Genomic DNA, 70,135 nt, shown 5'->3' with positions numbered 1-70,135 from the left:
CCAGCCATCTGCCGTGGGTGTGCTCCGCATAGGAAATAGTTTAAAACCCCGGACGGCCAGTGGTGATGTCTTTGTCTCGGCCAGAAGGTGTTGCCCATTGTTGGGCAAGGTGACACACCTCCTGGAGGACCATTGTCCCCGGTTTCTGTGTCTCCTGAGGTGATTTACGGGCTGACGAAAGGCCCGGAGGCCACCGCCTACGCAGGTCCAGTGTTTGTCCGGCTACCAAAATAATTGACCATATTTATGGACATTTTAGCCTTTTATGTCTTCGTGTCGGCACACTTCCCTTTGGTCATTCAGAGCTCATTCATGGCCCATTCGGGGACAACTATTTTAGTCTAGTTCTTCCCCGCCAGCCTCCCGTGCCGCGTGCTAAATGCCTAGGCAATTGTTTTAGGCCTTGTTTTTGTGGCAGCCGCACTTCCTTCCTTCCGTAAGCAATTTCATGGTCATTTTGTGGGCGTTCTTACGGGAAAACCATTGTCTTGGGGCCCAGCAGATGGTCCAAGTGTGAGAACCAGGCCACAAAAAGGTATGTTTTAATTTGGGGGAAGAGGGCTCCCGAGATTTACGATGCCCTGGGCAACCCAACTATTTCGGCACTATTTCACATAAATATTTACATGGGCCGAACCTTTGCTCTGGCCCCCAACCCCAACCCTAGATGGCCATCTCGTCTTGACCCCTTTCAATACCCCCCGTATTCTTTTATGAAATCGTTTGACAAAAACACGAGAAGCAACTCTGGCGCTTTCGCAAGCACTCGTATTAAAATGTCAGGCGGACAAACGTGTCAGCCCCCGGTGGCAAATGTCAATACAAGGGGTCCAGTTCCCCCAGTTCCGTCAATTAGTTCATTATGATTCTCCTCTGGTTTTTTATTTGCCGCATTATTGTTTCCCCAGCTCGAGTGGCCCGGCTCATTTGTTTGTCATTTGCCGACTTCCAGTCTGCCGACTAATTGTGCCTGCTTTTTGCTTAATGCATTTTGATTTTGCAACTGCAAAACAGCAGAGGCAGAAGTTCGTGATCTGTGGCAATCGCTTGACATTTACAAGGCGGCGGACTTTTGTTTTTAATTAGACGATTGGCAGTCGGATTTGGACTTGGAGTAGGAGTGGGAGTCGAACTCCGGCTGGGTGGTCTCTGCTCCGCTCGGCGGCCGATTATCGACGCGGTGGCTAGATCTTCGCCGTCGATTAAGCTGCTTAATGCCATTAACATGATTAAGAGGCAGTGCCTCATTCGGGGGGCGATCCACATGATGTCTCCGCACTGTGGAGCACCCATTGAGTGGGCAAGTTATGAGCTCCCAGCACAGGAGTTCCGATCGGCTAATTGAGCAATTGAACTCTGATCGCCCCGCTCCCGGCGAATGTGTCTTTAATTCATAATCAAATGATGGAAAACGGAACTACTTTCGGTTCGGCTTTTTTGAACTATCCCGTTTGGCGGGCTCTCCGCCTAGGGGTGAGTGCTTGCGGGTCGCTCGGTATCAAAGGTCAAAATGGACGAAAACTTCTCATGGGTCAGCTCGGGGCTTAAAATAAATCAGGAACCAACTCGATTTCGGACACGGAAAAACGGGTTTTACTACCAATTTCTGCTAGGTTTTTTCCTAGCTTGACCTTTGAACTTAGCCCAGAAATCCAGAACGGGCCAATATTTCCAGTCTTTGCTAGAATGCTTCTTATGTAAAGATATCTGTTCTGTGGGAAAGGTTCTGGAATTTGGCCAGCTGCTTACCGCACTTCAGACGAAAACTTTTATCAAAAGAACGCCAAAGATAACGGCGGCCCGAAACTTATTTACACTTAGCGGCAACGTTTTTGTTTGGCATTCCGAATATGTATCTCAGAGATAGTGCAAGATCTGTAAGATGCCATTCCGATTGCAGCTGAATCTAATTTTATGAATGAACCAGCTTAGTCGGGGCTCTGAAGGAAGTGCGAGTATGCGTAATGCAGTAACAAGTCAACAAGGTAACCAAGCCGAAACTAATGAATAGAATGGCTCTTGGGACGGGACAAACACGGTTTATCTAGGGGCAAATATTTACCAAGATAATAATGACGAGTACACTGCATCTGGGTCGGGTCGTGCTCGAGATGGTTTTTCTCCCAGCGCAGATCTGCAGGTGTGGGAACTAAGCATAGATCTCTTGGTCTTCAGAAGGTGGGCAGAGCGGAAGTCTGGGGCCCGATAAGAGTGTGGTTCCGATGTGGAAACATCTGTGGCTTCGCTTTGCATATCCCACCTCCACGAGCCCTATGCAAATGTCCACTCGGCACATCCGGGATCGCTTAAGTTCCGTGATATATGATATACGATTCCATTCTGCTCAGCTGGTAAATTACCTTCCTGGCACCCTCTAATCGAGGGCCATTTGCGGATTGAGTGACCACTTGGGCTTGGATCGGCGACAGCAACAGAAGCTCAACTTCACCGGAACCCTGACACCCTACACTGGGGCACAATCACCCTCGTTTTGCCCGAGATATAAATTGCCGAGACCCAATAATTCTCACATTCGCCGCTGACTTTGATTGCTCCTTGCGGCTTCCGATTTCCAGGAGCGATCGAAAAGGGTTGAGGGTAAGGGTGGCTCTTGCTGGCCAATAATATTTAATAACAATTGATATAAATATTGGAAGTATTATTGAGTCATAACACGGACTCCTTCGCCCTTCGGTTGGACATGAAATTTGAGCTGGCTCTGGCATTTCTGATCCCTTGTAATCTCAGCAGGCTTATCTGGGCAGCCAGCTCGTAAATAACATTCGAACTGCTCAATTTTCAGTGGTCTTCTCCACGGCGATAAAGGCTTATCGCGGGCAAGGAATTACAACTGGAGCAGGGCGAGAAGATAGTCCAGCTTCGGGTTTCAGATCGCAGCTCGTAAGAATCGTAAATAAATCAGCAGACGCGATAGAAAAGGATTTTTTAAGTTTCCTTGGCCAGACATCTCCCCCCAGTCCAATTAAAATTGTTTAGCTTCGCCCCACTCTCATTTACATGAGCCCACATCCTGTAGCGTTTCTCACGGAAATCTTACAGAATTTGTTCCATTTTTTCCTGCTGGATTTTTTCCACATCCACCGCAGTGTAACAAATTCCAATGGGCTTCAGCAGTGCACGTTGTGCCCCCAACTTCTGGTTAAATATTTGGAGAATCAGCCTCAGCCATAAATTGTAATCTTCCACGGGCGAGTTGCCGTTAAAGATCCTGTCGCAGAGCATGTCACTTTAGGGTCTGTTATTGTTTTTTTAATACTTGTCCAGATGTTACTATAACTTCGACGGGCAACCGATGGAGTCCCATGTGTCAATGAGTTTTCCCGTATTTAAATGCTGTCGCTCCTCGGTTTTCTCACACGACGGTTTTCGTGTAGCTAATTTGTGATTTCTGGTGTTTTCGATATTGGATTTGTTTTACGCTTGCCTTGGAAAACTATTTTCCGGCTATTGATTTCCACCGAGTGGTTGGATGACACAAAAGTGCTGGGATGATTTATTGACATGTTTACCGTCCCAAAGGGGGGAATACTTTTGGATTGATACCAGTTTGATCCTGGGAAAATGCCACTATACACCTGTTTATCCCATGAATATCCTGTGGATATCCTGTTCAACCTGTGGGCACATCCGACATCCTTGTTTGCACTTAGGACCTCTACCAGGAAATCGGACTGCTCCAAAATCACGTAAATATTGTAAAAAAATATTATTTACTTACCGCTATCACACAGCCCGGGGAAAACCTCGAGGAAATCCTGATCGCCGGCTTTCCCAAGGATATTCAACTACACGAGCACAAAGCGGGAAATCCGAATTTTCCACAGTAATCCCCCCATTCCCCCGTGTTTTTCGGTGCGCCTGCGCACAGGCCTCGCTGCAATGAGCGTAATTTGAAGACCGCGAGAAAGGCGACTTGGTTTTCCAATTAGATTTTCCCACACAATGGAGCATAGGGGCATCGTCGCCGTGGAAATTAGTCTCTTTATGCTTAATTAGGATCGCGGATTGTGTTTCCAGGAAGTGCTCCAGGCAAATTGCGGCAGCCAGTTGACAGTTGATCTCTGATCTACCTGGGCACAAGCTGCGGTTTCGCTCTGTTTGCCGTTTAATTGCACTTGCAACTGCAGCACACCCACGGAAATCTCAACCGCAGGGTCCAAACAATCCGAGTCAAGTGTTCCTGCACGCAAACGCAAAGATCCGAAGGACTTCTACCTGCTTTTCAGGGCGCAGGCGCGGCGATCTGGGTTATGGTTTCGATTTCATTCCAGCTGCCGTTGTGTGGACACAGGACGAGGACGGAAAAAGGACGTGGAGGGGGAGTGGCGGACGGACATGGCTGGTGGACATCACTTTTGGCACTCGTTCTGCGGTCTAGCGGACATGTGTCCAAATTTGTGCTGTGTCAGTCAGGAGGATAAGTCGAGGACAAGAGCCCGCTTGCGACACACTTGAGGTCGTTGTGCCTACAGAAAAGGGTTGGAGGGGTTAAATAAATATAAGTTAGTCTATAAAGGTTTTGTATGCCTTGCGTAATATTAAAACAAACCGTTTCGAGCAAAGATGACTTGAATAAAAAATATTTCTTAAATAAATAAATTATTAAATAACAAAGATCATGAAAGATTAATCTATATATGTATTTTTTTCTGTTTGATTTTTCATAGCTGACATTTTTTTATATCATTTTAATAAAGTATGTATAAAATAAAATGTATTTTTGAGTAAACATACTATACTTCTTTAAGAAATATGTGATATTTATTGTCAAATAGTTATAAGAGAGTTCTTTTTAAAACTGATTAGTTCATATATTTTTGGTTTGTTATATATTAAAAGAAGAATGGGAAGGAGAAAATCTTAACGAGTTGCAGCATCTGCGGTTGGGGCTGGGTCTTCTGGCATGTGTCCGGATCGTCTTGATTGCCTCGTTTGCTGTTTAATCGCTGTTGACGGGCATAAATTTCGATCCATCCTTGGAGACCCCTCAGCCCACCACCTTCCCCCTGGGTGACACCCCTTTTCAGTCGATTTGTTTAGTAAACAAGCGGATTAGGCCCTCCAGAGACATTCGAGAACGCCCCAAGTTGGAAGCCAGCGAAGTGTTGCCCTGATTTGGGTAAGGTGAGACACTCAGATTGGGAAGTGCCCGAAATGGTTTCATTGACAACTGTCACCGCTCCGGACGCAGACAGACTGACATTTCTATATTTGGAATCGTTTCGGTGACTCGGAATTTCCCACAGTTTACCGAACAGTTACAATTAAACAATTAAAATTTAATTTTAAAGCCCACACTAATTACGTTCATTTTCCCCTGACTATAGCTCTGCCTAATTTTCTCGTATATGGCAAGCAGGAGTGCAAGAGTACAACCCCCTGTTTTAGTGCCTGGCGTGTCCCTGCTACGATCCTTGTTTTTGTGCCCCTGATCCTGTCGCAGGTGGCTCGTTTCAGAGTTTTTTCGTTCAAGGGGAGCGAGGACTTGCGTGCCTTTTCCGCGACACAGAGATTTCCCCGGGCTTGGTGTACCAATTTTATAGTTTCCGGATCAAAAGATCACTTCCTGCGGGAAATATGACAGGATGCTTAGTTGACTTTGGTGGGAAAGTTTCATTGCGCTCCGGAATATTCCCCAAGTGTAGTCCTTGCTTTCTGTGGTTAGTTAATGATATGTTTTGTCATGTGATAGACACAGCATGGAATTTCTTCTGGGGGATCTTTGTACTATGGCATATGCTTGATTATATTAGGTTTTAAAAATAGCATAACAAAGAAAACGAGTTTATGAGCTTTGCTTTATTTTAAAGTACTTATAGAGTTTGTATTACAAATTGTATTAAATACATTTTTAGAGATGTATAAAATAACAGACCAGATCTGTCACACACACTGAAATATTTGTATCCAAATTACATTTTTAGTGTAACCATTATTTTAAGAGGTTCTAAGAAATCATCGTTGAGATCAACAAGGACATCTGACCATGCATCGCTGGTTCTTTGCCACCGAGCGGGAGGAGTGCGAGCCCAAGCCGCAGGAGGATGGAGTAACAACCCCTCGAGAGGCCGAAGAGCCGACCGCCCCCGCTCCAGTTCCCACAACCGACTGGCCCTTCTGCGTGAAGTTCCACCGACCGCTGGCAGGAAACGAGTACGTGGCCCTCAGTGGCAACTGCGACTCCCTGGGCAACTGGGATCCCAAGGAGGTGTACATCCTGGCGAAGAAAGAGTGCCACGACTGCATTTGCAAGTGCTACCAGTTCGAGGCGACCCTGGAGATACCCCGTAATAAAGACATCCACTACCGCTACTGCGTGGTGGTGTACGATCCAAAGTCGGATGAGGTGTACATCCGCTTCTGGGAGTCGCAGCTGAAGCCCCGTGTTATCCGTACCTGCCAGAACATGCTGAAGCGGTGCGATAACTTTGGAACACCTCACGATGATGACGATGAGAACAAGGTGGACCGCGGATGGGCCACCACGGAGACCATTGTCCACCTGAAGATCTTTAATGCTCCCTTCATCTGGCAGCATCAGAAGCAAAGACTTCTGTATGTACGTGTGCAACCCATGTATGAGGTGCCCGAAGATCCTTGCTCTGGGAAGGCTCAGCCCGTGAGACCGGGTTTTTCGACCACGAGGATGTCGAGCTACTTGGACTGCAGCAAAAGTGTTGACGAGGAATTGAACCTTCGCATGGCTCAAGTCGAGGTGGTCAACTTGTGCTCCAAGAAACCCCTGGCCTTTCAGCCCCCCTTTGGAGTTCGCTGTGGTCCCGAGGACATGGAGTTGTTCCACTGCTCCATAGCCTTTCCCGCGGAAACCCTCTACCGGTTGGATCTCTACACCTATGCCCACAAGGCGGCTTCGGATGAACCAGCCTATCACTATGGGTATGGCTTCCTGATGCCGGATCAGTTGCTGGACACGGAGGGCTCTGCCCGGGTGAAGATCACCTGCGCCTCCACCCACCGCCCGCTGATGGAGATGTGTGTGCGGTACCTTGTGATTCGTCCATTGGACAACTTCCAGTCCGATCTGAGTCACAGCTTCGAGCGTCACTGGCGGAAGAGTCGCCTCTGCATGAACATAGGCCACAGGGGATCGGGAAAAACCTACCGATTGGGCAGCGATTTGGTACGGGAGAACACCTTGTATGGCTTTAAGCAGGCTGCTCTGGCCAATGCGGACATGGTGGAAATGGATGTCCATCTCACGCAAGACGCCCAGGTGGTGGTCTACCATGACTTCGTCCTTCGTTTCCTGCTGCAACGAATTCCTAGCTATGAGGATATCCTCGAAAATCAGGACGTCCTAATATTTGCTTATGAAAAACTAAACAAACTAATGCTCCTGGCCATGGGTGGTTGCAAGCGCAAGGACCTCATTGCCGTGCCCCTGGAGGCTTTCACCTATGAGCAGCTAAAGGAGGTAAAAGTCCTGCGCTTCGTGGGCAGCAAAGGCTGCGAGGTGTCCTGTGACAGGATGCTGCAGGAACAGCGTCCATTTCCCTTGCTCCTTGATCTTTTGGAACCAGAGAGTCTGCCCATTAGCACGGGCTTCCTCATCGAAATCAAATGGCCCCAGATGACCAACTCGCGTCGCTGGGAGCGCGACAGCTTCAAGCCCACCTTCGATCGGAACTTCTATGTGGACACCATCCTGGAGCTTGTCCTGAAGAACGCCGGAAAGCGGCGCATTGTCTTCTGCAGCTTCGATGCGGACATTTGTGCCATGGTGCGGTACAAGCAGAATGTCTATCCGGTTACCCTGCTCCTGGAGGATCCGGATTCGCCTGTTCAGTACGCAGACCAGAGGGTTAGTGTGCAGGAAAGAGCCGTGGAGTTCTGTTACGCCATGGAGTTCTTGGGTATGACCCTGCACGCCAATTCCCTCCTGAACAAACCCGCCACGATGGCCCTTCTACATCAGTTCCACCTGGAGGCCTTCACCTATGGAAGACCCACCATCAGCCTGGAGATACGCAATATACTCAGGAAGCATGGAGTGCTGGGCATCATCTACGATCGACTGGACCAACTGGATCAGGTGGGAGAGGAGCTGGAGGGTGACACGGTTTGCACCATCGATTCGATGACCACCAGGCGTATGATCCGGGAGACGGAGGTCGAGGAGTGGCGCCAGAAGTGTGGCTACAAGCCAGAAACCACCGTGGTAGCGAGAAATATCTACATCGATTGACGATGGTTTTACCCCGCTGACTAATAAAGTATCTGAAGTTATATGCCCTGTGATAGCAGCCCAAATCCCAGTAATGTAATCGCCAGCCAACGTCCAAGGCGGACCATAAAGACAAACGGGCATTACACGACTAAGCCGAGAATATCCCACAAAGACCAAAGCCAAAGTTACGACAGTTGTAAATAGAAGGACCTGGGCTCGAACCCCTTTCGCTCACCCCCCGCGAATTGGCAAACTTTTTTCGCAAACACTCGCGCTGCGGATGATAAGCTCATGTGAACTATTGCCGGGTAGATAAACAAAGGATCCGCATCCGGAAGCTGCCTGGCGGAAGGGGTTAAGATGGTTGGCATGGCTGGAAGGGTTAAGACGGTGCGGTCCAGAGTCCCGTTGGGCGGTCAAACGACACGGCATCGTAAATGATATCCCGTGGCGAATGGGTCTCCTTTATAGGCCAGTGCACACTTTAGCAACACTCACTCGAGGCTGGTCGCCCAACCCCTTCCTGATATTAATATCCTTTTGCATATCACTCACACCGCTGCGAAGACGTTCTCGCAGTGGGTTGTGGGTTTGCTTGTGCAACTTCCCCCCGTCCCATTGTGCGCTATTTATCATAATTTTTCAATTTAACACTGCCATACACTCGGGACGCGCACACATCCCGAGAGGAAGACAACACCGTGGCTGCAAGGATGTCCTGGCAGATAGTTTCCAATGTTTACTTGCGCAAACATCCTTTGACGAACTTTGCCCATTGTCCAGACCTCGCTTTGACGATGGCTAAGCCGAACCTTTGCTTTTGCATTCTCATCGATTCCATCTTTCGCCATAGCCGCCCATGTGTGTTTGTCCTTCCCGGAGGAAGGATCCTATCGGACCATCGTCCGTTAAGGATGACGTTATTAATGAGCATTTTGACACTTACGTCTTGACATTTGCACAGCTGGCCGTTTGTCTAAGGACTTTTGGCCATTTCAGCGAGTGGAAAAGGTCAACCATACGCTTTCTTTTCGTCCACCGAATGCTGTCTGCAATTTGAATAAGTAGATAATTATGTTTGCTCAAGGTATGTGATTCGGTTGGAATCGGTGCTAAAAATAATTTTGAGCTAAATTATTTCTATGCTAGCTTAGGACTACAAATATTTAAAAGGGATTGGGTTACCAATTGATTGACTATATATTACTATGATTTATGGAAATTATATTTATATCAAATGTTTTAAGTAAATATGTAATACTAATGCATGGTACACTAAAAAAATGCATACTGTTAAACGTACTATGTGTACAACATTTTCTTCCTGACTACATAACTTGCGCAAATTTTTAAAAAGTAAGGTAAATATTTTGCTATAAGGTATACAGTTATTTGTAAGATTCTTTCTTACTTAATTTTTAACGGAAACTTAAGAATAGGAGATATATTTCATTTAAGTAGAGTGTCTCATAATTTGGAATAAGTTTTTAACGGTGTACCCTGACTCTTCACGAAGCTTTTCATCTCCCGAAATAAAATCAAATTAAATCATAAGTCCAAAAATATTAAAACAAACTTTTATAGCTCAGGAATCCCCTTGAGACCGTCCGGTTCCAGCACACGGCAGCTGTCTTCGGGGCGATCGGATGACCACCCCACCCCATACCATCTCGGTCGCTTCCAACCCATTGCATTCCCTCGGTCCGCTCTTTGTCCGGGATTGTTTGCCTTCAATTTGACTACAAACCATAATTTATCTTTTCAGACGTGTTGGTCAGCGCGACAATGGCGGGCCAGCGACAAGGATTATTGATTATGCAAAGTGCCCGCTGCCCAGGACAATGCCGAGAAAAACAAAGGCTTAAGCAAAGAGAAGAAAGGATTCCAAGGAGGTCTCAAGCTGGGCAAAGGGGTTGCTCCTTGCTGTTCCTTGGCACTTCCCGAACTGGACGGCGGTCAGTGGAAGTTGGGAATCCGATGAGGCGGCAAAGTATCCCCTTACAGGACGCAGCGCGTGTGTTTTCGCCCATTAGAGAGATAATAGTTCGCTCGGATCCTCAACCTTTTCGGTGTTAATGGTCAGTTTCGCTATTTTGGCATGGTTAATTAATATCCAGCTCTGGGCAGAGTGTGAGAAAGTTGGAGGCAAAGGTGAGACTGGGCGAGGTGAGAGGCCCGAGCTGTTGACGGATGCTGATGGATTAGGGAAATAATTAATGATGTATCTGAATCAACGGTATCTGTATCTGGTTTTTGACCATCTAATCGATGGCTATTTAGGGACAGGACCTTTGATTCAGACTGAACTGGTTTCGGAACTTTAAAAACCTTAAGAATTGTAAGTTATAGAAAATAAAAAGAAATAAAATTAAACTCCTAAGTTCCTGCTAAAGATACAACTTGAATGAAACCATATTAACTATACGCAGTATGGAGATGATCTGTACGAGCACAAAGAACTGTTTTCAGTAAGAAATACATATTAAATCCCACGAATTGAGGGGAAGAATCTTCTGCCTTTTCTGCGCTCTAAAAGCTGTTTTCTTCTTGATGTTTCCACTCAGAGACCCAGTGTCGTGGCAGACAGTTGTTGATAAGAAGCATTTTGATTCTACGAGTGCCTGATAAGCGCCATTTAAGAGAGCGGCTGAGTCTGAGGTCAATTGACCTGCTTTTAAGCAGCGACTTGTGCACGTCCGTTCATCAAAAAGCGCTTTCGAGATTGGTATCCCCCCCGTCCCCACCCTCTGCCAACCCCGAAATGAATCTTGCTAATCTAACAGTCGAGTGTCCGTCTTTGTTTTCGTTCTGTCATTCGTCAATTTCCAAGTCGAAAATGTAAACAAACTGGGCATAGAAAAAATATTAAAAAACTTCCACCGCTCGCCTATAACGAACAAATAAGTAGCTCTAAATCAACATGCATGGACACAGATGTGGCGCCTTATCAGTCCGCTGAGGATCCAAAGTGATGGCCACATCAGGCGAGAGCTGTGAGATTAATTCAGCCGCTCAGAGGCGCTGAAAACTGAACTTTTGTCCTGCGACAGCAGCCGCATTCCCTGATCTTTGGCGACATCAATTTTTAGGGTGAACAATTTCAATTAGGTCTACGTTGAACCGCGATCGAGATTAACATTAACACTGGAGCACTGCAAGTACATAGTTTCTGATAATGCAATTGTTGTGCATTATTGTGTGCATTTGCGTACTCGCTGCGAATGGCAAACGGTTAGTTGTATCCCACGCTTCGAATTCGAGAGACAAAGGCTGTTTTATTGGCAGCGGGACAATAGGTGGATACTCATGCGGTCTGTCGCAGCCATTAGATGCGCATTAGGGTGCCCACTCACAGGAGCAGCGACACATGCAAGCTGCAGTTTAGCAGCCCGAGACACAGATACACGTTCTTCAAGATACGACTACTTAGGATCCAAACAAAGGCGCCTTTTGTTGGCTCGACTGGATGCTTGGATGGTTGGCTGGCTGGCTGGATGGATGGATGGATGGGTTCAGGGTCCCTCCGCTCGGTTCCCCGCTCTTGGCCAACCGCAAATGACGCAAAATCGTCGCCAAGGCAGAGGGTTTACCCACGCACACTCACACTCCGAACGAAATCTCTTGACAAGATAACAAGATGCAACTGTGAGATACGAACGGCCACAAAAATACCGTTTAATGAGGCGCTCGCTCACAGCTTGACTATTTCTTAGATCTTATCGAGAGGGAGTCACTCAAAGGATATTGGCCGGCTGCCTATTCTCATTGAAATCCATTCAATTCCCCCTGCTTTTCGGGTTTCCCGGGGCACATAACTCTTGTTACTTTATGCACCCGGCTTTGTTTGACCACAAAGTGTTGCTGACCAAGTCCCTGTTCCTATTCCTATTCCAGATAATCGATTGATTTACCCGCCGCCTAACTGCTTCCTTCCGCAATTCATGTCAGGCCCTAAATTCCAAGGGTTTAGGGCCCCAAATGTGCAGCGTCAACTGGCCCAAAGGATTGCATTTCTATGGGAAACTACTGATTGGTTGGATCTTAGACACGGTATGAATTGATGTCGTCAGCCTTTCACATATACCGCTGAAAGCCCTGAAAGGATAATTGAAACGAGCACTTGAGACTTTTTCCGAGAAGCCTCTTCGCACATGAATATGTAATTTCGCCCAGATTTGAATAGAGGGATGTGGCAGAAAGCCTCAAGTGGCCGTTGGCCATTGAAGCGATGCTTGCCAGGGTGTGGGTGGTGGGCTGTGAAAGGAATCAAAATTAAGTGGAAAGTTTCCCAGCTCATCAGTGACTTGCGACGCAGAAAGGCCTAATTCAAAGGCGGCGTAAACCTTTTTCGCCATGACAACATATTAAATGCGACTTAAGCCGTAAACAATGCGGTTTTAAGGCCATTTGAGGCCCCACCCCCGGCGAGTGGTCGCTGAAAAGTTTAAGCGATTAGCGCAATTTAGCGAGAATAACATGCGAAATTGCGCGCTCGAACGCCTTTTCAATGGCACTCAGATACAGTCGCAGATAGGTGGTGCCAAAGGGGGAATCCCGCTGAGCTGCTTAATGTGGGAAAATCGGCGTCACTTGTCAGTGCACGCCCACCTCGAACAACCCTCGTTTCCCACACGAAAAGTGTTAAAACACAATGAGCCCGAACAGAACAATTGTTGCAGATCTGGAGATCCTCTCATCTCCACAAGCGGATTGTCCATGCTAATCGTCAGATGCGTAAAACTCAGTGAACACTCAAGTGCCAAGGGTCCTGACAAAGCGGCTAAGGAGGCTACTGAAAAACAAACAGATATCGCGAACCCATAATCCTTTCAATGCGCCACTTAAGCCGATCACAAGGAAACGGGACCTCAACAAAAACCCTTCCCTTCTACAGGACTCGACCTTTGGAACCTACGCGTGCAGCCTCCGCAGAAACTCCTTTGTGGACCATTTAGTGAGTGCGGTTCGTCGGGTGTTTGGCCCATTTTGAACGGGCTCTGCCATTCGCAACTCACAACGGGCTGCGGAAACCCGACAAATTAGGCCACTCAGCTTCCACCGGCCTTTGTTCGCCTTTTTCATCCTTTTTTGGGATGCTTTGTTTGCCCTGCTCCTCCTTAATGCCGAAGATCAAAATGTTTGCGTCGAAGGGTTGATCTTGTTGATCTCGTTTTTTTAGTCTCAAGGCGAGGATCCCTTTGCCTCCGATATGATTTATTTATTTGTATATCTGCAAGTAGGGCTATCTCGATCTGGGACAGTCGAAGGCTGCTTAAGGACTGCCCTTTATTGGGCTTGACTTTTGCACTCTCATCCTTGGGCTGCTGCACGTGCCGAAAGATTGCAGGGATCTGGGTGAAAAAAAGGTTGTAAATAAATATTGAATACTTTTAATATTAACTAGGAACACTTTAAGACTGTTTAATTGAATATAATTATTTGTTTGACGTTTCCATCTATTTATATTTGGTATTAATTTCCCACATTGACGCTCATCAAACTATTTTTGGCACATTTCAAGCAGTTATCATACCATTAAAGACCGCTAATCCGAGACCAAATTTGAAATTTCGCTGCTACGCAAATTGTCCATTAGGCTAATTACGCAAACATTTGTGAATTTACTTATCCGAAAGTTTGAAACGCAAACCTCTTGTTGAACTCGAAAATCTGTTGATTGATGGCCGCATTGTTCGTGTTTGTCAGTTGCGTCTGGGCGCCCAGAATGGATTCGGATTACACCTGGACCTGGGCCTCTGGACCGAAGACTGCGCAGAGCAAACAGATTATTTTCATAAATTAGACTTTATTAATGACTAAGGAGACAGGCAGGCTGGCCCAGGACGGTTGAAGGACAACGGGTGCGACTTTCGAACGGGGTTGGACTGGGCTGGCGTATCCTTAAAGGATGCGGTCGGGGGCCTTGGAAAACTGGACAGTGGTTAGCGCATTGGTCAGTCACGCACGTAATTTCGGCATTACCCCTTCGGGACGGCCACTCGCAACGGGATAGGCAGAGTTCAGAGGTCACCACCGAACTTTTTCGTGTTTCTTCTCACAGTCCGAACAGCAGGAAACTTAAGACGTTTTCGCGTTGAATTTTAATGATTTTTGTATTCAAATGCGGATTGCTCCAACCAGTTTGGGCTGTTCCTCCAGCACCCAGGGGAGTGTCCGCAGGATTGGCCCATTGCCCGTCGGTCAAGCTGTGTGCGAATCCCATCCAAAATGGCCAATGTCCCATGTTCGGTTCTCGCTTTTTATGAGCACTAGTGCCAACTCTTTGTCCGCTGGCCTCGACCAAGGGGTCAATTCGAAAGGGCAACTGTTGATGTTCAGGGCGCATGTGTTGAGTCCTGGAATGGGTGGCCATTTTGTAGTCAAGACCAAGCGAATCAAATGTATCTAGATGAGGAAAAAAGGTTTTCAATAATATAATATGGTATAACTAAAGAAGAAAACCAATCCGACTTTGAAAAAGTATTGCCTGGTATGTCTCATAAAAATAAAATTCCATATTACTTAGCTAGGAAGTTCCCAAAAAGTAATTATGATATCCGCTGTGGAAGTATTTTCTCTGCAAAGAAATAAACTCTTCGGATGAACTCTGTCCGTTGACTCGTGTGGACCATTAACCAGTTTTTATAATTTTCTTTAAACGGTATTATGCTTTGCGACAAAATCGCCACTACACATGAAGTTTTCCCTGCTTTTAATGGTTTTTTAACTGCTGGCCCAACGCTCTTTTAATGGCCTCCACTTGACCAGGCCACCTTAGTTGGTTTGTTGACACCTGCAGCTCAATTTCGGCTTCGTACTTTTGTGGATCTAGATCATAAGAAAAATCTAAGGTTGTCACTTCTTCACTGGACAGGCCTAAACTTTGAACTGGGCCGACTTTAACTCAATCTCTGGCTTTACTCACAGGTAGCGCACTTCCGGAAGCCCTCGAGCTCGTTAAAATCCCCAATTTAATGAAGATAAATCGTAGTTGGTTTTTATTAACCAAAGTCGGGAATGGAAAACTGTTTGGGTTTGAAATTTCACCTTTTGACATCGGTGCGGGATGGACTGGATGTGAGTTCAGTTCCCAGTGAAGCAGCGACTGCGGCCACGGTGACATTTAAATTAATAAACTGCCAGAGAGTTTGGGCCGTAACAGGCGCGTAACTGCAGTCAATTATTCTGCCGAAAATATCCAGTTTCCAGCATCCAGTTTCCACATCGGCAGCAGCATCATCGCCATCACCATTATTATTAACACTTTCCACGGCCCTGGACTCGCCACTTGAACTTGGCTCGGCGGCGGCCCGGGCTGTTCCTCTTATTGTGTTTTTGTAATGCCATATAATTACACCATCAAGTTGACTGATGACACGGAATGAATCTTTGTCGCTCCCTTACACAACATAACACTCGCACACACCCAGTATTTGCATAAAATCATAATTTTTCTTCGCACCAACCCGGGGGAAGGCGAAACCCTTGCCCGGTTTAGGGATATCGTGTCACTCGGCTTCGACTTTCCCTTAGATGTCAGCGATGGCAGGGAAAGAGTTGGATCTAAATGATCATAAAATAAAGAACAGTAGTCGGTACCTTTACGGCAATAATTTATTTATCTACCACTCAAGACTGGCGAATACGCACTTTTCCCAACTAAATTGTTAATGCTTAAAGGTGGAATATCTCGTATTGACTTCCTTTTAATGGTCTTAGAGTGATTCCTTTATTCTGGGCTCACAGTGGCACACCAATTGATCTGGGCTCCAATGAATGGCATGAGCTAATCCCTGCCATATGCGTTCCTTCTTAGCCCCGATCCGTCATAGGGCACAATCGGAGGTGTCAGAATTTTTGACACTTCAATTTCTTGTGCTCGCAGAAAAACACGAGACAAATGGGCAGCGCGTGCGTTTGCTCACTGCGTTACATGCGAATATCCTGGCGGGAGGAGATACACTCGTGTATCTGTGTCCTGGATTGGTTTGTGTAGGTGCAGCCGTCGTCTGTCAAATGCGTCTTGTCATGCATCAAAAAAAAAAGGAGAAATAAGAGGAAGTTGAAAGCCAGAAAGAAACGAAGTCAAAGCAAACACAGCGAAATGGCAGCGGGGAAAATTAAATTGAAAATTTCAACAGAATCAAAGGTAGGTGGTGGGGGGAGTGGGAGTGGGAGGGGCCCGGGGATGCCTGCCACCAGGTTGCCACAGTTGACTCTTTTGAAAAAACAAACAGACAGCAGACAGAACCATGGCAAAAATGTTGATTACAGCCAGCGAAGGAAACCAGCCACCAAAACAGCAGCAAAAATACACTGGAAAATACAAAACACCCCAAAATTCATGTCCTGATTAAAATTGATTGATATTACCGATTAAATTAGATTCTCATTAAAAATACACATTTACACAAAAAAAATTATTAATATTGGATTACTCATTTAAAATTTATATCCAAATATTAATCTATAAGAAGCGATTTCAGTCAAGCATGAGAGGGATGGAGGTATGCGTGCTTCAAATCATTTTTTTCGTTTTTTGCTGCATGCATATCTCCATCTCTCTCGCCCAAAATGTAGCTGAGTAAAGGGTATCTGAGAGTCGAGGCCATGTAGTGTTTTCTCTTGTTCTGAATGACTTACATTGTAACTTTAATTTTGAAAGATATTTCCGAATTCAAAAAAGCTAATTTTATACTTAATGCTGGTCACTTTTTAAAGGAATATATTTTTTCAAGTGCACCTACAACATCGGTACAGTGGGACATATGAGACCGCTGCTTCCGCCTTTGAGTCGCAGCCGCCAAAGGACATGCGCCAAAAAAAACCAAAAAAAAAAGCACAAAAAAGCGAAATGAAAGCCGCTGAGGAAATGAGAGAAGCGGGAAAAAATGAAATAAAAATCCATTCGCGACTCGCAACTTCCATGTGTATCCATGTCAGCTTGGCTTTTGTGCTATTTGGAACGAGTTGTCAAATAAAGGCGGCAGCCGGCGGAAACGAGGAGCTGGATCGTTGACTTGGCTGGCTGCCACCATCAAAATGGCGTCTGGCCCGGCGAGGACTTTAAAAAGCTGCTCGGAAATCGATGTGGAAAAGTCAGCTGCGGCTCCGGCTCCGGCTCCGGCTCTGCCACTGCCACCTCACCTGTCGCAGGACAAACACATTTTAATCAAAATAAAAAGAGAAACGGGAGCAAAGTAGAGGAAAAACTACAAATCACATTTCCTGTGGCAACATCAACTTCCTGTTGTGGCATGGAAATCTCCAAGTCAGCGTTTCACACGCCGCCTGACAACTGCAGCCGCTTTGATGTTGCATGCAGCGCATTTTCCGCTGTGTGTCACTTAATTGTCAGTCAGTCAACAAGAGTCCGTCAACTTGGTCAGTCATGCACTCAATCAGTGGCCAGGACAAACGGGCGGGGTTCACCGCCAGCGACTAGGGCCACCCACCCCTCGATGAAGTGCAGTTTCTAGCCTCCCCCCTCCCAGCCAGGAAGTGCGACTTCCTAAGCGGAACTGGCCGCTTTATCCTTCCATGGGAATGCCAGGACTCGCGGGGTGGACTCGACTGCAGTCGGGAGCAGGACCAAAGGACCAAAGTTTTGAGTTCTTTGTGGTTTACGCTGCCAGCTCCTAATTGATGGAGTTAGTTTGCGTGCTGTGACTGGAACCCTTTAATTGATGCTTCAGCTGGGAATAGATTGGTACAGCAGCGATAAGAACTTTGTTTAGAGCAGCGTTCAGTGGGACCTAGTTAAGTGTGTGGGATTTGTCTTTCATTATACAAAGTGGTAAAAACAAATAAATGTTACATTGTAAGTATGAAAAGTACCATAGATATCATGCTGGAGTTGGTATACTAAACTTAGATCCAAGCCCTATAGTTTGAATGAATTGGGATCAATCAATTCGGAACACCCACTCCATTAATAAACACCTAGTTATTCGGCTGTAATCCATCTGTTTTATATGCTCTTTCCAGCACCCTCATTATTTGTTAATCATGGCTAATGCCCCAGAAACCCAACCGCACCTGCGGCCCCGCCACAGAGAATCCGAACTGAGCGATGCTTAGCCAGAATAAATCTACCATAAAGATGCTTGACATTATTCAAAATACCGAACTACAGAATTCCCGAAATATTTGGCTGGAGGATGGGCTGAATCGGGCTGGAGCGAGCAGTTGGACAGGGCGATAATACGACGACGATGGGCGAAAAAAGGCAATAAAACTTAATGCCAGACGGGGGAGCCGCGAGATCGAGTGGAGCGTGGAGGCACAAACGACTTCATTTTATCTTAATGTGCTAATAAATTTCCCAGAGACGAAATCTCTGCCAAAAACCAAATAAATTTACTAATACACACGGCAAGGGGGCCTTGTGTCCCCGAAAATGAAATGGAGCGCCAAGTAGCTGACTGAGTGGCATGCGTGGAATCGAAGCAATGCAATTAAGGCAGCCAAATCATCTAGAGAACCGAGCCAGTCGGCAGGGCCTTCCCATCCCGCATGATGTCTTAAGTGTTTAAGTAGCTAAACGCCTGACAACCGGAGAAGTTATGGCTCGGCCTGCAGTTTGAAGTTGGCGCGTGCTCCGCGGACCGACTGCACCCACATATCCCAAAGTATTCTGTCAACACAGCGGATGGATACAGAGGCGATCCTCTGCCGATCTCCACTTGAGAGTCTGGTGCTGACAATCCCAATTTCGATTTCGATCCACCCCAAAGGAGGTTCCCTGTGCTCTATCACCTCCCCGCATGAATTGCTCGAGAGAAATTGCCCTAAAAGGGTTCATGCCTCGGGCTCGTAAATTTGATAGTGCTCAAGTGGGGAGCCATCACCTGAGTTGGCCATATCTCGGAGCAATTCATTTCGAATGGTTTTTCAAATTACCAAACATGATATCTCAAGTTTTATGATCGCTTTGATGGAAAATCGCAATTAATATGACATTTACGGCTCCAACAGCTGGGCTTGTAGTGATCAAGATGAAGAAAGAAACTTTCAAATTCAATTTGAGATTAAAGTAAAATTTCTTTGAATAGGACTGTACTGAAACTAAAGGTCAGTCGGGGCTGTGCTATTTTTCATTCTACGCTGTACGCGCCTTTCAGGCGGTTACCACCCCTAAAAACTGTCGCCCAAGAGTCCCGAGCATATATGCAATCTCATATGCATTATTTTGCATGTCCGGCGAGTTAAGGAACTGAAGCGTAAAGGTCAAAAGATCAACGGTCTTGAGGAGGGGGAGAAGGGAGCAGAAAGGGAGGGAAGTTTTTCTAAAGAAATTTTCCTACTTTTCCTGCGTTAATGCTCTGATTTCGTTTTGAAAAATGCAAGCAGCATTTGCATTTGTCCATTGTCCAGTTCGCTGATTAGGCGTGAAGTCTGGGATTTGAATAAGAGTTCTAGATCGGGTGCCAGAATGCAGATACTTCTTTTGGCGGGAAAAAGTAAAAGGTATATATAGGTCTAAGAAAAATGTTGAAGTTCTTAGGTAAATTTAAGTATTATTTTTATTCAGGGTGTTTAAAAAACAATACTGCCTTCAGAACTATTAAAACATATAGTTCATTGTATATCGAATTGAATAAGATTGTTGTAATTTTAATATTTATGCTTTTGATTGTATAACCTTTGCTAAAAGCTATATTATTTTTAGAAATTAATGTATTTACTAAGCTCATTTTTATTTAAGATTAGAAAACCAATGTTTTATGTACATAGTGCAAAAGACCTTAATCCACATTCCAGAAGTTTTCTCAAGAGACTGCCCAGATCGAGGTCAACATCTCCTAATTAAGGTCACTTTCATCCCAGCTCCCTAGGCCATCCATTTTTTCCCGCACCAACAGCCTTACAGCACGTTCCGCCTTATTATGACCATGCGAACAAAGAACAATAAAAAACAGAGCAAATTCCGCCACCCCAGCGGGGCCGTCGAGAAAAAATAACACTTAAAAAATTTGCAAACATGTTTTGCATACAGCAAAACCGATCATCAAATATTCGCATGCAATCAAGGGCGATCTTAGGTAAATTTTCACCCAGAAAAAGGCGCCCAAGACAAAGCCGAGAAAATGCCCAGAATGTAACCACCAGTCTCGAGACTCGGGGGACATGTCCAGCTGTCTGGGAGACCCACGTCACCATCACGATCCTTGGGACAGATCTTTTGTGCCAACTAGAGCGCACAAATGCGAGTGCGAAAATCTACCCCATAATCTTAGGGAAAAATCCGAAATTAAACTTGGCCGGACAAAGGAGAAAAGTGGTGGGGGGGAAAATTCAAATGTTTATTTGCGTATCGAAATGTGCAAATTTTTCCCATTTGCCGTACCTTGAATATGCATAAATCTCTTGGCAGAAATATAAATGATATATATGGTTCCCAGGGGGTATTGTCCGGCGGTAGAGAGTGACTTCCATGCATCCAGCCAACTTTCGCTGACATCACCTGTCCAAATCGAGTGGCCCAAACAGGCCAACACGATAATTGGTGTCATAAAAGTTAGTTAAATCATATTGGACGTCAGTCAAATCAGTGACATTTCCAAATTAGAGAGAGCCGCCAACAAAAGTGGAGGGGCGGCAACTCCATTGCGTGGTGATTGCTGCGACCATTGTTTTGATGACACGCCAAATGGTTTCTGTTTCGAGGACCATTCCACCTGTCAGCCAAATGGACAGCGAACTGAACACACAATTACCTGCCAAACCACGGGGGTGTGTCAGGTGGCGGCGCTTTAGCCATGGATGTTCCAAATACGCTTTTCCCGGTGGCCAGTAATAATCACAAATTTACAGCTCTTCGTGGGGGACGGCATTGTGTCATTTGAGGTTGACTTCTGATTGCGGCAATTATATGTAAATTAATTACGGGCTTTCGGAAAGAGATACCCAGCCCTGAAATGCAACTCCATACCTTGGCCAAACTAGTTTCGGCATGCAAATCGACAGCTCCAGACAACTTGAGATACCATGTGGCAGAGCCTTTTTCGTAAGTGGCGGAGACAACTCAATGGGGTCTGCCAGTGTTATGCTCGACTGAGGATCCCCGGCCAAAGGCATGGTAAGCGAGTTAACATGAAATGGCAGATTCGGATGCAGATCCGCTGTGCGCTGCAGATGCAGATGAAGATGCAGTTGCAGATACAGTTGCAAATGTGCAGCTGCCAGCGATCGAAGTGGCGCGATCATGTGCAAAATGTACTTCTCTTTTTTCGGCCACATAGGAGCACTTGACACGAAGAAGTAATTCCATTGAGTTGGCAACTATGCCGGGAATCTCGAGCGAGACAAAATTAGACAAGAAGCGTGATTTACGGAACCCTTAAATCACATGACAACAACGCCGCGGATCGGCACAGATCGAGAATCGAAGAGCAAATGCGATGACAATGTCTGGGCAGCACATGTGGATGGGCATGGTGATCTGGGAATGGGATGGGGACTCGGAATCAGATTCGGAGTGGGCCTGGAACTGGGGCTGGCACTGGGAGGCGGACAATGACAATGATACTGATACCGAGCCGATCGATCGACGCTTCCCCTTGGCAGCCCCACTGATTTATGGCAATGCAAACGGCAGACAGATCAGCCAGTCTGCGGAGTAAGAGATCAAAGCGAATCACACAGTCTGCAGAGCTTTATGCCCTGGTAATTTTATATGCTTGTGCTCAGCACTGATCATCGATCACCGATCACCGATCGACCACACTGGGGTATTTCCAGTCCATAAAAAACCGACTTGTTGTTGTTTACCCACTTAGGAACCGAGATGATTCTATCTGCCTACCAGTTTCCACACCGCCCGCCTTCCGCATCGCTTTGGTTTTGCCCAAAAAACAATCTTTGTTTACCAACAGCCAAGTGACGAACTGTTCACACCTCTGATGAGCCCCCACAACAAGTTCTTTGAGTGACTACCAATAATAATACTTTAATTTGGCATCACATTGTTCTATTGACAAACTTTCCACCGTTGAATACTACTTTCAAGCGAGAGGAATCCCCTTTCGAACTTGAAAACATTCTAAACAAATAATAGGGAGTATAAATTTGGATTAATTGAAGTTAAGCAGACCGGCACGAGATGTCGGCGTGAACCTGTTTGTAGACTTACTTATTTCGTCATCGAACTTGGGAATATTTTTGAAAATGCACAAAGGGAAACCGCAAGAGTTGCTCGGGGATTCTTGGCCGATGTTTGTATTTAGTCATCTGCGTAGAACAGGTTCCAAATTTAGGCATCGTATTTTGTTTAGATGGTTCTTGAATCTCATTAATACCCAGACGATAAATGCTAGAATCTACGTCCGAGGTCGAGTATAAAAGCTCCATTTGGGGGCCGGCTTGGATCAGTTAGCCCAGAAATATCATTGTCATTGGAAGTTCTCGCATCGAAAGTGAAAATGCGTTCTGCGATTTTGTTTGGCCTGATTGTGTGCCTGGCTTTTAGCCTGGCTTTGTGCCTGGAGGAGCCTGAAAACCAATCCAACGATCTTTCGGCCGTGGAAAGGGATATTGGCCGGGCTGTGGAGTCCCAGGTGCGAGCCAAGCGTCAGTTGGGCTTCGGAGGTCCCTTTGGAGGATTTGGGCCTCTCGGAGGATTTGGAGGACCCATTGGGTTCGGTGGTCCCTTCGGAGGCTATGGTGGCTACGGAGGATACGGCGGATACGGATACGGAGGCTATGGATACGGCGGCTACGGCGGCTACGGAGGATTTGGCCACCGACGTCACCTTGGTTTCTTTGGCTAAACCTACTCCCCAACTTAAGCCACCAATAAACGAAGACTGAAGTATTAGATGGCGTGTGTATTTTTCCTGGTGCTGGGGATCTGCAGTGTCCCAAAATTATCTCGCAGCTTGACCTCTCCCAGAGGAGTGTGTGTGACCCAAGGCGACGACGTGTTCGAAGCCGGCAACCTGGGAGCTGAGAGCTGGGGGCTGGGGGCTGGGGAATATTTTAAAAATAAATAACCGAAAATCTCCACTTATTTATTAGTTCGTCGGCGGGGTCTTGCTCCTGAGCCAAGCTAATTATAAGTCCAGGAGGGTGTATTTGTTTATGTTCCACGGGCTGTCACGATCTGTTTGCCTTCTTTTAGAGCACTTTGCAGATCGCTCTCCTCCTCCAGATTACGCCGCTTGTGTGGGAGTTTCGGGGGCCTTGCGGCAATTATCACGTACGATTGTCATAATTATCATCTGGAGTTTATTAGCTGGACCTCTGGGCCAATCTCTGTCTGTCTGGCAGGGTGTCTTTGTTCTGCAAGGCAGGAGATGTGTGTAAATATTTGAGCGACTCGAAACGAGCTGACATTCTCTGGTGACTTTCTGCAAAGTTGCAAGTCTGCAGCCATTAATCAAGTCAGCAATTAGGCATTTAGCGGCAGGCTAATCAAATTTGCAGCATATGCGTTAAGTATCCCATAGCGTTTTATTGGCTCACCGCAATGATGAACTAATCCCCCTCTAATCAACATGAAAGCCAGGGAAATTTTCCTCGGCTCGTCTGTGCATATTAATTTGCGGGGAAAGCCACCAATAGATTCCCATCGAGGGCTCGAAGGTTCGAGGGGTTCGCGCAAACAAAACGCCCAACTTGTGTGACTTACCCCAAAAACACAGAAACACAGAACGCCCTCTATGGAGGCGAGGTGGCGGGGGTCTGGTGGTGCTGTCATTGTCTAATTGTCAATAGACATCGGCTTCTATCAATATCATAAAAGCTAATAACTCTCGGTTGGCTGGACGAGCCGGCGACTGACAGCAGACCTGGGCCAACCCCTCGCTCTAATCCCACCGGATATGCTCAATCAAAGCTCGAAGTGGGCGGAGGAGGGCCTGGAGTGGGTGGCCAACCTCAACCTGTCTGCTGGGGGTTGCTCGCTGGCTGGAAATCATCGCATTTCATTCATCACTTTTCGCCTTTTCAGCGCGACCAACCCTCCACGGCTCCGACTCCGAGCAGGACTTGGACATGCTTCCCTTTCCCCTTTCTGTGGGCTGCCTTGTTTTGATATTAAAATTGCGTAATTATAATTAACCACATGTGTGTGAGTTGGCTTGTGTGACGGGGGAAGCGGTTTAGCATGTCCTTTGACTGCTTCCGCCGTCGGTTAAAGTTACTTCCTCCCGTTAGTGTCACGTGTGTAACTGGGTAAGCGATCCGGGGGAAGTGCCCACCTCTGCCCCAGGGGCATAATCCATAACTTAGCCGACTGTCAGGCAATTGATACAACTTCCTGGGCGAGTCAACTCGTAATTAAAAAAGGAATATTTCCATTTTAATTAGAACGCACACCTTTTGGGGGAGGGAGATTGGGGATATCAAATTGTAAGGTCAAAACTTGATTAAGAAAAGGGTGTTAAATTAGCTAATCTATAAACGTTATACTATAAGAATATATTAACTTTGTAGCTGTGGTAGGTAGGCTTTAGTATCTTCTGTTTGTATATATTTTAAGTTCAGCTGTATGGTTACCCCATTAGTCATAGTACTTTGCCTATATTTAATTTAAATATCATTATTTCCTACGCCCAGTATAAAAGCCCTTTGAAGATCTCGCTGTCTATCAGTCAAAACGAGAGTTCCTACCCATCACAAGTTCTCGTGTTTGTGGTTAAAATGCGCTTGCCAGTTCTATTTGGGCTAATATCGTTTCTGGCCTTAAACCTAGCCTCGGGAATGTTATTTGGCAATCCTGTGCAGCTTCCAGGGAGAATTCGACGAGGACCCTCGCTCGGCTTTACCGTAGGGGTTCCCTTATACATAAGTCGTCCCGCTTTCTATGGTCGTGCCTACTACTCCAGGCCTCCACTAGCTTTCCAAGGCTACTTTTGATTCGGATCCTGCGGCCGGACCTTTGCTGCCAATAAATGACCACTAAACATTGCAGGCTTGTTTGATATTTTGGAATCCAGCTTGGGAAATAACTACCATCCACTTTGACTTTTACTTTTCTCAAACTACACACATTTATCAAGTGATTCGGCCCAGAAATTCCCTAATTGTAATTAAGCATGGGAAAGCAGCGCAGTGGAACTTGGGAAACCGAGCAATGTGGCCAATAAAACTACCATGCGTCTAGGGTTTCCACCGCGGAGCTCGGCTGAGGAGATGGACCTACGAGTAGGAGTAGGAGCTCGAGTCCAGGGCACCGACATTCCAGATACCAGATACCAGAAAACAAAAAAAAGAAACGGAGACAGGCCGAGCCGCAGATGAGAATGGACTTGCGCTGGGGGATTACAAACGTGTTGCCATTAGTTAACTTCAGCTTTGATTGATTTCAATTAATCTTGGACGCGTGTAATTAATCATTGAACACTTTAATATGGTTAACAACTCTTGACCAAGCAACGGTTAAAAAGGTTCAACGAGCAACTGAAGGAACCCGGGCCCCAGACATTTGGCTCTGGCAACTGACAAAGTGACTGACCACAAGAAAAATCCGTTGGATGCAGCGGGGCTTTGGGGGGGTCTGCGGTTGCCGGGGCAGCCGCCGCCAAGAAAAATGGCCAAGTTTGGAAAATGCGTTGGAGTAATAGTCGGTAACGAACTCATGTGGATGGATTTCCATAGCCCAGTCCCGGAGGCAAGTCTTGGGATTCGGCCACAGCCTCCACTCAGCCCCCGACTAATTGTGCTTGGATTTCGCGCCACTTTGGAGAGCTTTGTGGTCGTGGCAACGTGGAAAGCGGCCCGCGATTGATGGCTATCAATGCCCATGACTTATGGCCAGAGTCTCACACGAATCCGACCAGCAGACCTGGCAAATCCATCCATCTATGTGGCACATTTGACTGCAGCTCTCCTTGATTATCTTGGCTTTTCCTGGCTATTGATTTTCCCAGGCCGTGCAAATAGCCCGGGGCATCGAGGAAGTCTGCCAAGCGGGCAGGAGATCCGTGTAAGGTGTCATTAGCTGTGCTCCAATCGCCTTCTCTAAACTGAGCTATCATAAGAGCTGTGCCCCCACGTTTAGGGCACTGGCCACAAAGGAAACCATCCATCGGAAACCAATTGAACGAATTTCACACATGGGCGCTAATGAATTTAATGAAGTCATTTTTCTTTAACCGATTTACAAAACTACTTACAACTGGCGGGGCCAGAACAAGCGAGTTCATAATTTTGCATCATTAATCATCGCCCTAACAAAGAGATCCCATTCCGGAGTCCAGAGCGCTCCGAGATTGACAGCCGGCAAAAGGGGGAAAGTAATTTGGGCAGCCAGCTTAGATCGCAGTTCGCTGGATTTGCCGCTGGGAAATTAAAAAACAATTGTTAATTATTAAATTTTAAATTTTACACTTGGCCACAAACGATGCCCACACCATCAGGGGCTATTCTGGGAGCTGCTCCGCCGCCGGAGGACGGGGCCAATCATTGTGGCTCTGGTCGACACCTCGCTGATGAGATCATTCATCACCGCCGTAACCTGAGTGAAATGAGTTGCCATTGTTGCGGCCTGCAGTTCCGACAGCAGAGATTTGGGACCCAAAGGAGGGCCTCCCCTTTTGGCATGGGTTCAGTTTTCAGTTTGACTGCTCAATTATCACCTTGATGGGTCCGCAGGGGCAGCGGATCGTGGGGACCCGCATGGAGGCCCGAGAAAGTGGTGGGCTGGGGATTCGGTGGTTAAATGGATGCTGCGATGAAACTGGATGCCACTTCCGTATTGCTGCCAGCCAGAGCAGCACAACGCTTAAGGGTCTTTAAACATACCCAGCTCACCTCACTAAGATACTAAGTTCTTCAGCAACGTACTTAGTAGTTAGTTTTCTAAACAGTAAAGAAGTTCTGAGTTACTTTTTACCCCAAAACATGTTAGCAATATTTTACAAATAAATATACATCTTTAAAAATGTAAGAATTAACATAAATGTTAATGTTTCTTCCCATAATCCCTGAACACCCTTTGTGCGCGACTGACCTAAGCCAAAATTGCGTTTTTCTTTCGGCCGACCAGGAAAACAGGGAAATGCGATCACGACCGCAAGCGATGCGCTTCATTAAAATCGAATTATTGTCCGGCCTGAAGGAGTCCTGCCACAGGACCCACAGCTGATCTGGCCAACGTCCCCGGGATGGCTGACCACTGCCCGATTCCCACGATGCAGCCGCGGCTATAAATCCCCGAAAGTCTTGGGTCGTATGCAAAAACGCAAGACGCCCGAGATGGAATTAAAATGGAAATGCGTATAAAATCGACCCAAAATCAACCCCGAAAACTCTGCCGAATCTTGGGCGAAAAAGCCAGGTAATCGGAGTGGACAAGCGGAACCCTTTTGGCGCTGCCATAATGTGCTGTAAAATTTCAAGAAAATCGAGCAGAAAATTCGTAGGGACGCGGGACAGTGTCCAGGGATACTTCGGGGGTTGATATCGCCACTGCAGCGATCCGAGATTGTCACCGCTGTCTTGGGCAAAGGTTAAGACCAACGCGCTGGACACTCGAACTCGAGTTCAAGCGGCTACCTGGGATGCTGGGCGACTGGGCGGCTGGGCATCTGGTCCAGTGATCCCGCATTGTTAACGCCGCCGCCTCTGACCTTTGGCTGTCTCACGCAATTAGGCAAACTTGCCGGGGTCACAGATATGTACATATTCCATTTGAATATTTTGCATTAATCTTTTGCATACAGTTGGCCGCTTTTCTTGGGTTGTTCCGTTGGCCGGGGCCGCCTCCCTTCGTCGGATTTGAATAAGTGCTAATGATTTGTGACATGTTTCGGTGCGGCAGCCAAAGGCTTTTATGGCGAATGTTTAATTCATGGCTCCACCTGGGGACGGAGGCACATAAACAAGGCGGAGCGCACATTATAGTAGCTCGTACTAAAAAACCCAAAAGGGGGAGGTCCGCATGTAATTACATACACACACACACAGAGAGCAATGGATACGGCTGCGGATACATCGACAGGGCTGACATATGTGAGCAGTGGCTGACCTTTGACATGCGCTCTCGAAATACATTTCGAGTGGAGCCCAAGCACATGGGCCCGCCGCCCCATCCGAAAGTACACCTACTTTGGTGGCTAAGTACATACACACTCGTGTGTGTGTGGCCAAAAGAACCCTCAACGGCTTTGTGGCTCGCATGTCAAAGGGGATTCCAGGGAAACGGAAGCCAAATGCAATTCCAAATGGACAAGCGCAAGACCAAATAATTGGAGCTATTTTTAATTGATTCTGTGGAATACATAGGCCGAAGCACGCCAGAAATATGATTGAGAAATAAATAAATACTGGGAGGTAGATTTTATATGGTTTTATATTAAATTGATAGGATAAGATAGGACTGAAAAGGAATTTAGATCAGCTTAGTTTCTAAGAATGTTCGTAAAGATATTATGTATCTGATAGGTATCCTACTACACTTTTAAAGGTTAATATATAATCTACTTGAAATCTAGATGTAGCAATTATTTATCAACAGATAAAGCGCTTGATTGTGAAATGGATCCATCAAAGAGTGGCGAAACCTCATCAGCCCGTTGACAAAGTTGTTCAAAAAGATAGATTTCCCTGCCGTTGGTTGCAAATTCTACATCTGTGCACGCGACTCCGAGCAACAGAATACATTTCAGCATTTTCCAGCCACGACCAGCTCCAGTTTCACAATGAATCATCGGGCTAAAAACAACAGCCAGCAGAGGGAACTTTTCCTGCAGACCCACTGAAAGGATGGCATAGATGGCACAGGGTGTCTGGGGGTGGGGCGATAGGATCGGCAGAGTGGGCGGGATGGGCGCGTGTTCGTCAGTTTAACCAGCGTGACATGGCCCGGTCCATTGCGGTCCTGGTCTCTGGCATTTTAGCACTTACTCATAAAGTCCTTGCCAGCAACGGAAGACAAAGGCGAAAAAAGGCAAAAAACGCCAGACAGAAGAGGAATTACTAAAAATTTATCAATGTAAAAGTTGGTTGGCTAGAGAGCAGGAAACAAGCAACAATGTAAATTATATGCCAGTTGGTTTTGCCATTTTTGAGGGGGTGCAGACTGCGAGTGGCTGCACCACAGCTTTTCCTTTGTCCGGGAATGGGAGCAGATCCATGTAGGGGCGAAAATATATACCCCCAATGTGCATATGCTCAAGAGCCAGCCAAAGTCCTTGGAACATGCGGAGCATCCACATGTGGCAAGCCAGGCTGCAAGGCACAATGGTGCACATAACTCTTGAGGAAGTTATGTATTTGCGTTTAAAAAATATGGAAAGTGTATCTGTGTAAGCTTATAAAAAATGATCATTTTAAGCATTGCTGCATAGAAATATTATAGAATAGTTTATTATAAACATTTTGTAATAAATTGTTTCAAAATGTAAGATTTGATAAGAGTTTAAACATATAATTGTTAAAGCTGCATTATACACAGGTTTTTCTTCAAAATGAATGAAGTTATTTTTTTACCTATTATAATTTATACCTTATAATTTATATTATTTTTCGTTGTTATATCTATTAATTTAGTAATTTTTTTCAAAATATTTTCATTTCACCAATTTTATTAATATTTAAAGTATTTTATTTAAGATTCTGTGATGCCTAGATATATAAGAAGCTAGTTCCTTTGTTAGTTTTAATCCTGATTTGTTTTAAAGGCATAAGACGACCTTATGCAGTCCCCACTCAAATGGATTAGATGGCTATGTCATGGTGGATATTTTATATTTGCTCTGCAAACGCTGAGTATATTCAAATCTGGCCAACAGTGGCCCAGCACCCGGCTCCTTCCGCCCAGCTGGGCGCCCATTTCCACCGCCCACCCCCCGAGGACCACCCCCTTTCAATGAACTGCCCAAAGCAGGAGAAGAGCACAAAAAATGGCCAAGAAGGGCTGGTGAGAGGTGGGAGGGGAAGGGAGCAGTGGGGCCTGTGTGGCAGCGAGTGCAAAAAGGCGCTCAAATGGGGTTGTCAGTATTTAACCCACAGGGGTTGGAGGTGCCGGCTGACTGCGCGAACTCCACCGCAGCGCCCGCCGCCCCCGCAGCCCGGGGGTGGTGGGTCACAGTGGGTGGAGGACTCCTAGCAGAGGTTAGGTTCAGCAGGATGTTCGGGGGATCGGGAGATCAGCGCCACGGAGACCCCTCACATAAGTCACATGGCCAGAAGAGAGCCGCTGCCAATTGAATTAGACCCCGAACGGGGCTGCCAGAGAGAGACATCTAGCGGAGCTGATAAAGAGCCGACCGCCGAGCGCTTTTTGTTCCTTTTCAGCCGCCTCTGTGGGGCCGAAAAAAAATCGAAAACGAGCGAAATTCCGATACAGTTAATGATAAGGCATGGAGCCGACAGAGACGGAGCTGCGCCAGAGCGAGACACCTCTATGTGCCGCACAGCGGAGGCGTGGCCACGGAAACTTGACGAAACTCGGCCAGACTGAGTGGAAACGAGTCCAATTGGAGGTGGCTCTCCTCTCCGACTCGAGTGCCCCGTTGGGGTGGCATATCGTTCATCATCCAATTGTACGTTTGCACTTCGCTCTGGCCTTCCCATGGCCTTCCCACCCCTCCTGAAAGCGCCGACCGGATCCCGAGATCCCGACGCCAGAGGGCGCCAGACTCCGTGGCCCGGCACGCCCCGCTCCCCCGGCGGGGGGGCCACAGGGGCGGGGGAGTGCAAAGTGCGGTGGCCACAATTTGGCCCTTTGGACCGACTTTGGACCTGCAACTCTTGGCTCTGCGGCGACACTTTTCCAATATTTTCCATTTCCCTTTTCCCAGCTCTTCACTAGAAACATTGAAAAATGAAGTGGCGACAGTGGGTTGCATGGCAGCCGGCGATTCTGCCGAGCTCTCCACTTAGTTGAGTGCCAATGGGCGGCGGTTGAATGCTAATTCCGAATGAAGCCAAGATACAACAGCGGGCAAATGGACATATCAGGTTGCGCGAGGTGTCCTCGTTGCGAATGAATTCAATTATCGTTATGATTTCATGTTTTGGCACTTCCCCAGACACGTAAACAAAGTCGCTGCCGAGGAGCCTGATCCAATTAGCCCAGGGAAATTATGATAATTATGTTACGACAGTCAGTGGGCTTCAGTTGGCCAGGGCGGCTAAGGTTTATTCGGGGGCAGTCCGCGCACATTGAGCGTTAATAATACGATGGGGTCGGTAGCGTTACATAAATCGGTATCCCAGAGGCCCCTCCAGTAATGCAAATTTATAAGTAATTATTTGGAACTCATAAGCACCCGAGTAAATCCCATTTAACGACATCAAGTTTCAATTAAGCAAGTCTAATGGCTATTATAGAGTTTCTTATGGCGATAACAAGAAGCTATAAAGGTGGGATTAGTTATTCTTGTTTAGTAATTTGAAAAAATGTAATAAAACAAATTATAGTTCCACTTCGAAAACTGGTATAACTATTACTAATATCAACTTGAGACTCTATAAAAATGAATTTATACTAAAAATCCTTTGTAGTGCCCTCTATAACCCGCGCCATTCTACCCATCTATCACCTATCTTGCTAGCCCGCCCGCTCATATCTTCTTCCTTTGACCAGCAGCCAATGGAGAAGAAGCTTTAAAGCAAACAGTTACCCGCGAACGGGCATTATGGCCGCCAAACTCTTCCCCCAGATAAGAAAGCGCACTTTAAGCCCTCGCAAATTGGTGGAAAGCAAAGTAGAACGCACTTTAAGGCGGCCAGCCAACCAGAGAGGAACCCGGCCAAGATAAACGGCGGCCAAAACTCTTTCGGGGTGGAGACTCATTTTAAACAAATTGCCAAAAAGTTCGGAGCCCGAAAAAAGACCGGCGATAAGCAATCTTAACGGTAAAAGTATCTAACAGATGCGCCCAGCGGCGGGCTAATAAGAGCAAACGGGTTCTAGTTGGGCGAGAGCTGGGAGTGGGCTTCGTTGAGTGCAAAGCGCTCAGAGAGAGCGAGGGAGGGAGAGCCAGAGAGAGCAGGAGCAGCGGCGCTGGTGGTGGTGGTGGTGGTGGTGGTTTCCCCCTAGTGGTGGTGGCAAACCAGCCAAACGCGTCGAAGGTCTTGCCCCACCAGCGCGAGCGAGCGAGAGCGGCGATTCCACTCAAGCGCCCGGCATACGGAGTACCGCATGGGAGTGAGGCGTGCCGCAGCACTGCCCGATTGAGCGCAGTATGGGGAGCGGAGAGAGATTTGTGTGATGTGTCGTTAGGTCGAAACGGTCGAGTCGAGTCGGGTCGGGTCGTGTACCTTTTGCCACGAATGTTGTGCCAGTCAGGCTCTAAAAGGCCTTACGAGAACAGCTGAGATTTCGCTGCTCCGCATGACGCAAAGATACTGAAGTTGAAAACTGAAATTATCCAAGTCTTTAAGATACCATATCTCGTGTGTGCGCCGAGCGGGGAAATTCGTAGCAAAGAAAAAAAAGAAAATACAAAATAAAACCCAGTGTTTTGTTAGTGATTTCCGCAGCTGAAATGCTAATGGCATGTGCAGCCTGAAAAATAAATCATAATCTTAAATAACCCAAGAGAAGAGCGAAAGCTGACAAATAGTTTTGGCCGAGAACGAGATACAAGGATAAGAGCGGCAGACTCTGACCCAGGCAAAAGTGTGAACCGTGCCCCGTGCGTACAAAGTGTATTCCAGCAATTATCCCACGTGTTCCGACCCGGCCGCCAAAATTATTACGCACAACTCGCTGAGCGTGTACGGCGGCGGCGTCATGTGCGCCTCCCCGTCCACGGCTCCCGGCTTCTTCAACCCGCGCCCCCAGTCCGGCGCGGAGCTGTCGGCCTTCGACCTCGGCCTGTCCCGCTCGATGGGCCTGGGCGTGGGCGTGCCGCCCCACAGTGCCTGGCACGAGCCGCCGACCTCGCTGGGCGGCCACCTGCACGCGGCCTCGGCGGGCCCGGGCGCCGCCAGCGGCAGCGTGGCCACGGGCGGCGGCGGCACCACCCCCAGCAGCGTGGCCAGCCAGCAGTCGGCGGTGATCAAGCAGGACCTGTCCTGCCCCAGCCTGAATCAGGCCGGCTCCGGCGGCGGCCACCATCCCGGCATCAAGGAGGACCTCTCCAGCCTGCCCAGCGCCAACGGAGGCTCCGCCGGTGGCCACCACTCTAGCGGCGGCTCGGGCTCCGGCTCGGGCGTCAACGCCGGCCACGGCTCCGACATGCTGCCCCTGATCAAGGGCCATGGCCAGGACATGCTGACCAGCATCAAGGGCCAGCCCACCGGCTGCGGCAGCACCACGCCCAGCTCCCAGGCCAACAGCTCCCACTCGCAGAGCAGCAACAGCGGGTCGCAGATCGACAGCAAGCAGAACATCGAGTGCGTCGTCTGCGGCGACAAGAGCTCCGGCAAGCACTACGGACAGTTTACCTGCGAAGGTGAGTACACTGGGAGAAATGGGATCAAGTCGGGGGTACACTCAAGGGGAACCTTTATAAGTGGGTGCTATTTAAGAAGCACTTCTGGGATAGCATTTTTTTAAGTCTAGTCAGGCTCTCATGTTATTCAAATTTGTGTAGAATTTTTTAAAGGAAAACAAGTTTTTATTAAATAGTTAAGGAAAACATTTTTAAAAATTCTAGAAAAGCTTTACCATATAAAAATGGAAAGGAAATTTTAGTTTCGAGCGTGTTAGATAGCGTAACAGCTGAGAAGAAAAGAGATCTTAGTATAGTCGAAGACCGGGTTCAAGTACCGCCACTGCCCCAGGATTTTTTTTCATACTTTGACAGCTACCAAAAATGACACTTAAATATATTCCCTCCCAAATGTCAAATGCCAATGCACAGATTTGGCATCTTCTTGCGCAGCATCACACCACAACAGTTCCGAGTGCTGAGTAGCGGTCTTACCTCCAAGGTGCAATTGGGGGTCAATTGATTTCGTACTCGGACTCGAACTGGGGATGACCAAACAGAAATGGCCAACTCAGCGTAATAGAAAGCGAGCACAAAAGCGTGCCTGCCAGCCGCTGATTTTTGACAGTTTCGGTGAATTATGGCAGTTTGATGAGTTGGCAATAAACCCCCGGCCAGGTGTGGGTGTGTGCTGGAATGGGAGTCGGACTGGGAACTCTTCCCAGGGCCCATGCAAATCTTGGCGGATGCACCTGGAACGGCGACGAACCCCTGTGCCAGCCGAGGCTAGTTAGTTGATCGGGCCCCAAATCGTGTAAAGATGTTTTTACGAGCAAAAAATACATTTATGATCGAAACGATAGTTTTGTTACTGGGCCCCGGCCAGATTTATGTTTGCACAATGGCTCACTGTATTTTTGCGTGTAAGCAAAGTTTAACCGCCAAAGCGGCGATAAAGTATATTACAAACGTTCCCAGAAACGCAGATACATTTGCATCTCTGGTCAGCACTCCGTTACACCAGAAGACCCCGCACGAGAGCACTCGAAAGATACGCATACATAGCGATCCGGGCACGCACTCGCTCTTATCGTCAGATAAAAATTATTATCTAAATAAAATACGGTCCGTGCTTTGTCCTAAGCCAAACAATTGTTGTGCAAACATGCAAATTGTGCGGCGGCCGCTAAATGAAGCGCCCACCTTCTTATTGTCTCGACGGGATGGTTTCTCCAGGGGAGCCTCACCTGGAGTTCCGGAGGCGGGGGGCAAGCGGACGGGCAACTGCATTCAGAGATAGAGGGAGATAGGCTCTGGCATTTAGTGCAGCTTGAAGTTGAACTTGTCATACTCGTATCTCTTCAAATGTTCTGGCACTGGAGCACCGCGACTATGACTGCGCAGGCACAGTGGGCCTGTATCTGCGGCCAGATGCTCCTCAGAGATTCCCAGGTACTTGGCACCGCGACGGCTCCCACTGTTCGTTCGCGGGCGCTGCTATTATTATTAATCACCGAGCATTTTGTACGCATGCGCAACCCACAACAGCAACAATCAGAAGATATGCGGCTCTGTGACCGCCTCGCTGCATTCTGAAGGTGTTTCCCCAATTCCCCCTAGATGGTATGTAGTGCATGGGTACGGGTATCTCGCCGGTGTGTGTTGCCTGTTGGCCTGATGATGTTGCCACGATAGCAATCTATTTTGTTCTATGCAATCGCCAGACGAAGCTGTGGCCGCGGCCTCGAGTTTGGCTTCACTCAAACGCTGGCGAAATAAAACGTAGGAAAAATCATAATAAAGCGCACAGAGCCCATATCATTGCCGGCGTTTTCAGTGCTCTTTTCCTCCTCTTGCTCATTTCGCTGAACCCCAGAACGGTCGGGTCCTTTCAGCTGATTCACTTCGAGGTGCAGATACTTTTTGTGTGGCTCTTAGAAAAGAAAGATACTTCGCGGCAACTCGTTTGGCTTTCGGTTTTGGGCTGTCTGAGCTCCGAACTCGCGTGTGTGTGTGCTCACTTGTCCCTCTGTCTCGAGGTCCCTTCCGTCCTTCAGTCCGTCCGCGAGTCCACATGTCTATCCGCATGTCCAGTTTCCAGGTTTCCAGGAGGGCACACGGCCTGCTCCGGCTATGTGAACCTATGCCAAGAAGACACCCCGCCAGCCATCGTAGCTGCAAGATTAATTGTAGCTTATGCGTGTTGTCTGCGCCCCGATCCCCTTTCCCTTCCGCCGAATAGGCACCCCTGCCCAGGTCCTCCCATTGTGGTGGCAACTTGTTTGATTTCGCGCCCAGCTGTTGGTGAAATTGGGAGGACGAGCGAGCCAAAGTCTTGCACTCATCAGCAAGCTCGGTAGTAACCTTTAGCCGACTCGAAAAGTCACGGTTTAGTGGCGGCTGAAAAATGTGCGCTGATAAAGCTGCCTCGATAATATTAATGATGAGTGCCGGGCTCTAGTGTGGCAAGACCTTTGCCTCCCCCTCCCCAGCATGGCCTATTAATTTGGCTATTTGTCATGGCTATTAGTGGCCAAAAAGCTGAGATTTCTGGTATCTGTTTGCGCTGCTGCACCATCAATCAGCCGAGCTTGCCACATTTTCCAAGAACCCCATTGAATTTCCAATTTTGACAGGAAAACTATCTCAGCACCCATGTCAAGAGTGAATTAGCATAACTTAAGAGCATGCGCGCACATGACAATGCCAAATAAATTTTGCGAAAAATTACCGCCACTACTAAGTAGTTACCTGGCATGCAATTAATTAAAACAAACATCAGCTAAGCAGAGCAGGACCGAATCGAGTGGGAAGCCGTGGTCCGCAGAGGTGGGGTGGCCATAAAGAGCTGTAGGAAACTGCCATCCCAACTAATTGTTAAGCGCCAGCCGAGCCCATTAGCTGCCACAAATAATGTGTGTGAAGTGCAGCCGCCGGCTGCGGATTGTCAACTCCGGGCAGCATAAGTAATCCCGGCTCGAGTTGCTCCATTTGCGGGTACATTTTCCGCGAACGAGCTTACATCAAGCTCATTTAAATAGATTCCCACGTTGGGCAATTAAGGCCCAGAACCCCCAGAAATCCGCAGCTCAGGCTCCCAAATCCCAGGCTTCTTTCAGTTCCGAAAAGTCCGAAATTTTCGATGTTGCTTGGTCAGTATGTGTATCTTGTATCTTTGTATCTTTTCTGCGGAGGGAGAAGCGCATTTCCTCTGCCTTCTTCCTTTGTGCAGAATTGTATTCCACATGTGTGGCTTTTTAATTAACTTCATTATGATGTGGGCAAATAAGTGGGGGGATAACTGGAGATTAAGAAGGGAAAAATTAAGAAAAGATTTCTAAAATATATATAATATTTTTGGAAAAATACCTACTTTTTATAGGGTAACAACCAATAATATCTATATTTATTTCGCATTAATTTGCTTTGTGAATACATTTTCCTTTTCACTTTGCACCTCTGACAATCTGTTGGCTGGCGCTCTTCTGAAATTCTCGTTCGCCGTGGAAATCCATTCCACTTTGAGCATTTAACAAAAGCCAAACATAAATCAATTTGCTGTCTGTGATACGACCTGCCCCTCCCCCTCCCCCGCCGGCCCGCGCAGACCAAAGTAAAGGCAACAAAGTAAATACGAATGCAGAAAATTAACAACGCCCACCGAGCATTGCAATTTATGACGCTGCAGTTTTGGCCACATATATATACATTTTTTTTGGGGGGCAGTGGGCGTGGCAATATCGCCCGCAGCAGCGGATTTCTTATTTATTAATTAGCAAGAGGCGAAATAAATTCGAGGCTTGTATTAAAAATTTGCATTTAGCGGTACGAGAATCACTTTTTACCCCCGGGGGCCCGAGTCAATTTCTTGCCCATAACATATATCAAATAAATCGCCTTTTGATAAACATTTATAACTTCCGTGCGACTTGCAGTCTGCGCTCTCATGATTTACAACTCGGTAGCTCCTGCTGCCCCATACGAGATGCGAAGGGGGAAAATAACTTATGGCCCCGATATTTATTTTGACAAATTTTTATGTTTGCTCTGGCAAATATCCCCGGACATTTATCGGGTTAACGACGCTGTCACAATGTAATCATACTCATAGGCCAGCCTGGGCATTGCCCAACGGTTGTGTCAACAGTAATGAGCCCAGAGCTGAACCCTTCATTAAAGGCAGCCAAGGGAAAATCACCAAAAACAAAAGTTAATTGTACAGATATTGCCGAGACAGCAGAAACAAACAACTGCAACTGCAACTGCGAGCTGCAAACTGCAGGCAGGCAGACATTGTAATCATTAAAAGCTGGCTTGTACTACAAATCGTTGTACTTAGAAGAAATGTTCGAGCCAATAAAGCAGCTAGCTAGCTCCCGTCCCGGAGACCAGTCTGCCGATCCCGAACCCAGTTCCAAGCGCAGCTCTCTCGAAATGAGGCGCAAAAAATTCATCCTGACACGATGCGATTTCGAAAAAGGCCCCCGAAATAAAAGAGAGTCTGGGGCAGGGAAATCGTGAACTACCGACTTGATCCGCTTTATAATGTAACGGTTTAATTAATTATGTTAAGCCCGGCATCTCGAACATTGGGCTTTGGGCCAAAGAGCTTTGTGGTTGCTGTCTGCTGGCTGACTGGCTTTCTGGCTTGCTGGCTTTCTGGCTTCCCTGATTTTCTGTTGCCACTTCATGCGCAATTTTCGTTTTCAACCGAGTTCGGCTAATCGATCAGGCCCAGCGAAATGCTGCCGGCACGTTTTCTGTGCATCTTCGAGGGCCCCGAACAGGGCAACTTGCACTTGCAACCTGGCCAGCTAGAACTCCGGTCTACACTCCTACCTCTGGCCACAAAGGTCTGGGCCTGGCCCAGAAGTACCCGTGGCTTGTACATGACCTGGGCTTAAAGAGCCCGACTGGCCGCATATTTTCGCATAGCATCAGTTAGATCAAAGCCAAATCGCTTATCTAAGGCGGCATTCTCTTTGCGCGATTTTCCCCAGGGCAACGTGACACATGCAAGATGCAAATGAAAAGCCAGTTGAGAGTGCTCTGACTGCGGACCTAGGCAGGGGCTGAAACAATTGCGAAAGTTCTGGGTTCTGGAAGAGCTTCCCAGATTGGCATTTGATTTACAGTTGACCCATATTGGGCCATAAAGTCTGGCGGGCCCCCAGTGGGATATCGAGGCATCCACCTGTTCCGTTCCAGGTTTTTATTTTGTGATTTTTTCTCTCCTCTACCTGGTTTGTTCGCCCGAGGCCCCGTTCATAATCAGTGCATTTTGTAGATACCCCGAGTGCCAGAGCTTCGTGTCTGTCGGCGGGGGCTGTAATTATGTTTCGGTTGTACTCCAGATATTTTGTCTGGACTGGCGCTGCCGTTTGTGCTAATTACTTTGACTAGCTGGCTGCTCCGTGTAAGCTTAACATTTAATTATTGCACCTTAATGATGGCCCTCCCCCGCCGCCCTCTGCGCTGTATGTGCATTAGTAATTAGAAAATGAGCCAAAGTTAAGGCGACTTTGACTTTGCATCGCTCCGTTCCTTGGCTCTGCCAGGCACTCCGAGTTCTCCGTTCCGCTTCCTCTGGGCCAAGCGATCATTGACCGCGGCTGGAAAATGGAAAATGCGAAAAATGGGGAAAAATGGGGAAAAGTGGAGGCCAAGAGCGCGTCCGAGACCGCGGCAATTGATTGGGCCATCTGCCACCCGAGAGAGTGCATGTGCCAAAAGATACAGATACTCTCGCCAGAAGAGACCAACTAATTTAACGCTTTAAATTGCCCAGCCAAGCGGCAAGGGGATCTCGTGCGCTGCAGATAGCTGCCTCTTTCAGGAAGTTCAATTAATAAAACGCTTAGCTTAGCCCAGCTAAGAACTCGGTTCTCGGAACTTGGAGCCCCCCTCTGACATCTAACTCGTAACTGTATTGAACGCTTTATGGCGCGTAGCACACGCGAGGCTGGGCTTCCTCTGCAATTAGGTGAAGCGGTAATTGAAACTACCGCAAAGCCAGAACTTAAGTTGGCCCCAACTCCGACTAAGCCAAAAAGCCAACCGTTTAAGCCGAAGCCGCAAAAGCGGCCAGGACTCTAGGGCTTCGCGCGCACTTCCCACACTCGTATCTCAGCGCTAGAGCGATCCACCCTTTTTCGGTTATTGATATAACACGATATCCACTCCGCCCCGTCGCAGATTTTGTTTACGGTATCCGTATCTGCACTCCCCATGCACTCGTACTCTTGCTCGTACTCGTACTCGTACTCGTATCTTCATCAATAACGACGCGCATCTTTCGCATCGCGCAGTCCAGCGGGGATCGTTCCGCCCGCTCCGGAGTTAAGATACCCAGATACTCGGGATGGAGCCGCAGCTCCAGATAGAGTTGCGATAGGCGCATATGGGCAGTTTGCCTCTGTTGCAAGTTCTTTTATTTACCTCTGCTTTTCTGGCTTGCTGGCTTTCTGGCCAACTGGATGGCCAACTCGACGGATGAAAGCCGGGAGAGCGGGGGGCCAAAAGGCAACGGTACGTTTTGGCAGAAATCGTGACTTGGTACAATATCGTTATTCGTAGATCATATGGTGTAAAAGCCGGCAGTGTGTGAGTGGGTATTTCTAGATGTGTTCGTAGTTGTCTCTCGGGTTGGTCTCTGCCAACGAGTTGAGAGTGAGGAATAGCAAATGCCCTTTGGTACAGGAAATAAAACCAGACCTTAGGATTGCTCAATCACCGATGTCTTATCAATATTATATCAGATAGTATGTGCTATACCAAAACTTAACTAAAAACCCTCAGGCTTATTGAATTTACCCCAATCTATTATAGTCCCTATTGCTTTTAGTGCATTAAGCCAGCGACTTGCAATCAATTTCAATTTGCGGGCCACGTTTTGTTTCCATTTCGGTGGGACGCTGAAGCCACACGATCGCATTGGCAAAAAGCATTGAAAGATCTTTTATAGCCTGTGATCGCATGCTATATAGAGTCGGGGGTGGGGTTGGCATGGCCCAGCATAGGATGGGATAGGATCGAGTCTGCATAAACGCTCAGCGCTTACATATTTTGTTTGATGATGATTTTACAGCTTAAAACGAATTTTATGAGCATATGCCATTGTTTTGAGTTATTGTGAGAAATCTTTTGGGTCTGCCTCGAAAAAGGGGAACAGACAATGCCTCCTCCCTAGGTACATTTACCAGCAGAGCCCCCACCATGCGAGTCTCTTTATGCGGAAAACGCTGATGCAGAGCCAAGTGATACACATGTTTAGATACGCGTCGGCGACATTAACTTGCCGTGTCGCTGGCTTGTCCTACAACAACACCCAACTGTGGCCCAAAGCACTTAGCCAAAGGCTGAAGTTGTGGCCAAAACCGAAGCCCAACGAGCCCTGGCTGATCTGGCCGTCTGGCTTAACAGTAAATCGTGGCATTCGAGCCGAACTTGAACTTGCTGCCAGTTTTCTACTTTTATTTTCCCCCTCTTTTTTTTGGCAGGGATGGCTTGGCAGCCAAGATACACTTTGTTAATTGAAAGCCATTAAAGGTAATTTTATGGGAGGCGTTAAGCCATGAAACGTGTAACATGACCATTGACATGGGCATCGGGAAAAGGCGACTTGGCTGCGGTCTGGTGGCGCGGAGTTTGTCGGGGAACTGCTAGTACAAGTGCTAACAGTGCTGGGGTGCCAGGGAATTTGTAGAGCTCTTTTTTCAAATATCTAATCCCCGATTCCATTTCTCCTCTTTGCAGGCTGCAAATCCTTCTTCAAGCGCTCGGTGCGACGCAATCTCACCTACTCATGCCGCGGCAGCAGAAACTGCCCCATAGATCAGCATCATCGCAACCAATGTCAATATTGCCGATTGAAGAAGTGCCTCAAGATGGGCATGCGACGCGAAGGTAAGACACTCATGATTCTATACTAGAGCCTTTTTGAAACAGAAAAACAAGTGTGTTATTCGGAGCACAGAAGAAACTCAGGCGAACGGTGCTGCTGATGTGTGCTGTGTGGGTCAATTAAAAGTCAAACCCAGAGGCAAACAGAATAAATTAAATCAACGGCAGAAGAACGGAAGTAGAGCATCGCGATGACTAAATGTCACATGCTGGGAATTTCGAACAGCGTCGAGCAATTGGGTTCGGTTCGGTGCGGATCAGTTGAGTTATTTGGGTGCCAGGAACTATGTATGCCAGATCAGGCCCAGCGTTGGCACCCATGCTCGCCTTCTTCAAATGCACATTTCACGTGCAGTATAGTTAGCCAGAGGCAATTAGGCCCCCCGAGTGACCCCCAAGATCAGATGCAAACTTGTCCAATCGCCAGTGCTTCATAATTACAATGAAGCCGCGGCGCATACACTGAGCGAAACGCCGTGCGATTGATCAGCTAATCAAATGCAGCCCAATGTGTGTAGCTAATTTGTAAGCACGGCCAAGCCAAATATTTGGCATACTTGGGTGAGACCCGTTTTCCTGCCATGATTGACTGATTGACTGGGTGGCTGAGTGACTGGGAGACCAACTGACAGATTGTCGGCCCGCCAATGGCCAGTTACACTTGTCAGCATTAACAATTAGCGTCTGTCGCAGGGAGTCGCAGATACAAAGATAGAGACTGACTGCAGTTAGCGGACGCTAAGCTGTTATTATTTGCACTAATATTGACAGGTTTTTCGCAAAATGCTAATAGCCAGCAGCAATAGTTGAGGCAACAAAAACAAAAACAAAAGGCAACGGCAACGGCTACAGATGTCTGTACGGCGAACAGTGTACACATCGATTTGGGTTAAGAACGAAAACGTTAATTTATGGCGACTATGGGCAATTAAAATGCAGCTACAGCCTCCTCTCAATGCACTTGTAATTAAATGAATATAAACATTTATTTAGTCGCCGACGGATTGTGAAAAAAGCATTTCAAATTTACCTAAGTCGAGACAAGTTTTTGGCTAATGACACAGTCGGAGCCCCGGCGTACGCGAACTACCTGTTGAGCCCATTAAGTCTGATATTTCCTCACCCTGTACTTGCCCCAGAACTCGTTAAACGCAAAAGAGTTCAACACCTTTTGCCACATTCTGGAGTTGGGTTTTTTTTTTTTGTAATTTTTTAATATTATTATTTGAGTTGAGTCACATTTCTTTAGTGACAAGTTCTGCGTAAAACTAGTCCCTCGCTATCAGAGCCGAGAAATCGTGAGAAAATCACAATTCTGCAAGGCGGTTTCCTTCGGTTTTACCCTCTTTATGGTACTTAGCTGCGAAGCGGGACAAAGGTTGTGCCGGGAACGACCCTGGGTCAAGAAATTGTACGGGTTTGGCGCACAAAAAGCCTCACAAAACCTGAAAAAACAACATGAAATCAGTGCTCCGGGTCGCTCTAATTAAATTGCAGTGTCAATTGGTCAAGGGAAGTGGACTGGCATGGGATGGGATGGGCGGCTCAGGAACTGGTAGCTAAAGTTCTGCTTTTCCTGCGCAATAACTAGTTTTTTAGGGGTGGCAAAATTATGTAAAATACTTCGGAATTTACTATAAATTTTTAAAGGGATTTCGAGGAGAACCGGTTGGTTGTTCGACCTCTTGCTCGTGAACTTTGACCAGCGAAATTCCACTGCTTGCAATCAACACCTGCATTCGCTCGCTTTCGGGGCTTGGTCGAACGCATTTCTGGGCAGACAATGGCCGGGGTTAGTTCGAGATACTTGGCTGGTTAGGAAAGTGGGTCAGCAAAGGTTTCTCCACCAACACCTCCGCGGCCAGATGGAAACTCCACACCTTCTCGGCCAGACAAGCACACATCCTATCCCGGGATAGGCACACCTAGAGCTCAGAGTCGCAATCTGGCCAACGCAATCGGAGCCTTGGGCCTCTAAAACAAAGTAATGGCAAAAATGCACAAGGCATTACTATTATTATTATTGATCGAAGCTCGATGGTGGTGCAGCTGGAAGTGGAACTGGAACTGGATTCGGATGCCAAGATCTCTACCTGGTTGGAACAGGCTGAAGGAAAAAACGTAACGTCTCTCGGATTCTCGGAGCAGGCGAAAGCGAAAGTCCGCACAATGGACGTGTCCCGAAAATCCCTTCTGTCCCGGGCTCCGAAGGTGTTTGTTTATTGCCTTTGCCGGAGCAATTAAGCCGGGGGTTGCACCACCCGAACCAGTTGACCACTGTCCAGCTGGGAGGATGTCCAGGAGCGAGCGGGACGGGGACACCTATTTACACAATACATTTGCGTAATTATAATATCCGCTATAGGGTGGGACATAGGATAGAGGATACCGCCGTAGGACCTCTGTGCGCCGAATGCACTTGGTGATCTATGTCGGCAAACCGGTTCGCTGGACAGTGTCCAGCGCCTTATTTATGCGCCTGGGAAAATATTGCCTGACCGCAAGAACGGCGAAGAAGCTAAAAGCTGCTGGCCGCAAAACCCAAACGGAGAATCTGCCTAAGCCTGTGGTTTTCATTCTCTTGCCTCGAGATCAGGCTGAGATTACAGCAGCCAAGAAAGCAACATGAAGGGCTTGCAGTTCGGAATGGGTTTATGTTTTTTTTCCTTTATTCAAGATTATGCTGGCCCCGACTTGCCCTTTCGGCTGATTGCTTAATGAATGAATCTCCGCCAGCACGTGCTCAAGTTTTAAGTTCCCGCTCACATGTCACATGTAGCTGCCAACACTCGGGAGCGTGTCGAAGTGGCCTCGACTTAACTTGCAGCAGATATTAAGTGTCCATAGCCACGGATACCGCCGCAGTCATGTCCCTGTCCGAATCCGCACGTCAATGTCTGGCGAAATGTCGTTTCCGGCCAGAGTTCAAGAGGCCTTTCACTTTCCATTTAGCCGCTCGGTTGTTAAGCATTTACATTGTTAATTATAATGTTTATATATAGCCCCACTGGTTGCGCAAAGTAAAACCTGTCCATTATTTTCTTTTCGTACTTGCCTAAAATCTGCTGAGACTCTCCCCACATCTGCTGTATCTGCGAGATACACTATTTGTGTGTGTGTGTGTATCCGAAGGATGCGTTGAAAGTATTTAGTTGAAATTTGCATATCTAAGCAGTCGAGACAACACAGCAAAAGGGGTTGAAAGGCTTTATGGGGTGGCCGGAAAGTATCTTATGACGATGTCTTGGCCCGCAACAAAGGGCGGTTATTCTGCCCGGAGATCGAGGTGGCCAGATACTCAGATACTTTCAGATATATCCAGATAGCGGGCATTGTGAGCTGTGGCAGCTTTGCCAACAGCGCTGAATGCCCCGCATTGTGAGGAGTGTGATGTGGCGGTCAAAATAGGACCAACAAAAGCGGGAATCCTTTGAGCAGGGTGTCTGTACCTCTTTTCGGAGGATGGGTTTCGTACTATACTTTAAAATAAGTTCCTTTGCTTTCCGAAACATCCATTATTTGTTTTACAGTAATCCCCAGTGCTATGCAACCGATCTAATCCCAATACCCTTCTCTTCTCCTTCCAGCTGTCCAGCGTGGCCGCGTTCCACCCACTCAGCCCGGCCTGGCCGGCATGCATGGCCAGTACCAGATCGCCAACGGGGATCCCATGGGCATCGCCGGCTTCAACGGGCACTCGTACCTCAGTTCCTACATCTCGCTGCTGCTGCGGGCGGAACCGTATCCCACCTCGCGATATGGCCAGTGCATGCAGCCCAACAACATCATGGGCATCGACAACATCTGCGAGCTGGCCGCTCGACTGCTCTTCTCGGCGGTCGAGTGGGCCAAGAACATACCCTTCTTCCCGGAACTCCAGGTGACCGACCAGGTGGCCCTGCTCCGGCTCGTCTGGTCGGAGCTGTTCGTCCTGAACGCCAGCCAGTGCTCCATGCCGCTCCACGTGGCCCCTCTGCTGGCCGCCGCCGGACTGCACGCCTCCCCGATGGCCGCCGACCGGGTGGTGGCCTTCATGGACCACATCCGCATCTTCCAGGAGCAGGTGGAGAAGCTGAAGGCGCTGCATGTCGACTCCGCGGAGTACTCCTGCCTCAAGGCCATCGTGCTGTTCACCACCGGTAAGTTGCTGGACATCCTGTACAAGGATGTGCCGGCGCTGCTCACCAAGGTCTCGGCCCTGCTCGGCAAGGGCTCCATGGCGTCCAATGACGATGTCTTGGCCGTGGTGCGTGAGCATCTGGACGAACTGAACCGCCTGGAGCTGGAGTCTCAGGCGCCGCAGCAGGCTCCGCTCCACCTGGCCGCCTTCATGAAGAGCGTTGCCGGCGTCGAGGCTGCAGTGCAGCAGGTGGAGCAGGCTCAGGCTCCCACCTCCTCTGCCTCCGCCTCCGCTTCCGCCTCTGCTCCTCTGGTTCCCTCCGCCGGCAGTGCCTTCAGCAGCTGCCAGGCCAAGTCCGGTGGCTCGGAGATGGATCTGCTGGCCAGTTTGTATGCCCAGGCCCAGGCCACGCCCCCTAGCAGCGGCGGCGGCGGCGACGCCTCTGGGCACAACAACAGCAGCGGGCTGGGCGCCTCGCTTCCTACTCAATCGCAAAGCGGTTCGTCCTCCCGCAACCTAACCGCCTCGCCGCTGAGTACTTCGCTGGCAACCGCTCCCGCTTCCGGTTCCGCTCCTGCTCCCGCTCCCGCTCCCGTTCCCACCTCTTCGGCAAGCCACCCTACGGTGACCTCCAGCTCCAGCTCCACCGCCACCTCCACCTCCTCCTCCCTGAGTGGTGGAGCCTATCAGACGCCCTCGGCTGCGGCGGCGGCGGCAGCCATGTTCCACTACCAAACGCCGCCGCGCGCCGCCTTCGGCTCGGCCTTCGATATGTTCCACCACAGCACCCCCTTCGGAGTGGGGGTGGGCCACGCCCATGCCCATGCCCACGCCCTCGCCCACTCGAGTGGGAGTGGCAGCGCGTCCTTCGGCAGTCCCAGCTACAGGTATTCTCCGTATAGCCTGGCCGGTAGTAGATGGCAGTTGTAGGATCTCACAGAAGTCGAACCCCCGTACTGTAAATTTACTTGTATAGCGTACTCCATAGTGCTAGGAAAACCACCCCTAAAAAGCCTCTGTATGTATTGTACTTACTTTAGTGCCTAGAAACTAGCTCTACCTATTTATTGCCTTACACTAAGTATAATTTATTCTAGCCGTAATTTCACATAGACTAGCCTAGTGAACTTTGCCAAAAAATTTGATAAAACAAAGAATCGATGAGGGAGGAGTCAAAAAAGAAACTTAAGAATATATATAAAGCTGTTGCTGTTAAACAAAAATCTAATCCTGGCCTGTGTTTTTACTCGTTATTGCTTACTAATGCTTTACACCGCTTGTTGACTAATTTTTAGTTTATTATTTATTTGTTTATTTTGGCTTACTAACTCATACCATACTAACCTGAACTAACCCTGCCTCTTAGCCAAGAGCTACTAGATGGTTAAACTTTGCAGATTGCATTTGTTTCCAAGTGAGATCCTACTAGCATTTGTTTGAAACAAATTAAAGCTATTTGATTATATTGGATCTGTTGTTGATCAAAAGAAATAAGTATACAAGTCTTTGAAATTATATAAACTTGATATTGTGTAGTATATTTCTTTGAAAATATTTAACATTTTGTATAGCACAATGATCAATTTGTTTTCATTTCTTAGAGAAAATGAAAATAGTGTAATCATTGTTATTAATCATTGAAAAGTAAGATTTGTAAGCTATGATGGAATAGTTTCATTTCAATAAGCTTAAATGAAATGAAATCCACTTCATCATTCTGCTATATTCCATATTAACATCTAAAAATTAAAAGGTTGTAGAAACTGCTTGACCCAGAAGGTCTGAGCTTTGGGTCAAGTGGTTTCAAATCATTTCACACAAATAGAACTTTTGAATTGCAACTAAACTGGAAAACAGACTGCAATCGATTGCCTTAGATTCTTAAAATGATGAACCCGTTCTGATTAAGTAATTAAGGCGCACTTCTAACACAAGGTATTGGAATCCATTTATTTTTTTAGCTCATGGGAAAGCTTTTAATTTTGTTGAATTCGTTCCTTTATAATTTCAGCAAATTTAACAGTTTTCCGTTTCACGAAACCTCCATTTATTTAACACTAATCTTTTCACCTTTTTATTTCATTTCTTAACAAAAGCTATTCACACAAAAACAAACAAAATTTAATCTCATCCGCACGTGGCAACAAAACCCTGGACTTTGGGATCACACAAAAACACACTGAAACACATGCACACGTATAAATAACACCAGCCTGTATGCGAATATTTAAATATTTTTAAAGCCTTATACCATATACACACTTATTTTTAGACAATTAGGTTCCACGCGAAATAAATCACTGATGTTTTGTATGCAAATAGAGTGAACCGAGGTTTTCTTTGACTCTAGCCTAAGCTAAGTTCGCCATTAAGTGTAAGTTAGCGATGATAAGTTTGGCTAGGGTGGGGGTTATGTAGGGGTTAGGGTAGAGGAAAGCTGAATTTTTGATTTAGTGCCCCCCCTTTTCTCGTGTCGTGTCAACCAGCTGTCCAAATTCACGTCGCAATTGTTTTTCCACCGACCTGAACTGAGCCCGGCCCAGAGATATCCCAACCCCACTCCTCTCTTTGTGGCGACGTTTATTGACGTCGAGATACCACATTATGAACATTAATACAACACTCGTTTATGTCGCTTACTTACAAGCCCGACTCCGGCGGACCAGTGGACCAAGTCCAGGCCCCGCTTAAACTTGCAAAGAAAATAATTTTACCATTTCCAAAACGCCGTGTGTGTCGCTTGGCCTGGTTGCACTGGGGAAAAAGAGTTTGATTTGATATATTTTTGAAGTTCAATTAGTATTTTGAAGCACCAAGAGCTTTGTTTGACCTTGTTATATAAAATAGTTGGCTGTAAATTGTGTGATTTAAAATAATTTGTTTCACTCATTTATAAAGTTATTGTACAAATATTTTGTACAATAATAATTTTCACTTGCCATCTTATATATTCTCAGGATCTATTCAAAAAAGGTAGCTTTAGTTAGCTAGTTAATTCCAATTGCAAGATATTAGGGACATCAATGCTTTAGGTTTACCCGGTTTCTCCCCGTGTAGGCCAAGATCGGCTTAGCCCCACTCTGAGGGGGCGTGTGTGGCGCGGAGTTCGTGGTCTCGCTGGCTGAGACCCTGGCCCGACTGGCAAGCTGCAATTGCATTTGAATTGGCTGCATGAGTCCATAAACTGCAGCCGATCAATCGCTGAGCATTCGCCGTCCTCCGATCCCCAAGCCGCAATCCACAAATACCCATGGTCTGCAGCTCCGAAGATTGTGGGAGACGAGACACGATCGCGGTAGTAAAATACCGGGTATAGACTTACTAGATCTTCTGCGGCGCATTGACGACATGTCTGCTCCTCTGGCTGGCAGTGCCCGGTGCCCAGAGCCCATGCTGCCTGGCTGAGAGCTGCCCCGCCGCGGTGCATCTTCGCCCCTCTGATTGCTGTCGTTTGCTGCAGTTGTTAGGAGTTGTAGCTTTCATGTCTTGGCCACACTTTTTGACCAACATTCTGTGTGTGTTTTTCGCTTGGCTCGGAGCGCAGTCTCAAATCGTTTTGTGGCGCTCATTGATCGCCTGCGCTACTTTTCCCCTGAAAATTGCCAGGCGACGTGCCTCGAGGCCTGGGACTTGGGACTTGAGACCTGAGACCTGAGACCTGAGACTCTGGCAATTAACAGTAACTTTTGGGCCGGGGCAGACGTCGTTGATTAGAATCATTAAGGGCGCGTTTCGATATTAGGTCTAGCTCCGTCTGCCGTCCTTTATGGGCTAAAGCCAGGAGAGAGAGCGCCTGTGTTTGCCCAAGATTCAGATGCAGTCGATAGAGCGGAACTCCTTGGTCGGCACAGTTGACCCCACACGACCCCATCCGATCCTTATTAAAACTAAATAAAGTTATAACTGTTTCTGGCGGTCGCCGCACGAACTTGGCGGCCAGAACTGGAGCCATAAAGAACACAAATCTAATAAAATATAATGCAGCAATTCATAATTTTGTTAAACAGTTTTGTGGCCCCCGACTCCTGCCCCTGCTCTACTCCTTTTTCGATATGTCTGCTCGGCCGGTTGGGCAACCAGCAACTACTTTACGGTCATTATGCATTTAAAACACGCGGTCACGATCTCTCCCTCGCTGAGTTAGTAACTGCGACGACCCGAAAACTGAAAACTTTAAAATCCAAAAAAAAAAAACACCGAAAACCAAATACAAATCGAAGCCAGGCTCGTCGTAGGGTACTGCATAACTACAAGCCGAAAACAGTTAACAAAGCCAAAAATCAAAGCCCAGAGACGAGGCTAACCCCTCGAGAAAGCTCCCAACTCCGGCCAGTGCATTTCTCCAGCCCGACCTGGAAGCGGAATGTCTTTCACTTTGAGCTTGGCATGCAACTCCTCCAACCCAGCTCCTCCTCGTCATCGCGGCTGCATTTCAATGAAGCCAAAATGTTGTGCCCGGCCTGGCACAGTTTCTTCCTCGTCGGAGCTTATGATTTCCCATTGCCCACTCGGATCTCCCAGATCGTCCGAGCTAATGGAAAGTCAATTGACAATTATGGCCATGGCCAATGAAGTGATTCGCTGAGCCTGCGCCGGACTGACCATGTCTAATTTGTATCGGCGCAGCTTCACGATTATTACCATTACCTCTGGCTCGTTGCGGGCCGTTGTTTATGAAACCGAATGGTTAATAATGGCTAATTGAATTTCTGCTGCCTCTGGCGACAAATCATTTAGCCTGATTTACGCGCAATTGCCCACGAAATTTATATGATAACTGAGGGGCTCAACGTTTATCCAATCGTCAAACAGATCTTGGCCGGGCAACAAGCCATGGTTTTGGCTTTCAGCTGACACTCGTCTTTTATGGCCAGCTCGGGTTTAAAGTTGCGTGCTGGCCCACAGATTCGCAGAGCCATTAACGACATGCATTTGCGGAGCCAGTCGGATATTTGAGCTGCGATCATGATGATATCGGTGGGCAAATGGCAAATGGTCCAATCATTAGCTCGGCTGCGAAATCATACATCAGCTGCAGGTCGCCTTGCGCAACAGAGTCCTATATCTTGTGTGTGTGCAGTGACTAATTAAGCAAACAAAATTTCATATGCAATTTCGAAACGCCATTCTCAACGGCCACAGGCCTTTAAAATGCTTTGAAGCTATGCAAATTTACAAGTGCTGATGGCTAATTTGAATTTCAAACAGTCGGACACAAAAACTATATATACACAAATATATATATATATATATGAGTATAAAAAATAGAAGAACCGCTGGCCGTTTTGTTGATGTTTTAACAGCGGCAATTGATAAGCAAACTTTTGGTGCCTGGCAATTAACACTCGACGGCACACGCTGCGTATGCGCAATCTACGTAGCATTGCTGTAATTGTAATTAAATGCCACGGCTAGATGGCCCAGTGCCGTATCTTTTGGTTTTCGCGGGGCCAGGGCGTTGGCTTGCCGCTTAATTTTCCCCAATTTAATTAACCCAAGTGTTGTAGCCGCTGTTGTTCGCTTGTTTAGTGGCTCGCTTCTCAGTAGAGCGACTTCAATTGAACATAAATCAAATAGACATGACGTAATCTTGCAGTTTCGTCATCGATCCGCTGGCTAGTTGTTGTTGTCGTTGCCGTTGTTGTCTTGTGTTCAGTGTGCTTGGACTCAAACTCGACACAAAACCCAATTGAACTGAGCCGCTGTGGGCGTGGCAGCGGCTCATGTTCGGTTATTGGTTTGACGTGACAGGCTCTCGAGAGTTGGAAGTTTTCTGCCGGCGCCAGGTGAACTGCCCCCCGAAAAGAGTATCGTCCATGTACTGCATTTGCATCCATAACTGTGAGTCTGCCGGGAACTGATTTTCCTTTTGTCTGCCCATCTTCCAGATGCCTGCGGCCTGTCCGATGTGACGCACATTGAATCCCTGCAAGAGAAGTCGCAGTGCGCCCTCGAGGAGTACTGCCGGACGCAGTATCCCAACCAGCCCACGAGATTCGGCAAGCTGCTGCTCAGGCTGCCATCGCTGCGAACTGTCTCCTCACAAGTAAGTTTATCTCAGGGATAATTGTGGGAAAATGGGATTGAACATAAGATGACCAGAAGTTAGGAGGTCACATTGTTAAGGGTAATCAAATTGCTCAAAAAATAATAGAACTTTAAAAACTTTCCAGTTTTAAATCCATATAGATTCTATAAATACTTTGTTCAGAATATAATAAAATATATTTTATTTAATGTTGGATTTTTACTTTTACTTGTTGAAAACCCGCCCACAAAATGTATATTTTTTAACAAAACATCTACTATTTGTTTAAATTAAAGAAAAACAAACAAAGAATTATAGTATTATTTATAATTTGTGACTATTATTTTGGTCTCCAAATATCATACCTACATTGATTATCACATAAGAGTAAAGAAATAAAAACTTAACTTAAAAGTAATTTTGTTTTAGAAATATTTTGTTAATGTATACAAGTTTGATAATTTTTTTAGTTTATTATCCTTAATTGAGGTAAACACCCCAAACTTTAAATGCATCCCCTAATTTAAATGGTTTTTCCTTTCTTCCTTATTTATTCCCTACCAGGTCATTGAGCAATTGTTTTTTGTGCGTCTAGTCGGAAAAACGCCAATTGAAACGCTGATACGCGACATGCTGCTGAGCGGCAACAGTTTCTCCTGGCCCTATCTGCCTTCGATGTGACACACGATGTGGCGCCAATTGACAACAACTTGATCATCGGCCGCAGCTGTGGCGGCTGCAACGCTCAACATCAATCCCGGCGGGGGAGTAGGCGGCGGGGGCGGGGCGGGCGGAGTTGGCGGTGTCTCCGGCTGTGGCAGCCACAACGTGGTTGCTGCCAGTCATGACCAGCTCGCCAATGTTGCTGTCATGCAGCCAACATACGGCGGTGGCAGCAGCGGTAGCATCGGCGGTTGCCACAACGGTAACAACGGCAGTGGCAGCAGCAGCGGCGGTGGCGGCGGTGGCGGCGGCGGCGGCAACATTTGCAATCAGCAGATCAACAACTACAGCAATAACAACGGTGGCAATCATATGAGTGCAGCCAGTTTCTTCGGCGGGAGCAACAGCAGCAGCAACATCACCAACAACACCAGCAATAGCAACAGCAATACCGATTATATGGCCACGCCGACTACCGCTTATGCGACACCAGCGACAGCAGCAACATCCACAGTGAACACCACGACGATGCTGTCTAATTACTGCGATGCCGCGACCATGATGATGGCCGCCGCCGCAGTCAATGCAAATCAATGCCTGCAGCAACACCACCAGCGCATGTTGCTGGCGGGCAGCAGCAGCAGCAACAGCAATAGCAATAGCAACAGCAATGGCACAGCAGCAATGCCCTCCTCGTCCTCGGCTGGCTCACTGTCATCTGCCTCGTCGACGCCAACAGCAACTGCAACAGCAACAGCAACCGCAACTGCAACAGCCCCGCAGCAACATCAGCAGCAGCAGCAACAGCAACAATCGCCGCCAAATTTAATCGATATCAGCGAAGTTCCTCTCATTGTGGATGTCAAGTAGTGTAATTATTTATGCATCTAGAAATGGGGCAATAAACCAACCTTGTAGATACCCGCCCCCGCCCCAAACAAAAAAAAAACTAAAACCCAAAAAAAATATGTTCAATGAAAAAATGTAAAAAAAAGAGGGAGAGCCGCGTAGCTTAATTGAATCATTTTCCACTTCTAGCTTTCTGTTGTAACTCTGTACATAATTCCCAGAAAAATCCAAATTTTTCTCTCGGCCGCCCCAGCTGTGTGCAACAAATCTCAGCTGACATATCCCAGAGAACTTCAAAAGTTAAACCCAAAAAAAATATATATAGATGTGTATAATATTTAAAAGGCACTGAGTTCTACTTAATTTTTAAACCACGAAAATGAACGAAAATTGAGAAAGAAGAGAGACAACTCCTTAACCCTTGCAAAAGACAAAACATAAAGATAGTTAAAATATTTATATATGTAATGTAGCATACGTATATATACATATATGAATATTTATATAAGTGAAACTCTACTCCCAGTGGTTTGCAGAAATATACCAAAAATTTTAAGCTATGTTTACTTGATGTGTGGCAATTTTTTATGTGTGCTTTAGCAATTTTATGTTTACTTTAAGTAAAACTTAAAATTAAATTCGATTCTCAACTAGTTTTCCTCCCTGGGGTGCATCTCAAAGATGCCCCTGGGCGAAGAGCCCACTTTGTTGGAATATGAATGCAAAATTTAGCGAATTTTTTATTTAGTAACCATTACGAGTAAAAACACAAAATGTTCAGTGCAAGTTTCAGTTCTTAAACGATTTTTTCGTAAGCTTAAGCATTATCTTATTTATGTGTATAGAGTATGAAAGTTTTCTATATTTTGTAATAATAAAATTTGCGTTTATAATGAACCCTTTTGTTGTGTTTGATTTTTCAGTTCGGTATCGTTTTCCTTGGGTGAGAGAGCTATTTCGAAGCAACTGCAGCCAAACTGTAAATAAAATAGATTTCCCTTGTTGGTAAAAATATGCGTGTTAAATAATCATTACCAGCAAACCACAAACGAATCGAGTAACGTATGTAAATACAAATTAAGTCCAAATAAACAGCAAAACAATTCGATTGCTTATTGAATCCATCACGTAAACGCGTGTAAATACAGTTTTAAGAGTGATTCCAATGTTTTTAATAAAGTAATCCTACTGATAACGAGCAATGAATGCAGTTGTAATTAAAAAGCAAGTGTCGGCCAGAGTGTGAGTAATCGGGAGTGTTTGAATATGTGTCCTTATCACCGATTGTAGACCCATCACCGCAGCCTGACACCAGTATCAGCAGCACACGAAATGATAACTGCGTTCAATGAAATGCATTTAAGTATTTAAGTAGCCTACGAATGTTTGTTTTCAGTTTTTTGAATACTCAAACGGTGTATATGTTGAATAAAACTTCATTTATTACAAAAAAAAAACAAGCAAATAAATAGTTTTTACTAAAATACAAAGATTTTATATATCGTACATGGTTCGCAATAGTGTTTTCTGATATCACAATAGCTTTCAGTAATTACAGCAGGGCCCTCAGCTATACATGTGCCTCTAATTCCCCCTGAAATTCCGATCCGAAGGCATTTACACACCCCGAAGTGATCTTTAACCCACAAGCACTCATCTGATGACCGCTGAACTAGCGAAACTTTCATAACTTTCCGGGACAACTTCCTCAAAGGCGGGCATATGTATATCTGGGCATTAAGCGCTACGTGATGCAACCAAATACCATGTGTTGCCTGGATAAATGCCCCAGTCATGCCGCACCGAGGCACCCACCTCTCGATGAGCAAACCGCACTCGCGGAGGGGCAATTACCCGAACTGCTCTGAAATTGCCAATAATGAGACATGCAACTTGTGCGCTTAGCCCCTGTAATGGATTGCCGTGGATTGGTATCAATTGCGGGTCAATTCCTCCGGAGCTGGGGGAATTTCACGCGCCGACAAGATAATCGCCGGGATTCCCTAGTTCGCCCCGGGCAAAACCCAGGCCCCCATCGCAGGGATCGTGCATCGCAGACAGCGTGTAGCCAAACCAACGCGAAGTCAAATCAAGTCAAAGCCAGACTCAGGCCCAGGGACCCAGGCAATGGCCAAATTGCCCCGGCCAAATGACAAATTAGATATCGAAAATAACAATTTGATCGACAGCCGATCGCCACTGCTCCGCAGCGAGAGGGAAAAATTACCAAACCCAAATTGGCCCAAGATCCGAAATAAGGAAGGCACTTTGCGGTCGCAGTTTGGGGCTTGAGCTGGAGCTGGAGCTGCAGTTGGAGCGTAGCCAAAGGAGTTGATGGAGGTGTTGATTTGATTACTTTTATGTAAGCCCAGTCCCAGTTGCCGTTGGAGTGGCAGTACCAGTCGAAAACCGAAGTCATCGCCATTGCCATCGAATATATTTCACTCTACCCCCCCGCAGGAATCGTGATCGGGGCAATTTCAGATGGATGGACTCGGATTTGGGCTTCAATTGAAGCCGCCTCGCCGTACGATCCTCCGAGGTTGTGGAGCTCGAGGAGCCCGGCATCTAAATGTGAAAAATGATTTGACTTTAATGGCCGCCACTGAGTGATCAGCGGGCTGCGATCCGATCATCAACCGCCGATCATCCCCAGCCTTGGACGAGGTGTTAAGATTTTGTGACCAATTGGCCAAGAAGGTAACGGTTGCTTCCAGTGCCCAGCACTGCGTCCCCTGACACTCCTCCTCCTCCACACTCAGCACTTATTTGCTCTCGAGTACTTGGCTCTAGGCACATGATTGATCCACTGCAGTTGCATTTGCATTCGCACTCGGCTTGTTGTGGCTCTGGCTTTCAGTCTTGTCTTGCGGTGGTGGAACGTGGGAATTTGGCTTGAAGAATCGCAATTTTCCGCGCGAGGAGGTGTGTCCGTGAACTATATTTCGTACCACAAAATTGTTGTCTTTAGGATGCCGTAAATGAGCTATGCAAAATTATGCGGAAAATTGTGGCAAACAGCCATTAAATTATTTAGGCAAGCCATTAAAAAATTGAGAATAATTTAATACGTCTTAACGGCTGTAAAATTGGCTTGCGCAAGCTTTTAATATTCGCTTAAATGCTATAGAATGGGCAAAGACTAATCTAAGCATAAAGTCTTTTTTATATCTCTAAGCCTAAGTGATCGAATATGATGCCACTATTTGAAATTAATAAATGGCTAAAAGGTCAACAGACATTTCAACAGTGAAATCCAAATTCTGTACAGTTTATATAAATGATAAAATGATCTTAAGTCTATTTTAATTAGGAAGTAATTTCAAAAATAAAATACAATTTTATCTTACATTATTATTATATTTTCCATATATTGCAGACTGAATCCTACATTCCTTGCCCCTATATTATGTTCAGCTATAACTCCATTCCTCCCCACCATTCACATGCGAAACACGTCCCGTGAAAAGAAAGAATAATTATATAAGCCTGCTGCCGGAGAATGCCCATATACGAGTTGGCCCTGGTCCATGGTCCACGGGTCCTCGATCCGCTGGACATACAAAGCCGTCACAAAGACCCTAAGATATTAGCGGGCATTTTTCAATCCTTTGACGATGGTCAAAATAAAATATTATTTCGCGCGTTAATACGCAAAAATAAGCGGCCAGTTGGGTGGCACGAAATGCCAAGGCCCGGCGAAGCGGGTGGCTGGGACCTCTGCCCGCACCCTCGGATCTCCTTTGCCCATCCGAAGATTGCAGAAAAACCGGACTTGACTTCGGTTTGGGCCAGGAAGGTGTTGTTGGCTGAGAAATTATGATGGGAGACTGAGGCTGCGCCGAGTCTGGTCAATTGCAATGCGAATTTGTGACTCGTTACGAGTCGCGTGGCGGTCTTTGGGGTCAGGAGAGCGGGCCAGTGGGGGGAGGCACTGCGCCATGGGTGGTCCTCGGTCGCCCCTCAAGATGCAAAACACTTTTGACAATTTGTACTTGTTGGCCCGGCTGCCGTGCGTTATAAATTATCAAATAGAAATAGCTTTCGATTCTCCCTCTGCCATATTTTTTTCCCACCTCGCCATTTCGCGAGTGCCTGACAGTGAGGCTAAATTATTTGGCATGCGGTGTGAAATATGTGTAATTGGAAAACAAATTCCAATTGCCTAATTTATGACTTGTGCGAAATGGCCAGAAATTTACGATCTCCCCCCTAAGGAGTCGGGGGGTCAAACAATGTCCTGAATGGTTGGGGTTACGATTCATTTGTTACCTTTACTAATTAAATTATGACAAAAGGGAGACTGCGAGAGGGTTGCTCTCGTCCCGGGCCACATGTCCAAAAATGTTCCGGCGTATTCAATTTCATTTTATGTAAATGCTCGTAAATGTGACAAAAAGGCTGGGATCTCCAGCACACACACACTTCGGTGACAGATAGGCTGAAAGTTCCATTTCAAAACACGCAGCCAAATTGAAAGGTTCGTTGGGGACTGGACTGTGCTAATGAAATTGGACACCAACATCGCCCAGGAGATACGCCAGATACGGCTGAGATACAGATACGCCAACCCGAAATTATGCAAATCACGGACAGAGAGAGACACGGCGACTGCATATGCAAAATGTTTAACCCTTAATTGGCCCATAAGGCGGGCCGACTGTCTCTCACTTAGATATTGCTGACATCGATAGCCATCGCCGTATCCCAGAAACTGCGACAACGAGCCGCAGTTGAGGTAACTTTTTCAATTACCCCAGAACCGACACAACCACGCTCTGTGGTCTCTCTGATCTGGATCTGTATCTGAATCCGAGTACGAAGCCAAATCTGACGCCGAGTCCAGATTCGACTCGCCCCCAATCCCCTTGGGCTGGCTCTGTTTTGGCGTTGGCGTGAATTATCTGCGCAAACAGCCAGTGACAGGCGTTGAATTGCCACAGTGCCTCTATCCGAGCGGTGTGTCCAGTGGCACTTTGTCGCATAATATGTTAATCAGCCACATGTCAGCCGGCGGGTGGTTTCTGGCCAGCCATGTGGGTGGCACTTCGGGTGGAATGCGCGTGTGTGAGCCCCACCTCTGGCTTAATTAGGGGTTCAGGGGGAAGAGGGTCAGTCTGGAAATCAGAACGCTTTGGTTGTTTTCCCCGCTCTTATAAAATTATATTTTCGGTCAATTGCTAAAATATATATACATCCCATACAACCGCATTTCTCAGGTGGTAAGAAATATTTTTTATTTATTTTGCAATTTTTATAAGTATAGTATAATATTTTTTATTTTCATCATTATCATCATTATTCCTACTGTAGTATTTTACAGAATTAAATACAAAATTCAGTTTGTTATGAAACAATTTTAGGATTTTTTTCCAATTTATTTTGAATAAGGCCAAGGGCCCAGAACTCCCCTTCAATGCAAATTTATCAGGGGAAACCTTTCGCACGAGATTCGCGGCCAGTAAAGCCATATTTATGATCAATCTGTCGCAGCCACATACAGTTATTCTTGACCCGTTCTTGCCTGCTCCATTTAACACACACACACACACACTCCGACAATGTTTTGGCCATAAATTGGCATTTAAATTAATTCACCTTGAATTATGTTCTTTGTGCGATAAAAGGGAAACACTCGGCCAGAGCCTGCACAGCCCCCCACAGCGTAATTTTCAATCAAAATCGCACATCCGCGAAATTATCATGAACTCAGCAGAGCAGTCCGAGCTGCGGACCCACAGCCATTCGACTCCACATATCCCTGGATCGGGTGAGGAGATTATCAAATTGATTCCAATTAACACTTGCCACCGCTGCAGGGACTTCGAGGCAATGGGCATGGGGCCCAGGACATTGGACATTGGGCCACGGCCGCCGGCGGCTGCATTCATTTCTTCCCGTCTGCTGTGTGTATGCAAACGTTATAAATATTTCACTCTTTGTGCCGGGTTTACGGTTAGCAGCCACAACACCCCGAAAGGGAGCCCAGCCTTATAGCCCTGTGGCCAGACTCCTTTCTCCCCGGCCAACGTGGCACGCACATAACTTAAGCGCACTTTGTCGTAATTCGTAATTCGAATTGACAAACGTTTCGTGGCCCGGTCGCCTTTTACCTGGTGGCTAACTTTTGGCTCGTCGAAATGATAAATATTCCATAATTTCGCCTGGCATTCAATTTCGATTCGGGTGACACATAAATTACGAATTAACGCTTTAAGCCCAAACAAGCGGGGATCAAGCTTCGGGGGAGAGACTTAAGGGTCTGGGATTTTCGCTGATCACTTCCTAGAGCTTGGGAAATTGGAAAATGGCAGCCTAGGGGGAAATGACAAGTAAAATAAATTTACAATCGACCAGGAGGCTTGAAATATATTAGATAAATGGCTAAAGCAGCAACCAACATTATTTCCTGGTATAATATTTTTAGCTTTAGTGATAGTACCATCTCAAAAATTAATGCCAGGTGATAACTGACATTTTAAGCACCATCATAACATTCTTAATTATCTGCAACACCTGTAAATCAATCCACTTGAGCACCCTCATATCACCATGACCAACTTTTCCCCCGCTTTTCAAAGAAACACACGCAGAAGTCTCTCTCACGTTCTAAGCTGCCAACTGACAAGCGGGGCAGCTTAATTAAGTTGAAAATTCATGGAGTTCTTTATCAAGAGAAATTCATTAGCCAGAGTCTAAAACACTATACAAAGTATTGCTGAAGCGCAAAAAAACACAAAATAATTTCCTGAGAAAAGGATTTCCTCTCAGCAACCTAAAAAAAGGAAGGGGAGGCTGGAGCTCAGACCTAGACAGAAAGTTCAAAAGGAGGAAAGGACCTGCAATGAGGCATACGAAAAGCCGAAAGATGCGCTGCGCACAAAAGATGATTAATAATCTGCGAGACAGACCCTGAGTCCCAAGAACTCCCCCCACTGGCCGCGGAAAAATCCTGGCCAGGAGTGGGAAAAGACAAATGTCTTGGCTGCGTGGTCTCTTTCACAGTTAATTTAAGTTTCCAGGCGAAACGGATGCAGGACCTGGCTGGAAAAAGAATTCTGCTGATTTTGTCAACTGCTTGTCGCTGATAAAATTATTAGCTCTCCTTTTGTTTCAGCCCCCGTGACAAAAAGCGGATGCGGGCGGGAGGAAACATTTTTTACCACCCAAAATTTTTGTATTAAAATGCTAATTTTTTGTTAATTTTGTTGTTTTTGTTTTAATCAGCGGGAAGCCACAGAGCCGTTTTCCACCTCCACAGCGGTTGCACTTGGTTGGTGATGAATGTTGAACCCCGGCGTATGTCAGGAACCAGGAATCAGGGGTCGGTTCCGTGGCAGACCAAAGCGCAAATTGTTTTTTCTAAATGCTTTTCTAATTTTCTTTCTGCTGGTTCATAATTTTTAATTTCCCTCAGTAATAGAGCTGGTAATGGGAATATTTTGTGCTGGAAAAAAGTCTATACCGATCATTAGAGCATACCAAAATGCCAGGCATCCATAAATAAATAAAATAAATATCAAAGTTTATTCGCTGCACAGTTTGTTTAGGGCTCAGGCCATTAGTTAATCTCTTAGTTAAGTGCTTGTGAGCCAAATTTTGATGTGCTGCTGTTCTTTCCGCTCGCCTATCTGGAAGTCATCTGAAGACACCGCGTTGGGTTCACAGACGCGAGCGGGAGACATAAACAATTAAACTCATTTGACGATTAATTACGCGCCGCTTCCAAATCGCGTGTGCTGCCACCACAGCCTGCAGCCCGCGGCAAAATTGTTCTATCAAAACAGAGCAGCTAGAGCCAGAGCCAGAGCCCTGCGGCAAGAACAGCACCCACAGCACAAGCCCGAAGTACAAATTCATTTGCTGCTAAAGACACATGAGGAACTTGCATGTCGTGTCATAATCTTGATGAATGCATAATTGCATGCCATACTCCCAAGCACTCCTCTTCCGATCTTCCCATCTTCCCATCCACCGATCAGATCTGCCGTTCTGAGTTCGAAATGGGTTTAAGTGTCAACCAGCATAAGAGCAGACCCGAAAAAGGTCCCAATTTCTAAATATTTTCCTGTATTTCAAAAGACAAATGGTAGAGAAATCTAAACATATTCGTTACACTCAGAGAAAAAATTTACTCTGTAAAGGAAATTCTAAGAAAAAGTGAATATAGAAAATAATTGACATTTTTATAAAATGAAAGTACTTAGATTGATTCGGAAAACTTCCTTTTTACTCATGCCAAGCAAACATTGTACATTTTTTTTAATAAAAATAACTTTCTCCCAGACTTATATATTTTTTCTGAGTACATCCATGCATCATGCAATACATGAATTATGCGGCAATTAATTAATGAGGAATATCGAAACCGACCCGAACTAACCCAATCCCATTCAACCACTGGCAGCCACCACCATCATGTTGACTCTACTCATTCATAGTACATTTCTAGGGAGAGCCACATATTGGTGACCTAAATTATTCAATTCATTTTTATTTATTTTTAATTTTTTGATTTGTTGCAATAATTCCCCACCCCACTCGACGCCATCGAGCTGCAGAGAGCAAAGGGGTCTGCTTGTTTGTGTAACTATTTATTCTAATTTGACCCGCTTATTGAGAGGCCCGCCCTTCTGCGGCCCACTCACCCCGTTGGCCATTAATTGATGCAGCCGCTTAAATGATGAATCACTTTTTCATTAAAATTTGACTTTGAGTGTGACCCCCATGTTGGCTGGCGTTGACTTTTATGTGGTTAATAGTTAGCCCTCCCATTGACAGATATTCCGCAATTGCCGCTCGTGGAAATCTAGCCAAGTGCCTCTTTGTTGTCCATTTCTTTGTCTGCATTTGCAAGTACAATGAACCAGAATCGGTGGCTTCTTCAAACATCAAACTCGTGCCTGAACAAGTTGACCCATAAAGCACAGCATAAAACCGATAAAAAGAAAAAGTGCACGGTGGAAGAAAGAAGTGCTGAGAGCCAGAAAGCGCTGGCAGATAGAACACCTGCACATGAGACAAATCGTGAATGTGGGTGACAATGTAAATTGTACTTAAGCTGGGGCGAAGGCCACCAATTGGCAGTTGAACTCTTAGTTCTTTAATAATAGCAAGCATAGAGAGTGGTCTTAAAATGAGTCTTTCGTTTGCAACTCTCCTGTTGGTCTTTCTGGTGACGGTTTTCGTCGCCGGTCCTGCTTTGGCTCAGACGGCAGGAGTCGCTGACTTCCCAGACTTTGAGGATAACTCTGATACTGAAGGGTTGGCTTCCACTGCATCCAAAGGAATAACTGATGCTACCATAATCACAGCCACCCCAATTCCAATCGGTTCATCTTCATCTATTTCCACCACTAGAAGTTCTACATCAAGTGATTCCAGTACTACTAGTACTTCTACACCAACTCCTTCGACCGCAGGTTCTCCAGCTACCATTCAGACTTCGACGACTACTCAAACTATAAAAGACTCCACCACACCTTCTCCAGCATCAACTGACTCTTCTACATCTTCTCCAACCTCCACGGATTCCACCATAGACTCTTCAAGTACCTCCCGGATTTCCACAACTACTTCAGTATCAACTGATTCTACCACGGCATCTTCAGCAACAGCATCCAGCACAGAAGATTCTACAACAAAATCTACAACTTCTGTTCCCACCACAGCATCTCACCAATCTTCTACGCCTACTACAAGCACATCAACTGAGTCCAGCACAGTTTCTTCAACAATAGGTGAATCCACCACTAAGGAATCAACAACAACTTTATCATCTCAGCCTTCTACAACCACATCTACTACGTCTTCTTCAGCTGCAGCGAGTGATTCAACAACAGATAAATCTACAACTTCTGTTTCTATCACAGAATCTACAACCGTTACTGATTCTTCAACAATTGAATCCACCACAAAGCTAGCTACTACAACTGTTTCCACCACCGCTGTGCCCAGCACAACTGTTCCCACCACAACTGTCCCCACCACAACCGCTACTCAACTAACAGAAGAGGAAATCATTTTGACCCTACTGGCTGAAAATTCTGCAGCTCAAACTGTGTCCAATACATTGCTCAATACCATCAGCACATTTATTTGGAATATAGACGAAGAACTGGACAGCCATTCCGAGGCCGTTGACCTAGTTGAAGACACCGAAAAGCTCCTTCAAAACAAAACACAAGAACTTTTATCTTGGGAAGCCGAGTTTCTTCAAGGTGTAGTCACTTCTATTCAAAAGATTGACTCATTTGCCAACCGATCGATCGATACCGTGGCCCAATTGCTTAGTTTGCAAAAGCAGAACCTGGATCGAGTGAAGAATCTTGGAGTTAAACTTAATATCACCGGGGCACAAATCCTGCGTACCTCTAAAGGATTGGACAACAAGCTCAGCTTTGTCAAGGATTTACTTCTGCGCACTATCGAGCCTAAAGTAAACAGCTTAAAGGAGTCCTTTGCCAATCTAAACGTATCCCAAATCAATGCTCAGGTTGAACTGAAGAGTGTTCCTGCGGTCAGAAATTTAACCGAGACTTCAATTATTAAGTTGTCTTCCCTGAATAACCAGGTAGCTGTACTTAACCGGACTCAAGGGAACAGTTTTGACTCCCTAAAAGCTGCAATTAAGGACTGGGCTCCCACCAATCTCAACGCGGTGAGCGATCTAATTCATGCCATAAGTATTTCCCAAAAGCGCACTGATTTGGCATTCGCTATTTGTGGCTCCTCTAAGTATGATCTTAAAGTCTATACCGCTCATTTCGAGAACTATAACTCTCAGTACCTCAGCAGCGGCTCAGAAGACTCTATCTATAGAGGAATATCTGGAAATCAGGAGATTTCGAGTAATGAAGATGACACTCTACCAGAGTCATCGTGGAGTATTGTGGCTGCAGAGTAAGTATGCTTCAGCTACCTAAAATGGAAAACGCATTATAGGAACTGATTGGGACCCAACTTCATAAATAAATGTAATGTAACTTTAAATACTTACACCAACACTATAATGTATCTGTGTACCATGCTCTAGAAATAGTAACCCAAAGAATGGGAGCAATGTATCAATTTCACCCAACCTACCGTTCAAATAAAAAACAGTTTAAAGTGCAATGCTCGAAAAATGCTTTTGAGCACAAATTGTGCATGGCAAATATGCGGACTATTTTGGCTGGCTATCAATTTACAGACAAGAGGACACCGTGAAGCCGCCGAGCGAAACTGATACCATGGATACGGCGAGATGTCGGGGACCCCAGAGCCCAGAACGAATCCCAGACCAAGCCGAGAACTACAAATGTCTCTCGGAGGTGGATGGCTGGGAGGATGGCGCGAAACAAAAGTCAAAACAAGCACTACATGAATGAACCTTTTAACATACTTGTAGTTACTAATTCCAGGTGACAGGCGACACAATGAGTCGAAGTGGATTTTTCATTTGTGGCCATTGTTGGGCCCTCACGGGTATCGGGATTCGGGATTCGGGTGATTCGGGGTTTGGGATAAGGAGCAGCCCATAAACAGAGGACACAACAAAGTTGTTACAACAACAGCAGCATCGGCTGCAAAAGTGACCAAAATCAGAGGCTACCAAAGTAGTAACAGATGCTCGATGCGAAGGTGTTGCCATTGGCCTCTGAGGACCCGCAATCGGGAGTCCCGCATATCTTTGGCTTCGAGAGCATCTCTCTGGGCACACGACATATCCATATCCTTTTCCCTTTTTGTGCTGCTGACTGTCTCCTCTTTTTTCTCCTCTTTTTTTGGCACAAGCCGGGCAATAAATTATCAGATACAAAATCGAGTCCGAGCCAAAGTCAAAACAAAGGCATAAACACTCGACGGACAGAGACAGAGATGGCAACAAAGCACGCACTCGACCAATTGACGACACAAAAGACCAAAACAAAAACCAGCCTCGGAATCAGAATTGGAATCAGAATCGAAGTAGGAATCGAGCCCAGGACCCAGTGCCAGAATCAGAAGCAAAACAAAACAAATCGAGAGGCTGCCCAGAATGCAGGATGAACAGAAGAATGCCCGAAAAGCATGGACATGAACACTGACAACATGCTGCGACACGGAATGGCTCGGAGAAGCCCTACATCCATGGGTATGTGGTCTACACCGGGAGAAAAACTTACAAACTTCTAGGTAATAGTATAGTAATAGGCTTTGCAATGCAATCCAGCTACTGGTAGATAGTAAATTACTAGAAAATCATATAAAATATAAAATTACAATATTAAAAATACTTGATAAATAATAAAAATCAAATTCCTATAAAATAATAATCAAATTACAAAAAATTGTTAAAAACTCTTTCTTATGTTTTTCGAAAGACTTTTAGTTACAAATATTTGAAATACATATTGCTACCTTCTCAGCATGGGTAAAGATTTTGTTAGATAAGGTATAATTGTGTAACTGTACCTTAAAAACAAATTAATTTTATTAAAATTCAAAGAAATATTTTTCCTAAGTGCAGAGTTCGTGTCTGCCCTTGGTTATCGGAAGCAGCGGCAGCAGACGCACAAATGACAACTTCGAGGGCAAAGTCAATGAGCGCCTTCCTGCTCCCTGTTATCGCCTGCTGGCCAACTCCCGTCCCCGGCCACCTACCTTCCCTGGGCTACTCCTGCTGACCAGAGGACAAAAGGATCCCGGCGTGTTGCAAATCAAAACATGGAAACAACGACAGCAAACAAAACTCTGAACATGCGTTGAAATGCTAAGAAATATTTTCACTCAGCCAGCTGAAACATGCAAACAGCTAAAGTTGTTCAACTGAGTTTATGGAGTTGCTTGTGGTTGCTGGAGGAGTTTTAAAGGGGGTAGGGAATGAGTTAGTGAATATTGAGAATTTCCATTAGCAAAAGGAAAATCTTCAAGACTTATAACTACGTAAATACTTCTCCTTTCCCGTTTCTCTTAGCCGATAACCCCCTTCAAGATTTCACATCGTTACCACTTAATTAAACCCAATTAATCTACAATATAAATTATTAAATTTCATAAAGCAACAAAAGTTAAATAACTTGCCCACAGACTGACGGGCGATTTCGACACCCAAAACCCAAGTAACCAGAAACAGAGAGCCGCAAAAAACGGCAACCACATCGCGGAGGCAGAAGACCAAGACGATGGAGATGATGATTATGAAGCAGAAGAGAGTGGCCCAGAGCCGGGGATATGCTGTATGGGGGGATACCTGGAGGTGGAGGGTCCAGAGGGCCACAGGATTGGTATCAGAATCGGGCCTCGGCAGCTCCATGCTGTGCGCGATTCATGTTTGGTGATTAAAGTAAAGTTCGTAAATTTACAGTTTTCATCAAAGGGGCGACTGTTAGTGGACTGGACTCGGCTTTTCACAGTGCTCTGCTCTGCGAGCAGCCTCAGAGTTCGACCAGAGTTCAGCCCAGGTGACTGTGACGGTGACTCTGTCGATGACTTCGATCCCCAGCTCCAACTCCTAATCCAGCCATGCACTGAAAACTTAGTTCTCTGAATTAAAGTGAAATAAAAAATAGTTTAATCTCAAACTCATAGAAGGAACCCACATAAAAATCGAGAAACAGTAACTCAAGTTATGGAAAAGTTAAAATTTTTGGTTCCCCTTACGGAAAAAATCGAACATGAAAATGAAAACTCTAATGCAGCATGTTAGAAAATTCAACCACAAACTCATAGACGTAACCACATCAAAATCGGACTACAATAACTAAAGTTATGGAATCTAGAAGTGCAGATTTTGGGTTCCTATACTGGACTCTATTGGAAATAAGTAAAAATCGAACATGAAAATGGGTCAAAATTTGGATCCTCACTTTAAGCATATATTTTAATGTACAATTGTAGAGAATACAAATACAAATTCAAAGAGGTATCCCATTTGAAAATCGGAATACAATAACTAAAGTTATGGAATCTAGAAGTGCAGATTTTGTTCCCATACTAGACACCATTGGAAATACGTGAAAATCGAACATGAAAATGGGTCAAAATTTTGAATCTCGCTTTAGTGATATAATGTAATGTAGAGTGTTAGAGAATTCAGCCACAAATTTAAAGAGATATCCCACTTGTAAATCGGGATACATTCACTCAAGTTATGGAATCTAGAAGTGCAGTTTTGGGTTCCCATTTTGAAAGCCTTTGCAATTACGAAAAAATCGAACATGGGTTTCCCACAATTGTTTTCCAGTGCACACACATATTCGGCGAGGCAGACTCCTTTGGCTTTTCCTAAACTGATTTCCAGCAATAAGCATTAGTTGAAAATTGCAATTGTTTTTGTAAAGGGTAGGGAGGGGCGATCCAGGGGGCCGAGGGGCGAAAAGAGGAGGCCACACCGCGGGGGAGTGCCAGTCCCAGTGCCAAAGTTAAAGCCAAGTGCCTGTGCCAACGATTGCACGATTCCCTGGCCCACGGAGGGATCGGATCCCGAGGAGGTGGTGGCAGAGGCACATCATCAACGTCCCCAGCCACGTCGTCAGTGCAGCAGAAAAGCTGCAAAAAAATCCAATTGTATTTAACGAATTTTTCGTGGCTCTGGTTGTTGTGGTTGTTGCTGGCTTTCTGGAGTCCGTAACGGAGGGCCGTGAATCATATGGACACCATTAAATGGAAAGGTACGAGCAATGGCAATCGCCAACACGCGTCAATTGTGCGCGCTGTGTGAGACCAAAGGAAAATTCTGAAAAGCTGGAGCCGAAGAACCCAGAAAATCTGCGCAGCGATATCGACCAAAAGTTCGATTGAATATGAACACGTGTCGTGACACGAATCCATAAGATACTATTTTTCAGGGTACTGGAAATGAAATTATTTAATAAAATATTATTTATAAAATACTGTATATCGTTCAAGTAATTTTGTTTATAACTAAATCATCCATGATATCTCTAATCAGTTATAGTTGCTTATTTCATGTATAAATTTAGGTGTGTTATTAATATTTTAAATTTGATAATGTTTGGCCTTTGACCTTTTCATTGTCTGCACTTTAAGATATACAATGTTCTTGGCTGATATAAGAATATCGCACGCGATCATCACTAACTTTGATTGCAGCCAGAAGAGCACTCGGACTGGGGATCTCTGTTAGCTGGAAATGGGATTCTGGGATTGCGCGACGTGAAAATGACCCTCGGTAGATTGGCGATGTGCGGTGTCAGGGCTTATCAAAAGCTCGGACTCGCAACCATTAATAAGACCTAATAACAACATAAATGCCAATATCTTTTTAACAAATTTGCCCGACTGCTCACAGCAGATTTCGATAAGTGAACTAAATAACCAGATTAAAGCAGATCGTAATAAATGTAATTTGAATTTGCCGCACTGGCCACTCTGCACCGAGGGGCTTCATGGCTGGCATACCTGTACATATCGGGCTGGGGAGCAGCATTACTTAATTGCATGGCCGGGGATATCACCAGGCAATCGATCGTCACGGATTACCAACGGAGGAGCAACGGGCAATAGAGCCGGCTTAAATTATGCGTTCGCTGGGCTCTGTGGTTCTGGCCCAAAGGGATGCTTACAACGCGGACAGGTGTTGATTGCTACCCTCCCCAGCACCCAGCCTCCTTTGCATTTTGCCGCTGGTTAATGCCATCGGGCCATGGCCGACGTATCCCAGAGATGCGAGATCCGAGATCCGAGATGATGATGATGGTCAGCCGAACGTGCTGCAAATTATTGCATTTGCAACGTGTGCACCGTGAGTTTGGACCAGAAGTTTTGAGGACTGGCTTAGCCCCATTTAAAAGTGGCCGCATTTATTACTTCATTTAGTCGCTGGCCACCGATTCCGGGTTCAATTAATGTCTACTTTGTTTGGCTAACAAATTGAACAACATGGCTTTATTTTATTTGCTCTCGGTGGCAGCCTGTCGTTGATTATTGCCTTTTGCCGGCTGCTGAACGACTGCCTTTCTGGCCGAAGACAATCAGCCGGGCTGCAGTGCAATTTGCCAGGGGAAAAAATAAATTTGAGTTCAGTTGCCGGGTCAAGCCACTGCCGGCTACTGAATTTAACCGAAAATCGCAAATACCCCCATTCGAGGGCAAACCAAACAAAAATCTTTTACTTCGCTATCTGCATCTGCGGCTACGTAGCCTAGCCAGCAAACAGAAATTGTTTTGATAACAATCTCGAGGCAAAAATGCTCTAGAGTCAAACAATAACGTGCCAAAAGTTTGCTACTGAATTTTAAATATTAATATCTCAGCCAGATACTTGGCGACACAGCCCCGCCCCCATTGACTTTACTTTAGGTTGGGTTTTTGGTTTTCTTCTCTTTTTTTCGGTTTTGAGGGCGCGCACGTTTTGGTTGTAGCGGAAAAGTTTTACTTTGAACATGAAAAATATCTTGTTTAGATTTTATTTTGCAGATAGACGACAAGTAGACTTAATTATCATTTTTCGCGAATACATAAATACATTAGCTCGGGTTCGAGCTTATTGAGGGCGGCTCGCTGTCGCTATTGCTGTTCATTTTGGCCAACTTTCGCCGGTGGGAAATGGCAACTATACTGTGCCACCGAATCTTATACTTAAGCTTAGACAGTGACTGCACACACAATCATTTCCCAGCAAATCTATGCGCATCTCTATGCAAATGTGTGTTTTGTAGCCGAGCCGAATTAAGAATAGCAGAATACTTAGTGCGAGGCCTAGACCCAAACCCAAACTCGAACCCAAAAGAAAACCCAAAGCCAGGCCAACATATTTTCCATGTCGATGCCATCGATTGCGTTATGCAAAATATATGCAAATGCCATAAATACAGGCAGTGGTGGCTTCTTCGCCTTCTGCGCCGAGCAGTTTTCTTTTCTTTCTCGGACGGCAGTATTCGGTTTTTCGGTTTTCCCGCTTTCAGCTTTCTGCTTTTCCAGCGAAACATCGTTCGGGGCTTTGAAGAGTCGCGACTTCAACTGGCGATTTGAGAGATTTGTGAAATTTATCGGGCCAGTTGGGAGTGGGAGTGGGTGCGATGGAGGCCTGGCCATCCAGAGGTGTTGAG

The 70,135-nt window shown here is 46.3% G+C and overlaps 8 protein-coding genes across 9 annotated transcripts; 7 read left to right on the top strand and 1 right to left on the bottom strand.

Annotated features, from left to right (window-relative positions):
* The first annotated feature begins 5,883 nt into the window (after positions 1-5,883).
* LOC108031128 (glycerophosphocholine phosphodiesterase GPCPD1) lies at positions 5,884-8,268 on the top strand. The gene has a single exon (XM_017104342.2). It carries the CDS (start codon positions 6,008-6,010, stop codon positions 8,225-8,227), a length of 2,220 nt encoding a protein of 739 aa, XP_016959831.1. The 5' UTR covers positions 5,884-6,007; the 3' UTR covers positions 8,228-8,268.
* A 4,510-nt stretch (positions 8,269-12,778) lies between these two features.
* Positions 12,779-12,932, top strand: LOC108031346 (uncharacterized). Its single transcript, XM_017104609.1, is given in 2 exon segments — positions 12,779-12,867; positions 12,869-12,932. Coding segments are annotated over 2 exon segments (153 nt in total).
* A 1,381-nt stretch (positions 12,933-14,313) lies between these two features.
* Positions 14,314-14,618, top strand: LOC108031054 (uncharacterized). The gene is given in 2 exon segments (XM_017104255.1): positions 14,314-14,383; positions 14,386-14,618. Coding segments are annotated over 2 exon segments (303 nt in total).
* A 6,272-nt stretch (positions 14,619-20,890) lies between these two features.
* On the bottom strand, positions 20,891-21,589 carry LOC127011570 (uncharacterized). Its single transcript, XM_050888937.1, has 2 exons — positions 21,144-21,589; positions 20,891-21,066 (listed from the first exon to the last, which is right to left on the bottom strand). Exons 1-2 carry the CDS (start codon positions 21,449-21,451, stop codon positions 21,012-21,014), a joined length of 363 nt encoding a protein of 120 aa, XP_050744894.1. The 5' UTR covers positions 21,452-21,589; the 3' UTR covers positions 20,891-21,011.
* Positions 21,590-22,563: 974 nt separating this feature from the next.
* On the top strand, positions 22,564-23,027 carry LOC108031271 (keratin-associated protein 19-2). Its single transcript, XM_017104511.3, has one exon. The coding sequence runs from the start codon at positions 22,633-22,635 to the stop codon at positions 22,978-22,980; it is 348 nt and encodes a 115-aa protein (XP_016960000.1). The 5' UTR covers positions 22,564-22,632; the 3' UTR covers positions 22,981-23,027.
* Positions 23,028-32,435: 9,408 nt separating this feature from the next.
* Positions 32,436-52,386, top strand: LOC108031654 (steroid receptor seven-up, isoforms B/C). Of its 2 annotated transcripts, XM_017105289.3 has the most exons (5): positions 32,436-33,561; positions 41,296-41,445; positions 45,030-45,581; positions 51,451-51,608; positions 52,155-52,386. In XM_017105289.3, exons 1-5 carry the CDS (start codon positions 32,898-32,900, stop codon positions 52,269-52,271), a joined length of 1,641 nt encoding a protein of 546 aa, XP_016960778.1. In that variant the 5' UTR covers positions 32,436-32,897; the 3' UTR covers positions 52,272-52,386. The 2 variants fall into 2 exon arrangements, with proteins under 2 accessions (XP_016960778.1, XP_016960777.1); XM_017105288.3 differs by lacking the exons at positions 51,451-51,608; positions 52,155-52,386 and having other exon boundaries at positions 32,790-33,561; positions 45,030-47,033.
* Positions 52,387-52,419: 33 nt separating this feature from the next.
* LOC122818198 (anaphase-promoting complex subunit cdh1-like) lies at positions 52,420-53,999 on the top strand. The gene has a single exon (XM_044092312.2). The coding sequence runs from the start codon at positions 52,461-52,463 to the stop codon at positions 53,121-53,123; it is 663 nt and encodes a 220-aa protein (XP_043948247.1). The 5' UTR covers positions 52,420-52,460; the 3' UTR covers positions 53,124-53,999.
* An 8,201-nt stretch (positions 54,000-62,200) lies between these two features.
* On the top strand, positions 62,201-64,211 carry LOC108031053 (uncharacterized). Its single transcript, XM_017104254.2, has one exon. It carries the CDS (start codon positions 62,239-62,241, stop codon positions 64,006-64,008), a length of 1,770 nt encoding a protein of 589 aa, XP_016959743.1. The 5' UTR covers positions 62,201-62,238; the 3' UTR covers positions 64,009-64,211.
* The last annotated feature ends 5,924 nt before the right edge of the window (positions 64,212-70,135 follow it).

This window comes from Drosophila biarmipes, chromosome 3R (assembly GCF_025231255.1).
Source record: "Drosophila biarmipes strain raj3 chromosome 3R, RU_DBia_V1.1, whole genome shotgun sequence".
Classification (NCBI taxonomy): domain Eukaryota; kingdom Metazoa; phylum Arthropoda; class Insecta; order Diptera; family Drosophilidae; genus Drosophila; species Drosophila biarmipes.
This window is presented reverse-complemented; position numbering and strand designations above follow the sequence as displayed.

What these genes read in the sequence shown, in the direction of transcription:
- LOC108031128 (XM_017104342.2), top strand. Translation starts at nt 6,008, where the DNA reads ATGCATCGCTGGTTCTTTGCCACCGAGCGGGAGGAGTGCGAGCCCAAG.
- LOC127011570 (XM_050888937.1), bottom strand. Translation starts at nt 21,451, where the DNA reads ATGTGGCCGAAAAAAGAGAAGTACATTTTGCACATGATCGCGCCACTT. An exon ending in CCGAAACTAGTTTGGCCAAG is followed by an intron (nt 21,067 to 21,143) that starts GTATGGAGTTGC and finishes TGCCGCAATCAG; the next exon opens with AAGTCAACCTCAAATGACAC.
- LOC108031271 (XM_017104511.3), top strand. Translation starts at nt 22,633, where the DNA reads ATGCGTTCTGCGATTTTGTTTGGCCTGATTGTGTGCCTGGCTTTTAGC.
- LOC108031654 (XM_017105288.3), top strand. Translation starts at nt 32,898, where the DNA reads ATGTGCGCCTCCCCGTCCACGGCTCCCGGCTTCTTCAACCCGCGCCCC. An exon ending in CGGACAGTTTACCTGCGAAG is followed by an intron (nt 33,562 to 41,295) that starts GTGAGTACACTG and finishes TCCTCTTTGCAG; the next exon opens with GCTGCAAATCCTTCTTCAAG. An exon ending in GATGGGCATGCGACGCGAAG is followed by an intron (nt 41,446 to 45,029) that starts GTAAGACACTCA and finishes TTCTCCTTCCAG; the next exon opens with CTGTCCAGCGTGGCCGCGTT.
- LOC122818198 (XM_044092312.2), top strand. Translation starts at nt 52,461, where the DNA reads ATGCAGCCAACATACGGCGGTGGCAGCAGCGGTAGCATCGGCGGTTGC.
- LOC108031053 (XM_017104254.2), top strand. Translation starts at nt 62,239, where the DNA reads ATGAGTCTTTCGTTTGCAACTCTCCTGTTGGTCTTTCTGGTGACGGTT.